General features: G+C 41.8%; 2 protein-coding genes across 9 annotated transcripts in view; both read right to left on the bottom strand.

Moving 5' to 3' along the window:
- LOC111952328 (HMG box-containing protein 1-like) overlaps positions 1-19,527 on the bottom strand; it is a 36,458-nt gene extending 16,931 nt beyond the window's left edge. For 2 of the 8 annotated variants that reach the window (XR_002875711.1, XR_011474227.1), the window contains exons 1-11: positions 19,428-19,474; positions 17,923-18,101; positions 17,558-17,744; positions 17,175-17,298; positions 16,629-16,740; positions 15,136-15,254; positions 14,806-14,962; positions 13,204-13,348; positions 12,746-13,033; positions 12,308-12,449; positions 10,249-10,323 (exon numbers count right to left, since the gene is read on the bottom strand). Coding sequence is in view for 6 of the 8 variants with exons in the window: in XM_024134609.2 (XP_023990377.1) it covers positions 11,086-11,109; positions 12,308-12,449; positions 12,746-13,033; positions 13,204-13,348; positions 14,806-14,962; positions 15,136-15,254; positions 16,629-16,740; positions 17,175-17,298; positions 17,558-17,744; positions 17,923-18,064 (1,440 nt within the window). In the remaining 2 variants the exon portion in view is untranslated. Of the gene's footprint in view, positions 1-3,624; positions 10,324-11,043; positions 11,110-12,307; positions 12,450-12,745; positions 13,034-13,203; positions 13,349-14,805; positions 14,963-15,135; positions 15,255-16,628; positions 16,741-17,174; positions 17,299-17,557; positions 17,745-17,922; positions 18,102-19,044 lie in introns of those variants that run through there. The other 6 variants (XM_070435353.1, XM_070435350.1, XM_024134609.2 and 3 more) reach the window with 5 other exon arrangements.
- A 19,695-nt stretch (positions 19,528-39,222) lies between these two features.
- LOC111952783 (cAMP-dependent protein kinase type II-beta regulatory subunit) lies at positions 39,223-68,084 on the bottom strand. Its single transcript, XM_023971689.2, has 11 exons — positions 67,593-68,084; positions 54,384-54,419; positions 50,097-50,149; positions 49,748-49,831; positions 49,226-49,332; positions 48,822-48,975; positions 40,867-40,968; positions 40,575-40,649; positions 40,384-40,452; positions 39,697-39,832; positions 39,223-39,398 (listed from the first exon to the last, which is right to left on the bottom strand). Exons 1-11 carry the CDS (start codon positions 67,855-67,857, stop codon positions 39,319-39,321), a joined length of 1,161 nt encoding a protein of 386 aa, XP_023827457.1. The 5' UTR covers positions 67,858-68,084; the 3' UTR covers positions 39,223-39,318.
- Positions 68,085-72,089: the final 4,005 nt, after the last annotated feature.

The raw sequence follows: 72,089 nt of genomic DNA, 5'->3' as shown, positions 1-72,089 counted from the left end.
TTTATATAAGGTCCCACAGTTGACAGTGCATGTCAGAGCAAGAACCAAGCCATGAGTTCGAAAGAATTGTCCGTAGAGCTCTGAGACAAGATTGTGTCGAGTCACAGATCTGGGGAAGGGTACCAAAACATTTCTGCAGCATTGAAGGTCCCCAAGAAGACAGTGGCTTCCATCATTCTTAAATGGAAGAAGTTTGGAACCATTAAGACTCTTCCTAGAGCTAGCCGCCCGGCCAAATTGAGCAATCGGGGGAGAAGGGCCTTGGTCAGGGAGGTGACCAAGAACCCGATGGTCACTCTAACAGAGCTCCAGAGTTCCTCTGTGGAGATGGGAGAATCTTCCAGAAGGACAACCATCACTGCAGCACTCCACCAATCAGGCCTTTATGGTAGAGTGGCCAGATGGAAACCACTCCTCAGTAAAAGGCACATGACAGCCTGCTTGGAGTTTGCCAAAAGGCACCTAAATGACTCTCAGACCATGAGAAACAAGATTTTCTGGTCTGATGAAACCAAGAATAAAGTATCTGGCCTGAATGCCAAGCGTCACGTCTGGAGGAAACCTGGCACCATCCCTACAATGAAGCATGGTGGTGGCAGCATCATGCTGCGGGGTTGTTTTTCAGTGGCAGGGACTGGGAGACTAGCCAGGATTGAAGGAAGGAAAGATGAACGGAGCAAAGTACAGAGAGATCCTTGATGAAAACCTGCTCCAGAGCGCTCAGGACCTCAGACTGGGGCGAAGGTTCATCTTCCAACAGGACAAAGACCCTAAGCACACAGCCAAGTCAACACAGGAGTGGCTTTGGGACAAGTCTCTGAATGTCCTTGAGTGGCCCAGCCAGAGCCCTGACTTGAACCCGATCGAATATCTCTGGAGAGACCTAAAAATAGCTGTGCAGCGACACACCCCGTCCAACCTGACTAAAGGGTCTGAATTATTATGTAAATGTGTTATTTCAGTTTTATATTTTTTATACATTTGCAAACATTTCTAAAAACCTGTTTTTGCTTTGTCATTATGGGGTTTTGTGTGTAGATTGAGAAAAAAATACAATTTAATACATTTTAGAATAACATGGAACCCAAACCGGTTGCGTGCATGCGCCATCGTGCATAAATTAATTTATTTTATTATTAGTATTTTTATTTTCCCCCTACACCAAACGCGATCACGACACGCAGGTTAAAATATCAAAACAAACTCTGAACTAATGACATTAATTTGGGGACAGGTCAAAAAGCATTAAACATGTATGGCAATTTAGCCAGTTAGCTTGCACTTGCTAGCTAATTTGTCCTATTTAGCTAGCTTGCTGTAGCTAGCTAATTTGTACTGGGATATAAACATTGAGTTGTTATTTTACCTGAAATGCACAAGGTCCTCTATTCCGACAATTAATCCACACATAAAACGGTCAACCGAATCGTTTATAGCCATCTCTCCTCCTTCCAGGCTTTTTAATCTTTGAACTTATATGGTGATTGGCATCTACACTTTCATAGTATTACCACGACAACCGGCAAAACAGTTTGTCTTTCAATCACCCACGGGGTCTTTCAATCACCCATGAGGAGATGGCACGTGGGTACCTGCTTCTATAAACCAATGAGGAGATGGGAGATGCAGGACTTGCAGCGCGATCTGCGTCAGAAATAGGAATGACTTCTATTTTAGCCCTTGGCAACGCAGACACTCGTTGGCGCGCGCGAGCGAGCAGTGTGGGTGCAATAATTGAATAACATAGATTCCAATATGTATTGTGCAACGCGAGCGGTGTAATCAGCCTCTGAGGCTGTAACGTAACAACATTTTGAAAAAGTCAAGGAGTCTGAATACTTTCCGAAGGCACGGTTTGTACCAAAGATACCTTAAATAAGTATTTTTTTCATGTTTTTCTGCTATATATGCAGTAGGCCATGTATTGTATAACGACACAATCCTTATTTTAATTCAGGTATTTTTTTTCGGTCTTAGGCTCATATAAAGTCCTATCCTTATGCATAAGCTGTCACATCTGCTCCTGCAACCCCCTCTACTACTCATCCTGTGTCTCCTTGATCTGCCGCCACTCCCCCAGTACTCTCTCCGTCCCCCTCTCTCTCTCTATGTGTGTATGATTGTGTGGGCGGAGACAGGTGTGCTGGAGTCAGAGCATATCCCCACCAGCTACTATTCAGATCCTGTTATCCTGTTGTGCCTGTTTTCCTCTCCGCTACAGTTCTGCCCACTCTGACTCTGGTCCCTGTCTCCAGTCCCACATCTCGTCATCTGCTACTCTGTCCTGGATTCCCCACTCTACTACGCCCTTGGATTCCCCTCCGGACCTGCTTACCCTGTCTCAACCCCTCTCGCTCCAGCCTCAGCACCTGGTTTCCAGCTACCCGCCGAGCTTCCCCTGACCTGCACTTCATCTTCCCCGTGTTTCAATAAATACCTTGGTTACTTCATCCCAGTCTCCTCATCTGAGTCTGCTCTTGGGTTCCCCTGTTCCACTCTAATATGCATATGGTTGTTTTGAATAATCATCACCTAAAAAAAGAGCTGCCCATTTGGTGTGTTAGGCTTTGAAACAACATCCACAATGTTTTCCACTCAGTTTCAACCTATTGAACTTTTTTCTTGAAATTGATAAATCACAGTTAGTTTTAAAAGCACATACTGTTTTGATGATAAGTGTTTGATGTGATTTTCGATTGCATTTGCCTTGACATCAGTGGTTAGTTGTACAATAGAGCCGTGAGTACCAGGCCATTAGCGACCTGATGATCGTTAGCAGTTGGGTACTACCAACGCATGTACTGAAAGTATAAGAGGTGGTTGCCGTGACTCAACGGTCACGTCATGTGTTTCCGGTATGTGTGCCTGAAGCGCTGAAAAATATGGACACCTTTAGGGTGGCCCACTCATTTCTAAGGTAACAGGAAGATGGTTTTGCTCGTTGTGAAATTGTGTATTTTAAACACATAGATCACATGGCTATTGAGAGACATGAAAACCTAGGAGATCTTAGTTTTTTTTACCCCTTTTTCTCCCCAATCGCATGGTATCCAATTGGTAGTTACAGTCTTGTCTCATCGCTGCAACTCCCGTACAACTCGGGGGAGGCGAAGGTCGAGAGCCGTGTGTCCTCTGAAACACAACCCAACCAAGTCGCACTGCTTCTTGACACAATGCCCACTTAACCCGGAAGCCAGCCGCACCAATGTGTCGAAGGAAACACTGTACACCTGGCGACAGTGTAAGCATGCACTGCGCCCGGCCCGCCACAGGAGTCGCTAGTGCATGATGGGACAAGGACATCCCTGCCGACCAAATCCTCCCCTAACCCGGACAATGCTGGGCCAATTGTGTGCCGCTCCATGGGTCTCCCGGTCGCGGCCGGCTGCAACAGAGCCTGGACTCAAACCCAGAATCTATAGTGGCACAGTTAGCACTGCGATGCAGTACCTTAGACCACTGCACCACTCGGGAGGAAAACCTGAGAGATCTGAGGGAAATCTTCAGCTTTGCTAAGATCATCTTACAAATTATTCATGAAAACTGAGTTGTCCCTCCTACAATTAGCTGGCTTCCTCTTAAATGATCAAGACACGTGCAAAAACAAAAGATAGGACAGGTGAATAAGATTGCAAGTTTAAACTTTTATTTATAATATAGTACAAGGATATTTTGAGTTTGGTGGGGCGTGGACCTGTACATTATCAACAACAAAGCTGTATAAATTCAACGCCATGGCAACCTGCAAGCAGAACATCACATGACCTGTACTAGCCTGGGTGCCAGTCTTTTTATGCTGTACTGCCAACTCCTTGTCATTCATTGGCATGCCATAGAGCACAAAACAGACTGGCACTCAGGCTAGACCTACTGTATACAGTTTGGCCATGTTTGTGTCAATGTAAAAACTGATAGATCTCTTGAAGATATACCGTATGTAATTTTATACACAGGTAACTGCCAAATAAAGGAAACACCAACATCAAGCTTCTAGATCGCAGTCCAAAAATAAATCATAAGGAATAAGGTATCTATATCTGAGAGGAGAAAACTCCAATAAATAAATACATTTTAAACCCATGTTTCGTCATGTTATTCGGGACCAAACTTTTTACATTATCAATCATAGTCTGCTGCTGGAAAGACTTATGTGTTATGGCTTTACACCCCCTGCTATAATGTGGATAAAGATTTACTTCTTCTTTACTTAACAGAACACCACGTGTGTTCTTTAATGGAAGCCTCTCAAATATAATCCAGTTAGAATCAGGAATTCCCCAGGGTAGCTGTTTAGGACCCTTGCTTTTTTCAATTTTTACTAACGACATGCCACTGACTTTGAGTAAAGCCAGAGTGCCTATGTATGCAGATGACTCAACACTTTACACCGTCAGCTACTACAGCGACTGAAATGACTGCAACACTCAACAAAGGCTGCAGTTAGTTTCAGAGTGGGTGCAAGGAATAAGTTAGCCCTAAAATTTCTACAACTAAAAGCATTGTTTGGAACAAAACTCTCACTAAACCCTAAACCTCAACTAAACTTGTAATAAATAATGTGGAACTTGAGCAAGTTGAGATGACTAAACTGCTTGGAGTAACCCTAGATTGTAAACTGTCATGGTTAAAACATATTGATACAGTAGCTAAGATGGGGAGGAGTCTGTCCATAATAAAGTGCTCCTCTGCCTTCTTAACAACACTATCAACAAGGCAGGTCCTACAGGCCCTAGTTTTGTCACACCTTGACTACTGTTCAGTCGTATGTCAGGTGCCACAAAAAAGGACTTAGGAAATTTGCAATTGGCTCAGAACAGGGCAGCAAGGCTGGCCTTAGACGTACACAGTGAGCTAATATTAATAATATGCATGTCAATCTCTCCTGGCTGAAAGTGGAGGAGAGATTGACTTCATCACTACTTTATTATGAGAGGTATTGGCATGTTGAATGCACCGAGCTGTCTGTCTAAACTACTGTCACACAGCTCGGATACACATGCATACCCCACAAGACATGCCACAAGAGGTCTCTTCACAGTCCCCAAGTCCAGAACAGACTATGGAGGCACACAGTACTACATAAGCCATGACTACATGGAACTCCTTTCCACATCAAGTAACTCATGCCAGCAGTAAAATTTGATTTAAAAAAACGGATTAAAAAAACACCTTATGGAACAGCGGGACTGTGATGCAACACAAACATTGGCGCATACACACACACACACGATAACATAAGCACTATACATACACATGGATTTAGTACTGTAGATATGTGGAAGTGGTGGAGTAGGGGCCTGAGGGCACACAGTGTCGTGAAATCTGTGAATGTATTGTAATGTTTTTAAAAATGGTATAAACTGCCTTAATTTTGCTGGATCCAGGAAGAGAGCTAATGATCAATAATGAATACAAATACACACACACACACACACACACACACACACACACACACACACACACACACACACACACACACACACGCCATTTAAACGCCCTATGCCCCTTTGAGACCCCTCTTTCAAAATAATGGGCAACTGGGCATTTTTATACATGACCCTTAGCATGATGTGATGTTTTAATTGCTTAATTAACTCAGGAACCACATATGTGTGGAAGCACCTGCTTTCAATATACTTTGTATCCCTCATTTACTCAAATGTTTCCTTTATTTTGGCAGTTACCAGTAGCTTCCACTAGCATACATTTAATTGGTTGTACTGTATGCGATTACATATGTACTGTATATAAAGTGCAAAAAGAAATTAAAACACTTAAAGTGAAGGCTTGGGCCTGAAGTGCTGTTTGGATGAGTGTGCAAAACATCCATGTGTACAAACATACATCATCATCGGCACATGACCTGCTGGTTTAGCAACTAGATGCCTGATTCACACTATAGGGCTAAGCCAAGCCTAGCCGAGCTGTACTGAGATGGCCTGGTTATACATCTATCACAGTTCCTGAAACCACGCTAGAAAGCACAATGTGAAAATAAAATATCCAAGCCATAATAGTTTGGTTCAACCCTACAGTGTGAATCAGGAAAAGAGGGTATCTGAGTTATGTTCATTAGAGCATGGAAGGAAACCTTTAAAAATGTTTTGCAATGGAACAATAACATAAGGGTTCTCTTTCAAATACTCATTTCGATTTATCACATATGGGGATTCGCTAGGACCACCAATACTCTTGGAAGGACCAATAGAAATCGTATGTTGGAGACAGAGTGGCAAATGAGGTGAGCCCTTCATCTTCTTATAAGGAGCCACTCTCCAACCCTATGGTCATTCTCGTTCATCTTCCTCGTGAGGACTATTGCTCTCTAGCTCTCAGCATGACTGGAGCCCTGTTTTCCTGCTTAATTGCTCAGAAGCGAACCGTGTAGGATATTTTTGCTGAGCGTAGCTCTTCAGACCCTGTTGAGAGGTTGAGTACTGAACGAAAGGTTTTTGCTTTGTGTCAATTGCTTTTCTACTTCTCAGTCTCCGTTAGTAGCTAGCTTCACGGCTAGCTATTTAGACTTGGTTAGCCCACGCTGCAAGGCTAACTTAGCTAGCTCGCTGAGAGGCAAGTTAACCTCACTAGCATATCCATCTGCAAACACGGTAGCATTGCTAGCTTAACCTATGTTCATCCATTTGTGTTAATTAGACCGACCGTCTCATACTCACGATTCCTTCGGTGGCGGGAGCACACTACCTGACGGCTAACTCTGCCCCCACGCGGTTCCCTTCAGCCAGCACTAAGCTAGCTACGGCACACCTTCACCACAAGGTAGCTGCTAGCTAGCTAAAGCCCCGCTAGCTAGCTAAAGCCCCACTATCCCCGAGGCTATAGCATTCTACTGGGGTCATTATTGCTAGCTATTAGCTGCCTCCCCATCTTACGGGAGCGAGTGACTGAGGATATATCTTCGCTCTTGACAACCCTCCTCCATGGTGCAGGGACAAGATATACCAGTCATATAGCTGTCCTACTGCCCAGAAATATGAATGCATAATTATGAATACAGGATTTTGAATACTTCTTCCTTCAGATACATTGCCTGCTCTGTCTAGAGAGAGCCCACGTCTATCTGGACTGACTTGCTGCACCCTGATAGAAGCGAAGACCCTGTGAAGGCCATGGGAGACCCCATCCCAAAGACGGTGACCACGCCATTTGGGGCGGGAGAGCTGACAAACCAATGAAATAGAGGGATGCCGTATGCTTTTCCAACTATGTTGCCTACCCTCCCTTTTCCGTCTACACAGAGCAAGGGAATAGGGCCTCCCCCTCATCTTCGAGCCACTCGATGGCCAGTGACTTTCGGGGCAGCAGTTATACCCTACTCACAACCAGTCCTGGCAGCTATTGGCACGCAGGGTTTATACCCTAGCAAACAAAGCAATGCTCTACTCTCTCAGGGGGCATAGCTGGTGATATATTTTAAAAAAAAACATTAAAAACATTTTAAGGAAAGGAATGCAGGTCTTTGACTCTTGAAAAAGAGGGCCAACCTCCTTCTGCATGCTCTCTGTTTTACAGAAGTGGTATGACTAAACAGATCGTTTCGTCCTACACTCTGTGTTCCATGGTCTTATGCTCCTTGCAGGACTTTTTTGGACAGAGAGAAGGTTTCTTCATTGTTAAGGTCCTCTAGCCGCTTTCTCGGCCTGCCCAGGCCCTGACAGTAATACAGTTTATCCTAACTGTTGTGTTGTTTATAGGGGGAAGACACGTCCCTTACGCCCAGTCTCTAAGACTTTAGCTCGTCCTGTAATCTCGTTCCCAGACACTTTCGCACAAATGGTCTGGTGGACCAACGCGTCAAACTTGTTGGCCTTCGTTAGCCAATACAGAAAGAACGGGAGAAACTCCCATTGCATAGGCATTGGCTTAATCGGCTTAATCTACCAACCAATCGTCACCCACAACACCTTCCCCTTAACCCTCCCCACTCTTCACAGTCATGTGATTCTCCAAAATGAAATGATGACAAATACATTACTCAGTAGGTCACTCCCATAGAATTCTATGGTCACTCCCACTAAGGCCAACTTTGAATCGTTGATATCCCAGGCGTATATTGCGCCGTGCGCAATAGCCTAGGGATGAGGTTACTCAACCTGGGACATGTCTACTGTGCTTAAGATTCTTTCACAGCAGCTACTAGCCGCTGATAAGCAACATTCCTCAATCTTTTGCTTTACTACTGCCTTTGGCGTCCCTAGAGTGAGTGTGTGGACAGTGCTCTACCAGCCACTGTTCACACCCGCATTCTGCCCTAGGGTTTTTCAGGCTAGCCCTATACCTAACCCCATCCTTGGTCCAGGTCGACAATTTATTTTTGTCGCACCTTGGAGCCTATGGTTTTTCGTCTGTCGCCTTCCCCAGAAGGGCGTTCCTGTTGTTGTCCAGTACACACATTGCACATCTACTTGGATTGAACGAAGGCTCAGGCAAGGGTGTCATGCTTTCAATCATTTGGTTACCACCCTCGAAAGAGGCCTCTGAGGGTTGCTGATGTTGGGACTACCCTGGCTTCGGTGAGCATGTTTGCGATACGAGACTTGGCCATATCACCATAGAGTATGAGATACATTGAAATTAGTATTTGAAAGAGAACTTAAGGTTACTTTCGTAACCCTGGCTCTCTGATATGAGTGAGATGTATCACAGCATTTCACTGCTCACAAGAGTGCGAGGAGAAGCATGCTTGAGAATGACCAGAGGGCGGGAGAGTGGTTCCTTATAAGGAGTTAAGGGGGCTCAGCTCATTCGCCACACTACCTGTCTCCAACAGACGCTTTTGGTTGGTCCTTCTGAGAGTAATAATAATAATAATAATAATACATGGGACTTATATAGCGCTTTCAATGACCCAAAGTCAATCGTAGAAACTAAACAAAAAACTGAGATCAAAACAAGACAATGCCAGTCTAGGCAAGGCACACAATTGGCCCAGCTTCGTCCGGGTTTGGCCGGTGTAAGCCGTCATTGTAAATAAGAATTTGTTCTTAACTGACTTGCGTAGTTAAATAAAGGTTCAATAACAAAAATTGGCCCTGCAGCAATGTTCCAACATCTAGTGGAAAGCATTCCCAGAAGAGTAGAGGCTGTTATATCAGCAAAGGAGGACCAACTCCATATTAATGCCCATGATTTTGGAATGAGATGTTCGACGGGCAGGTGTCCACATACTTTTGGTCATGTACTGTATGATACAATGCATGAAAGGCTTTATCAATCTGTGCAATATATTGAGTTGTACAAATATAAATCAATATGAACTACAGCTGAGAAGAGAAAAAACACAATTTTAAGATTCCGTATGAAACCATTTAATAAGGCATTTATAAATTGTGTGTTCACCATTTATTAATCATTACGCCCACATTTATAAACCATTTACTAATAATTAGTCAAGTATTTTTACAGTCCCTAAAGTGAGCACTATTTATACTTTATGAATATTTTATAAATATTGTGAGTGACCAGTGTAATTTCTCACAAAATGATGGACATGCCATTGGTAGACATTCCTGCATGATTAATAAATGATGAGCAAGCGGTTTGTAAATGCCTTATAAATGCTTTATTTAAAGTGTCACCAAAGCTATTTAAAATCCCCCTTATTTATTTTACAATTAAAAATATAACTTTTGTATCACTGCTCCTCCTTCCTTAACCGAACTTCTCAATTTCCAGTAACTCTACCAAAATTCTCAGCTTTTCCAGAATTCCTGGTTGGAGGATTCTGGATTTCTTGCTTATACCCTCCTGATTCTGGGAATCTTTCAACCTGAATTTCTGGAAAACCTGCTGAATCTTTGGAAAGTTACTGGAATTTTGCAACCCTGATCTCAAGGTTTCATGCTTCGAAATATGAAATTACCTGAAGAAATAAAACTGAGCCTTTCCTTTTTTTATAGAGAAATAACATGGCATCTCTTGTCCTTTTAAAATGTAAGAAAATATCAGCACGGTTAGTTACACTAGATTACCTGCTTTTTAATATATAGTTCATAGTTGTCGTTTTGTCTTGCAGGCCTATCTATAAGGTCTCTTAGTTATAAAAGCAAGTGTATTCAGCATCACAGTTATGTCTCATCAATTTGACAGGTGAGCAGAGAGAGAGAGTAGCCTGGTTCCAGGTCTGTTTGTGCTGTCTTATGGTCCAACGACCATAGTTGGCTATACAGCACAAACAGATCTGGGACCAGGCTAGAGAGGCTAGTGGGGTCGCCTGGTTGGTCTGTTCACCTTTGACCTCTGACCTCGCCATGCCACACACACCAGTGTCTGAAGGTCATAGGCCATCTATTGGTGCTGGGACCCCTGAGGAGAGAGAAAGAGAGAGGTGGAGGGTAAAGGCCCAATGCAGGCGTTTTTATGTCAATATCAAATAATTTCTGGGTAACAATTAAGTACCTTACTCTAATAGATTTACATTAAAATTGGCAAAAATAGCTTAGCAAAAAACAATTTCTCAAGCAGTAATTTTGCTAGGACTGTCTGGGAGAGGTCTGAGTGGGGAAGGGAAAACTGAAAACTAGCTGTTATTGGCAGAGAGTTTTGGAAGTCTTTGTAATTGGTCTATTAACCAATTTACTGCATGGTGATGTCACAATGGAAAGCCGAAACTCCCGCACATGCAAACCTGCTGATTAGAACACCCTATGTAGATTGTATTTTCAAACAGAAACTATCAGGAAATAACACTGATCACATTGTTTAACACTTTCACAGTGTTCGTTTAACCAGCTGTTAATATTATACAAAACACAGGGAAACATAATTTTTTGTGTACTGAGCCTTTAAAGCATGCTCAGAACTTGCACACAGCGTTATAATACCTAGGGCACCTCCTATCTTTACATTGATAGGCTGCTGTGACATTTGTGGCAGTGTGCCCTATAGGTTTTATAAATCTGTGACCTTACATTATCACTACTTGTTTTAGCTAAGCCCTGGATTTGGCGCAGTTGCCTGGTAAACTATATACCTGGATGATTTCAGTTGGAACTTTATGATCCTGCCTATAATAACAGTCCTTACCGTGTTGGTTTAAACCAGAGGGTTTGAATCTCGCTCAGGACCTTATGTCCAGGACAGAAATTGGGCCTTCGAAATAAGAGCAGATCAGTGTCATGCCTATTACACCTTACTGAGTTCTTTATGATAAGCTTACATGCGCACCGTATTCCGGATAGTAGCTCGTAACTCCTACAGAATGATGCATTTCTTGCAGTAAAATGATACAACAAATGTTAATTTTGTCTTGAGAAGAGGAGTGGAGAAATATGATTTATTTCTTTCAGCATCTCAGAAAATGTGAATGTGCGTGTAATGTTATCTTTGACACTGTTATGCAAGCAGACAGTATTTCAACAACATAAAATATGTTCCCAAAACGAACTGAAGCCTTATCAGAAAGGTTTCATCGTTTTCACAGTTTTTAATTTCCTTAAAACCGGTCAAACTGATGGCATTTGTACATTTTGCACAAAATCAATCATTCCACTGTTTTGGAGTTTTTGCGCTTTCTCCCCGGTACCTAAACGAAATAGACAACTTTACCGGTATTAATTAGGTTACTAACACATTCATTCTATCTATGTAAGACATTATTCTGGTGAGCACTACTTTATTTAGTCTTCTTGGGTAACAAGTTATGACAGAAGAGAAGCTGCATGTATCTAACTATACTGTAGTTGACAAACAAATGGTCTACCAAATGTCGGAAATTATTTTTTATTTTATTTTATTTTACCGTTATTTTACCAGGTAAGTTGACTGAGAACACGTTCTCATTTGCAGCAACGACCTGGGGAATAGTTACAGGGGAGAGGAGGGGGATGAATGAGCCAATTGTAAAAAATTATAAGCAGAAAGTTGTCGAAATTAGGGGTGAAAGTAGCCAGTAGGCTATACGGTCCAGTACGGAGTATCAGCAAAATGTATTATTATGGAATTATGGTGTATCGAACTGCGAAGGTAGCCTATTTTTTGAAGAGATTTGTTTGACAATCAGATGAAAACATCATCACCCAACACCCATGATATGCGAAATTGAGCCTACACAGACCGCAAAAAACAACAGTAAATGGGATAAGATGTTTACATGCCACAGTATCCAGTCTAAGATCAGCATATCCCAGGCATCTTATCCGGCTTCCCTACAGCCAGGATAAAAGCTTTTCGGGTTATTGTAAACGGGATATGATGTTTGTGTGTCAACTCGAAAACTGAATACTTGAGTATCCTGAATAATAAGGGAATATTGGTCTGCATGTAAACGTAGTCACTGTGATCAACTTACTGAGTTGGTTCTCTTGCGTTTCCAGCAGTCAGGGTTGAGTCTCTTCTGCTCCTCAGCCAGAGCCTTGGCCTCCACGGTGTACATCCTCCTCTCCTCGTTTTTCATCTTCTTCCACTTGTCACCCAGGATCACGCTGATGGCTCTGTACAGGGACACAAGGACATACTATAATTTATACCGTAATTCATTCAGTCACTCATGTGTGTGGAACTTTATTCATTACTGTGAGAGACAACACTCTTTTCTCTGCTACTGTAATCCTACCTGTGGCTCTGGTCTAAAGCCATAGTCTACTCAGAGACGTTCCTAACATAGAGATCCTTTCATTTTGTAAACAATTTGTCAGAACAGGACGGATGTACTACTGACCCCCCCCCCCCACCCAGAAAATTAGGTTTTACACGCATGCACACACACACATTTGGTCTGCCTACCCACCTGTTATCCTTCCCAGGGTACATCTGTGTGTACTCCAACCTGTACTTCTTAGCGAAGAGCATGAAGGCGTTCATTGGCCGCTTGCATTTGGTGGGCGTGGCCCCGCCAGGGGCCGTCCCTGAGGTATTGCTCCTGTTTGGTTTGCTGGTGGAGGAGGGGTGGGAGGAACTGGAGAGTTTCTCTGGGTCAGGGGAGACAGCGCCACTGCTGGACTGGGAGGTCCTACGCTGCCTGGCCATGCTGCTCAGCACATAGACAGCTGAAGAGTCCAGAGGGGTGAAGTCATAACTGGAGAGAGATATAAAGAGAGAGGGGAGATTAACACAATTTATATCATTTCACCAAAATCTTATCTACTGTGTCATACTGAGGCATTGATATTGTCTGAATAAACTAAGCCCTCGGCAGCATATACCAGTGTGCAGACATTTTTGTTTAACATTGGTATTATTCTGTACCTCCTGAAGGTGTCGAAGACAACAGAGTCGTCACAGTTTATGGAGTCTCTGTGGCCTGGAGGAAGACATAGGTCCCCCACCTGCATCTCATAGCAGGGGATACCGTGCTGCACCACCGTCAGGCTGGGATAGAACGAGGACCAGCCTGCGACAGGAAGAGACATGGAGTTGTAAACATTTTTTTTTTTTTAAATACACAAAAAATATGTGAACCTGTCCAAGATGTAAATCTGGCCTGTACTATAAGGCCCTATCACCATACAGTCTCAAAGATTATCCTACCAATAGGCCTATCCGCTTCCATGGAACATCAAGAGCTGAACATTTGCTTAATCAATCTGATGATAGCTAGAACTTCCGGACTTCAGACTAATAGCGCCTGCATTTATCATTTGCACGCAGTTCCAGTTCGCCCTGTTCCCTTAACTCAGGGGTGTCAAACTCAAATACCCAGTGGGCCAAAATGTAAAACCTGAACAAAGTCGCGGGCCAACATTGAACAAATGAACCTTTTAATATGGACCCAAACAAGTTTTGCTTTAACATTGAATATGGAACAAGCATCGCTTATTACCATACAATATATAATTTAATAGTGGAGACATGCAAAATCGAATTTCAAATGAAAAAACACATCAATGGCATTCATTTATTAAATAAATACAATTTAAATAAAAATCGTATGCCTCTTTTCTATTTGCAGCCTTCTGATTTAAATACCAAAATAAACTTTTTTCAGATGCGTCGCAGCTCTCATCCACAGCGAGGGAGAACGCAACGAAATCTTTTCCCTTTTCCATCAGCTGGTCATACAGATTGGTGGCAAGATCACATGTGCGATCAGCTACTGTGTTCCTGCTCAGGCTCACGTTTGAAAATGCTTGCTTTTTCTCTGGGCATACGAGGTCACAAACTTTCATCATGCACTTTTTCACGAACTCTCCCTCATTAAAGGGCCGGGCTGATTTTGCGATCTCTGCTGCCACTATATAACTAGCCTTTACAGCAGCCTCACTTTGTGATGTGGCTTTTTTGAACATATTCTGTTGTGAAACCAAACTTCTTCTTCATCTCCTCTACTTTCTGGCTCCTTTGAGTCATGTCCATGTCCTTGTATTTGTCATGGTGTTTCGTTTCATAGTTTCGTCTAATGTTGTACTCCTTACTTACAGCCACGTTGACTCCACAAACAGAACAAACAGGTTTGTCTTTTACAATATGTAAACAGATATTCTGCCTCCCACTTGTCCAGAAAGCTCCTGTTTTCTGCCTTTCTTTTCGCCATTTTTGGGAAGGGATAGCGCGCTGACAGTTGTAGCGTCTATGTTGCTATGACTACTGTCACAGAGGAGAGGGCGTTTCTGGGTCCTGTCCTGATTGGCGCGCGAAAACAACAGCAGAGCATTATGGGATTCGTAGTATTAGCGGTGAATGCGCTGTRTAATACCGGCGGGCCAGCTCTAGTAGTAATTTGGTATTGTCTCGCGGGCCAAATATAATTACCCCACGGGCCAAATTTGGCCCGCGGGCCAGAGTTTGACACCCATGCCTTAACTGATTCAGTTATCTTGTTAACAATTCAAAGACATTTCGTTCTTTTACCTTTGTTTTTCACAAAGAAGGGGTGATCAAATCTGCACTCTGCCGTTAAGAGGCCATCTTCTGGCGAGCCGGGGTCAAAGGTGAGTTTGAGGACAGCCTGGCCGTACGACACGTTCTCCTCGTGGGCCACTAGCTTCAGACCTTCCGAACCGTAGCTCTGTAAATCAATCAACATCCAGAGAGAAAAATGTGAGAGGGAGACTAGCCAATCATATCAGATCTGGCGATTAGCAAGGGCATGTTCATAAGGCATCAAATGGTAGAAAACAAACAAACAAGGAGGGACTAGCTGGACTTTTTATTTTTTTCCGCTGTAAAACATTTTGCTACCTTTCGGGCGGTGGACGGCATTATTCTCTCATCATCACCTGACTCATCATCAGAGTCTCCCAGGTCCTCAGCCTCTTGCCACTCCTTGTTAGAACCCCTGTGGAACCGCAGCCGGGTGCCTGAATAGGATGATAACAGCAAAACATTTAGTCAAATAGAGAAAGAGAGAGAGACAGATATTTCTTCTTGCCTTGAGACTTGACTTTTGATGCTTCTTATTGATACATCCTTACTTACAAAGAAGTACAAACAGTATTGGCCTGTCATACTGCTGTCTAAACACCAGAGGCTGATATTTCCCTATGAATTTATGTTCACTCTGGATTAAGTTAGCAACACACAGAGGAAACAGGTACATTTAAACAACAGAGTAAACACAGGCTTAAAAAAAGAATATATTTAATATAACACTTTTCATTACAGAGTTATCTCAAAGCTCTACTGAGGAGAAAAATAAATGATATACAATAAAAACAACATACATTTAGAAACAAGGCAGGTAAAATAGCAATAGTAGGCTAGTTGCTAAATACATTTTAGTTTGGGATTAGGACAATGAAAAAGACTGTGTCTAGAGAAGTCGTTTTTAATAAGGCCCGTTTTAAAAGTTCTGAGTGATGGAGCGGCTCTCAGATGGTCAGGGAGAGCATTCCATAGGCGAGGGGCAAGGGAGCAGAAGGCTCGGTCCCCCATAGTTCGGAGACGTGTCTTGCCGACTTGAAACAGTAGGGAGTGGCTGGAGCGGAGAGTGCGTAGTGGCTCGCTGATTGAGATGAGGTCGCTGATGTAGGTCGGGCTCAATCCATTCAAGGATTTAAATATAAGCATGATGACTTTGAAATCGATCCTGTTGTTGACCGGTAGCTAGTGGAGTTGGGCCAGGATCGTTGTAATGTGGTCTGACTTCTTGCTCTTGGTTAGGACCCTGGCAGCACTGTTCTGGATTAGTTGGAGCCACTGTAGTGATTGCTGGGAGGCCCCCAAACAACACATTGCCGTAGTTGATCAGAGAGAAGATGAAGGCATGGATGAGTTTCTCTGTATCTGGCTGGGAAATGGTATGACCCAGACAGATGGAATAACTATGTTTTACATACTTGTTTTATGTGGGCATCGAAGGACAGAGAAGGATCAAACTTGACTCCTAGGTTGGAGATGACAGGGGACAGGTGGATGGCCTAGCCATTGATTGTAGGGCAGATGTTTCCAGCACTGATGACCTGCTTGGGTGTCCCAATAAGCATAGCCTCAATCTTGCTACTGATCAACTGGAGGAAGTTCTCTTTCATCCATGCCATGCCACAGGATCTGTGATATGTTGCCTGATACAGTCCTGAATCCAGAGTGCACAGCCACTTGTTATCAATGTGTTAGCTAGGCTTTTTCCACAAGTAAAAGGTAAACGCACTCAAGGCCATAATGCTAGGAAAAGCTTATCCATTTCTCTCTGTGTATGTGTGTGTGTGTGCGCGCCTGCGTGCGTGCGTCCATACCTTTCAGGAAACAGTGCCAGGCAGTTGAGGGCCAGGAGTTAGACCAACCCATGTCCTCATCATCAGAGAAGGATGACATAGAGAACACACCAGACTCTGACTCACTGCTGGCCTGAATGGGGGACGTTCAAACAAAGAGAAACATATTACAAAACAGTTGAATAGCACATGTCATAAATTGCTGTTGTTGTCGCAAAGTTATAAAACAGTTGCATTGCCCTGAATGAAGCATGCCAATCAGGGTTGGCCAATGCCACTTCAATTCAGTTCATTAAGGAAATTCCTCAATGAATTTCCAATCCAGAGAAAATTTGAATTTCAGTGAGGGATTTCAGTTTACTTCCTGAATTGACTAAACTAAAATGGAATTGACCACAATGAACACTAATGGTCATATGATCATACATAATCTTGTAGTAGATAGTCTAGGTGACGTGACACATACAAAAACATTTTATTCATTCATTCAGTATAGGAGTGGAGAGGGTGATAGGGTCCACACACAGGAAATGGTTGGACTGAAAGGTAAATGGTGAAAGGTCGTACTCTGACACGTCTGCTGCGCTCCCTAAGGTGACCCCTAGAGGGGCTGGGTGCACTGCTGGCCACGGGAGGTCGGGCGTAAGAATGTAAACTACGACTGGTGGCAAAGATGTGCATAGGAGACGATCTGATGAGAGGAATAAAGAGAAATACATATTAATTATCAATACATTAACAATCTAACACCATCACTTTGCCCGTCCATGAGACGACCTGATAAGGAGAAATACAGATATACATATCAAATTCAACATATCAAACATCAACCTAATGCTTTGTTGATGTGTGGCTCTGTCTGTGTGTGTATGTGTGTGTGTACCACGTGCCTTTGTGTGACATGCATGTGTATTGTGTATGCGTTGTCAACCCCTAAACACAACAGGTACCTCTTGATGGGAGGAGGCTCCTGCAGTAGGGGGCTCTGAGGGCTGGTGGCAATGTTAGCCAGCTCAGTCAGCCAATTGGTGTGAGGGTAACCAGCTATACACTCCTGATGTGACACCCCAGTTCCCACGTGGAACAGCACCGGAGAGGACTGGTTCTCCTCTACCTCCTGCAGCTCTGGCAGGTCATCTGGAGCGGGAGGGGAGTGAGGTTGGTCGGGTTTGTGCTTATAAGTGTTCAGAATATAACTAAATAGAAAATTCCTGTCCTTTATGGTAACACTTTACATTGCAGTCTTATACCTGTATACTGTGTCTGTGTGTGTGTGTGTGTTATGTAGACCAATTACATAATAGCAGATATTTACCATACTCCATGGGAGTAGGGGGGTAGCCAGGTGATGAGGACAGAACCTCATTGCATTTCAGAAGATCAAAGGAGTCTTCTATTCTATTTGCATCCATCTTGTTTTCCTCAACTTGTTCAGTCTTATTAACTTCCCATAACATATTACGCCATGTCAGCTGGCAAGTCTGTAGACAGCCACTGGAGACAACGATAAATTACAATTTCAGAATCTGCCCACAACAGGTATATATAAAACATACAAAATTATGAAATAATATGCTTTGAATTATTTGGTTAAACGCTAGGCCTATGTAATTTTTGTTTGCATTGAATATTAATAGGTGAGTAATAAAATAAAAGGCACTGGTTAAAAAAGCATAGATGACTGCATTATTCTACAATCACGAATCCCCATTTCCTGTGGCAATATCACATTATGGCCATAATAAATTAAATCAAATCTGCAGGTCATTACATAGGGGATAAAAAGCCTCCATATAAAAAGTCCTTTGTCTGTGTGGACTAGATAAAGAACAGTCATGTGACCATATGAGTGCAGCCCTTGTTTATAAACGTTGGGAACTTCGCGCACGCGCACCAGAGCTCATTCATTCATAACTGCGTAACAAGCACTTGTCAATAACGCTGTTATGATCATACAAAAATTCCAAAATATCGAGAGAAAAAGCAATATAATTTCATAGGTAAAGGCGAATTGAGAAATATCAACGTGTCATGCCACCTAGTCTGAGCAATGTAGGCTACATTAGAAAGGATCGGCGGAAGACAATAACAAGCTTTCGGCTTCGTAGCTGTGGCCAAATGAAATGTAGCCATTTTTTTTTAGGTTATCGTAGAAACTTAAATTGTAAAGTTACGATTATATCTAATGTTAGGCGATGAATGGCTTTCTAGATATCCGATAACTAATCTTCCGCAATTTATTTCTTGACATTTTGATTCTTGGAAAACTAGCTAAAACATAGAATGGCACTTATTACTCTTAGAAATGTGAAAAGTTGACATAGCCTATAGCCAACTGTCCAATTACTTTTTTTCTATAATGCAATATGTTATTGTGTTGAGTGCTGTCACAAGGGAATATACTTTCTTGTCACAGCTAGAAAATAACCAAGCTCACTTGTAAACAAAAGAATGTCAACAAGTTCAGACACGACGCCGCTTGCGCCCGTGTTCGAGATTGTCAAATGAATGAACCGAAAATGTACATTCAGTCCGAAGTTTTTTCCCGAAACATTGTTTTACTACTTTGAAAGCAGGCTGTCTTTGTCACTATATTGGTGAATAGCTAGCAAGCTGATAGCCTAGCAAGCTAATGTTACAACCAAAATAACAAACATAACAATGAACAAAATCTGTCTAGAATAAATTGTCAATCGACATCGAACGGTCGAATGACAACTGTTCCACTCCACCAAACTATACGCGCTGAATAAAGAAAATTACACTGCGTATTTCTCAAGATTAGTTAGACTTTTGTTTCTTAGAAATCTGTTATTTTACCAAACCTGTCGCCATCAAGTAACTCTCTTACATTCATTGAAGGGGTGGGAAGGAATACTTCCAAAACCGGTCATCTATTGGTGGATATAAACGTCAGTAAAGTTAACCTCTAATCGTTATTGGTGGGTTCATGACGGTACTAAAAGAGCCTGGTTTGGTTTGTTAATCAAACGTCCATTGGCTGAATGTGCACGTCCGTTATTTCCCAGAAACAGATGATTGGTCATAACAAGGAGAATACAATTAATCCTTTGTTATTGAAACTCACAGGAATGTTCTTATATTATCTCTGTTGAATAACAGTGTACAGCTTCAATTCTTGGACCGACTCTCCCACCTCTACGCATACGACACCATTCTGTATACTTCTGGCCCTTCTTTGAACACTGTGTTGACAACCCTCCAGACGGGCTTCAATGCCATACAACTCTCCTTCCGTGGCCTCCAATTGCTCTTATATACAAGTAAAACTAAATGCATGCTCTTCAATCGATCGCTGCCTGCACCTGCCCGCCCGTCCAACATCACTACTCTGGACGGTTCTGACTTAGAATATGTGGACAACTACAAATACCTAGGTGTCTGGTTAGACTGTAAACTCTCCTTCCAGACTCACATCAAACATCTCCAATCCAAAGTTAAATCTAGAATTGGCTTCCTATTTCGCAACAAAGCATCCTTCACTCATGCTGCCAAACATACCCTYGTAAAACTGACCATCCTACCGATCCTCGACTTCGGCGATGTCATTTACAAAATAGCCTCCAATACCCTACTCAATAAATTGGATGCAGTCTATCACAGTGCCATCYGTTTTGTCACCAAAGCCCCATATACTACCCACCACTGCGACCTGTACGCTCTCGTTGGCTGGCCGTCGCTTCATACTCGTCGCCAAACCCACTGGCTCCAGGTCATCTACAAGACCCTGCTAGGTAAAGKCCCCCCTTATCTCAGCTCGCTGGTCACCATACCAGGACCCACCTGTAGCACGCGCTCCAGCAGGTATATCTCTCTGGTCACCCTCAAAACCAATTCTTTCTTTGGCCGCCTCTCCTTCCAGTTCTCTGCTGCCAATGACTGGAATGAACTACAAAAATCTCTGAAACTGGAAACACTTATCTCCCTCACTAGCTTTAAGCACCAGCTGTCAGAGCAGCTCACAGATTACTGCACATGTACATAGCCAATCTATAATTTAGCCCAAACAACTACCTCTCCCCCTACTGTATTTATTTATTTATTTTGCTCCTTTGCACCCCATTATTTCTATCTTTACATTCTTCCACTGCAGATCTACCATTCCAGTGTTTTACTTGCTATATTGTATTTACTTCGCCACCATGGCCTTTTTTTGCCTTTACCTCCCTTATCTCACCTCATTTGCTCACATTGTATATACTTACTTTCTCTACTGTATTATTGACTGTATGTTTGTTTTACTCCATGTGTAACTCTGTGTTGTGGTATGTGTCGAACTGCTTTGCTTTATCTTGGCCAGGTCGCAATTGTAAATGAGAACTTGTTCTCAACTTGCCTACCTGGTTAAATAAAGGTGAAATAAAATAAAAATAAATACAAATATCAACATTGTCTGAATTCATTTTAACAAAGGCTTGCATGTTATGAAGAGATCCAAATACAGTATTGTCTTTTATTTATTTATTTTTATTTTTATTATTAACAACAAATCAATACAGGAAGTACATGAGGGAACACAAGTATATATAGATTATATACAATGGACAATTAAGCTAGGGGGTACAATATCACATTACACAAGGACCTTAAGGGACATACATACACTTATAATTCTAACAGCTTTTTTGTTAGTAGAGTATTTAACTGTCTTAAAATACAGTTCAATTTCTTTTTGTAGGGTAAGAAAATGTGTTTTTTTGTTGGTAAATTTACATTTGTGAATATGAAATTTGGCCAAACGAATAATGAAATTAATTACATAAAAATGTTTCAGCTTATTCCTATCGTAGGTAAAGAATCCAAGCAGTACATCTCTCCACAATAGTGTAAGACCTTCAGAAATGTGTTCAATTATAAATCTACTGATGTCTTGCCACAGTCTTCTTACATGAATACAATGCCAAAAAAGATGCAACACTGTTTCTGGGTGGTCATTACAAAAGGAGCAATTTGAGTTGATGTTTTCCTTAAACTTCTTCATATAGTGGTTGCCAGGGTAATATTTATGAATAATTTTAAAGGAAACTTCCTTAATTTTGTTAACAAGTAGGTATGTGTGTGGCAACAGCCACACTTTTTTCCAACAGATATAATCAATAAATCCATTCCAATAAGGCATGACATAAGGTCCTGCTGAAACAAGGTTCGTATCGCTCTGTTGTTGAATGGACCAAAAGAGAAACGAATCTTTCCTACTGATGAGTCAACAGGGTCAATAGAAGGTAGGCTCTGAGAGTCAGGTCTTGACACGTTCCTGAATAATAAAGCAACACCTGAGGGAATGGCATCTAAAACAATTGCAAAATCTTTAGGTGTTACAGGGACCTTGTAAAGTGATAAGAATTCCTTAGAACTGAGTAAAATACCCTCTGCATTTACCAGTTCGCTCACCAATAGGATATTATTTCAGAACCAATATTCTAAAAACAAATAAGTGTTTTTATACAATATATCCCGATTATTCCATATATAATATATGTGTGGAGAAAAATTATGTTTATAAATTAAGGACCATGACAAGAAAACCTGCCGATGAAAAGCAGAAAGTTTCACTGGAACTTTGTCAATATTATAATTGCAAACCAACATGAAGTTAAGGCCACCAAAAGTAGAGAAGACATGATGAGGAATAAAATTCCAGATAGAAGTGGGTCTTCTTAAGAATTGTTTTATCCAATTGATCTTAAAAGTATTATTTAAGGTTGTAAAGTCCAGAAAATTCAGCCCACCATTCTCATAAGTGTTCATTACAACAGTTTTCCTCATGTAATAGGTACAGTTTCTCCACGGAAAGTTGAAAAGCATTTGGTCTATCTCCTTGCTTATTTTACTGTCAATATATAAAGATAGAGCGCCATATGTTAATCTAGAGATACCTTCAACCGTGGTTATTAGTACTCTTCCTTTTAAAGATAAGTCCCTCTGTAGCCATTGTTTTAGCTTCTTCTGGGTTTTTTTAATAAGAGGGTTCAAATTTATTAAGCCTCTAGACTTCTGATCCTTTGTAATGGTTATGCCTTAAACATGTAAGTTCTTGTTTTACTGGAATACCATAATATGAAGGTGTCACACAATCTTTGACAGCCATGAGTTCACATTTATTAATGTTAAGATATAGACCAGATGCTTTGGAAAACGATTGTATCACATTGATCGATATGGGAATTTGGTTAGCGTCTTTCAGAAAAAGTGTAGTATCGTCAGCCAGCTGGGTTATAATAATTTCTTTACCAGCTATGGAAATACCTTGTACAGGACTATTATTTAAAGAATTTGCAAGAAGTTGGGTGATTAATAAAAACAGGTATGGAGAGATAGGACAACCTTGCCTAATTCCTCTCTTTAACTCAATTCTAGGTGAGGTGCCATATTTCAATTTGATAGAGATGTTACCATTTGTATAGAGAGTCTTAATAGCCTTACAGAAAAAATCCCAAAGCCAAGTCTCTCAAGGGAGTGGAAGAGGAACTGATGCTCTACTGTGTCAAATGCTTTATAAAAATCAAAAAAAGAATATGAAGCTATCCTTGGTTATTCGGTCTGAGTAGTCAAGTATGTCTAATACTAGTCGGACATTGCTAGAAATATGTATGTTTCTCATGAAGCCAGACTGTGTTTCATCAATGATCGCATCCAGGACTTCTTAAATTATTTTTGCAAGTAGTAAGGCTAATATCTTATAGTCATTATTAAGAAGACAAATTGGACGGCAGTTATCGATGAGCAGCACTTCTTTTTAGGCTTAGGTATCAGTGTTATTAACCCCTGACTCATTGTAGGAGGGAGAACATTGCTTTTAATACTCTCGAAAAAGACTTCAAATAGGAAGGGAGCTACTTGTTCAGAAAATAATTTGTAAAATTCTGATGTAACTCCATCAACACCTGGTGATTTATTGTTCTTTAGACGTTTGATAGACTCTACAATCTCGTCAACTTTGATGAGTTCATCACACTGTTTAGATTCTATATCTGATAGAGTGAACATTATTCAGTGAGTCAAAAAACATATTTGTGGATTCCTGACAGTATGTAGAGCTATACAATTTCCTATAAAAATTGCTACAGTATTTAGCGATACATTTTTGGTCATCTGTAATAACACCATCAATGTTGAACTTATGGATAGTTATATTTTTAGAGTGACATTTCTCAAGTCTAAAGAAATAGGATGAATTCTGTTCTCCCTCCTCAATCCATTTTTTCCTAGATCTAATAAAGGCTCCTTCTGCTTTTACTCTATATATATTATCCAGTTTATTTTGTAACTCAATTAGTTCCATCTTCCATCTTCTTCTTCCCCGAGAGGCCAGCTGGGGACCTCTGATAAAGGGAAGTTATCTTAATGATCACCTTTTCCTCTTCAGCTCTTCTGGTCTTAGCAAGATTACTACCATATTTTCTAAGGTATTTGGACACCTCAAATTTAAAGAGCTCCCAGTTCTTGCAGTAAGATTTTTCTTCACATGCCCTTTCCCAAAAGTGTGAAAGCAGATCTTTAACCTCAAACTTAATTATATCATTATTTAATAATGAGCTATTTAGCTTCCAGTAGAATTCTCTACCAAGGGGTAAATATTCAGGGGTAAATATTTTAATATCAATGTAAATGGCCCTATGGTCTGTGAGGGGAGTAGTACAAATATTTGTAGTAACACACTCACTGTCAATACCTTTGGATATAAGCCAAAAATCTATTCTGGATTGTCTGAAACCTGTTTTGTTACTCCAAGTGAATGATCTGTCGGCCGGAAACTTCTCTCATCATATATCAGTAAGATCAAACTTTTCCATAAAAAGTATTAAACCCAAATTCTGATTGGTTGGCCTACCTGAGGGCCATCTATCAGTTGAATTATCAATAGTAATGTTAAAGTCCCCTCCTATCAATAATAACAAATTGGGAAATTTAGATAACCAATGAAGTATGTGTTTCTCTATAGATTCAAGCAACTCATCATTCTCATGTTTGGTGTTGTACCCGTAGAAGTTTACAGTAATGAGCGTAATGTCATTGTAACTGATCACAAGACAAATAAAGTGACCAAAGGGGTCACATTCCGAGTGTAGAATATTACCACCAAATGTATTTTTCATTGTAGTGACACCAGCGGAGCGTTCAGATCCATGGGAAGCCATATATTGTTGCCCCACTGTGACCTCCAGAAGTTGGCATCAGCCGAAATTGAATGAGACTCTTGAAAAAAGCTCAAATCTGTTCGAAATTGTTTAGCAAATAAAAAATAAGGCCTTGCGCTTCACATTGTTTCGTAACCCCCTAGCATTAAGAGAAACTATAGACAAAGACAAATACAGTATTGTCATTACATGGTCAGGTACAGTGAATTACAGTGTTATATAATGTGACATACAGCTGTGACTGAGGTTGGGGTACAATTGTGTAATTACAATCTATAATAGTTTTACATTTATCACAATCAACAATCAACCACATATATGGCATTTGTACATAAGGGGGCGGTACCGCGCGTTGATACAACGCTTCCTATTAATTTTCAATGGAGGCAAAAATTATGGCTATACTGACAATTTATATGTCTCTTCGCCCTAATGCCCCGTGTAAACGAGCATGCAATGCCGCGCGGTGAAACACCACTTCCCATTAATAATCAATGGAAGGAAAGTGGTGAGAAGCAGACAGGGCGGGGAACGTTGGACAGTGTGAACGTTGGCGGGGGAACAATGAAAAAATTAAGCATTTCTCAACTTTATGGAAATCACCACCGGTGACCGCTGAGCCATGACCAATCATATCGAGTGGCTCCCATGACGAATTTGACGCTATTCGACCCATCGCTGGTAACTTTCTTCAGCAAAGATGGCTGACAAAAATACTAGTATGGAAGCAAATTAAAGTAATTATAACGTCATAATGAGTGATGCAAAAAAATGAAGTTGAGAGGAATATGTTAGTTAATGTAGAGACAAACGATTATGCATATTATTTTTGTCCTAAAGTTAATTTATGAAATTCGCTATTTAGCAAGCTAGCTGACTAGCTAACATTTGCCAGCTAGCTAGCTTTATGGGTGTTGTGACATTTTTTAAATTATTTTATTTTATTTTTAATTTCACCTTTATTTAACCAGGTAGGTGTCACGCCCTGACCTTAGAGAGCCTTTTTATTTCTCTATTTGGTTAGGTCAGGGTGTGATTTGGGTGGGCATTCTAGGTTGTCTATTTCTTTGTTGGCCGGGTATGGTTCCCAATCAGAGGCAGCTGTCTATCGTTGTCTCTGATTGGGGATCATACTTAGGCAGCCTTTTTTTCCACCTTCAGTTGTGGGATCTTGTTTGTGTGTAGTTGCTTTCTGCACTGCATATAGCTTTACATTCGTTTTTTGTATTTTGTTGTTTTTCGGTGTCATTTTTAAATAAAGAAAAATGTACGCCTACCACGCTGCACCTTGGTCTCCTTCTATCAACGAGCGTAACAGAAGATCCCACCACCAAAGGACCAAGCAGCGTGGCCAGGAGGAGCAGGGATCCTGGGCCCGGGAGAAAAGTGAGTGGAGGACATCATGGGCAGGGGAGGAGGTTATGGCAGGGGACAAGACCCTGTCATGAAAGCAGGCGGAGGCAGCGAAAGAGGAACGGCGACGAAACCAGGAATCAAGGAAACGACAGAAGCCCGAGAGGCAGCCTCCCAAAAAATGTTTTGGGGTGGCGAACGGAGCAAAGGTGGGAACAAGAACCAACTCTCTGTAATTACATTGAGGAGTTGGTCACGGTTCAGATACCGTGTTTTCCGGTTCGGCGCATCATGCCTCCAGTGCGCACCCTTAGCCCGGTGCGTTCTGTGCCTGCTTTCCGCACGTGTCGGGCTAAAGTGAGCATCCATACGTTCGTTTTTTGTATTTTGTTGTACGCCTACCACGCTGCACCTTGGTCTCCTCCTATCAACGAGCGTAACAGTAGGCCAGTTTAGAACAAGTTCTAATTTACAACTGTGACCTGGCCAAGATAAAGCAAAGCAGTGCCACACAAACAACAACACAGAGTAACACTTGGAATAAACAAACGTACAGTCAATAACACAATAGAAAAAAATCTATATACAGTGTGTGCAAATGAGGTAAGATTAGGGAGGTAAGGCAATAAATAGGCCGTAGTGGCGAAGTAGTTGCAATTTAGCAATTAAACACTGGAGTGATAGATGTGCAGAAGATGAATGTGCAAGTAGAGATACTGGGTGCAAAGGAGAAGAAAAAAACATAACAATATGGGAATGAGGTAGTTGGATGGGCTATTTACAGATGAGCTATGTACAGGTCCAGTGATCTGTGAGCTGCTCTGACAGCTGATGCTTAAAGTTAGTGAGGGAGATATGAGTCTCCAGCTTCAGTGATTTTTGCAATTCATTCCAGTTATTGGCAGCAGAGACCTGGAAGGAAAGGCGGCCAAAGGAGGAATAGGCTTTGGCGGTGACCAGTGAAATATTCCATGCTTGAGCGCATGCTACGGGTCGGTGCTGCTATGGTGACCAGTGCGGGGCTTTACCTAGCAAAGTGTAGGGGTAGGTGGAAAGCATGGCCAGCCGTAGAAGAATGCTTATTGAAATTCTCAATTGTCGTGGATTTATCGGTGGTGACAGTGTTTCCTAGCCTCAGTGAAGTGGGCAGCTGGGAGGTGATCTTATTTTCCATGGACTTTACAGTGTCCCAGAACTTTTTGGAGTTTATGCTACATGATGCAAATTTCTATTTGAAAAAGCTAGCCTTTGCTTTCCTAACTGCCTGTGTGTATTGGTTCCTAACTTCCCTGAAAACTTACATATCGCGGGGGATATTCGATGCTAATGCAATACGTCACAGGATGTTTTTGTGCTGGTCAAGGGCAGTCAGGTCTGGAGTGAACCAAGGGCTATATCTATTCCTGGTTCTACATTTTTTGAAATGGCATGCTTATTTAAGATGGTGAGGAAAGCACTTTAAAAAATAACCAGGCATCCTCTACTGACGAAATGAGGTCAATATCCTTCCAGGATACCCGGGCCAGGTTGATTAGAAAGACCTGCTCGCTGAAGTCTTTTAGGGAGCGTTTGACAGCGATGAGGGGTGGTTGATGGCAGGTTGGTCAGGATGATATCTATGAGGGTGCCCGTGTTTACAGATTTGGGGTTGTACCTGGTGGGTTCATTGATAATTTGTGTGAGATTGAGGGCATCTAGCTTAGATGTAGGACGGCCGGGGTGTTAAGCATGTCCCAGTTTAGGTCACCTAACAGTACGAGCTCTAAAGATAGATGGGGGGCAATCGATTCACATATAGTGTCCAGAGCACAGCTGGGGGCAGAAGGTGGTCTATAACAAGCGGCAACGGGGAGATACTTGTATCTGGAAAGGTGGATTTTTAGAAGTAGAAACTCTTGAATTGATTGGACACAGACCTGGATAGTATGACAGAACTCTGCAGGCTGTCTCTGCAGTAGATTGCAACTCCGCCCTCTTTGGCAGTTCTATCTTGTCGGAAAATGTTATAATTAGGGATGGAAAGTTCAGGATTTTTGATGGCCTTCCTAAGCCAGGATTCAGACACGGCAGAGTGTGCTAAAGCAGTGAGTAAAACAAACTTAGGAAGGAGGCTTCTGATGTTAACATGCATGAAACCAAGGCTTTTACGGTTACAGAAGTCAACAAATGAGAGCACCTGTGGAATGGGAGTGGAGCTAGGCGCTGCAGGGCCTGGATTAACCTCTACATCACCAGAGGAACAGAGGAGGAGTAGGATAAGGATATGGCTAAAGGGCTATAAGAACTGGTCGTCTAGTGCGTTCGGAACAGAGAGTAAAAGGAGCAGGTTTCTGGGCGTGGAAGAATAGATTCAAGGCATAATGTACAGACAAGGGTATGGTCGGATGTGAATACAGTGGAGGTAAACATTGAGTGACAATGAGAGAGGTTTTTTCTCTAGAGACATCATTTAGACCAGGTGAGGTCACCGCATGTGTGGGAGGTGAAACAAAAGGGCTAGCTAAGGCATATTGAGCAGGGCTGGAGTCTCTGCAGTGAAATAAGACAATAATCCCTAACCAGAACAGCAACGGACAAGACATATTTACATTAGGAAGAGGCATGCGTAGCCGAGTGATCATAGGGACCAGTGGGAGGCGAGCTGGAGACACGGCGATTCAGACAGCTAGCGGGCCGGGGCTAGCAGGCTAGCAGAAGGGCCTTAGGGGGACGTCGTGATGGAAGAAGTCTGTTGTAGCCTCCTCGGACAGGTACGTCGGCAGACCAGTCGTGTTGGATCGGCAGGGCTCTGTGTAGGCAGTAAAAGGGTCCATGTCAATTGTCAAAATAGGTATTGTAGCCCAAGAAATTGGCTGACGGTCCTCTTCAGCTAACAGTCCGATATGCTCTAGACAGCTAGCCGGCCGCGGCTAGCAGGGTAGCAGATGGGCCTTCGGGGGACGTCGCGACGGAGGAGCCTGTTGAAACCCCTCGGGCGGATTATGTCGTTAGACCCATCATGGTGGAATCGGCAGGGCTCCCTGTTGGCAGTAAAAGGGGTCCAGGCCAATTGGAAAAATATGTATTGTAGCCAAAGGAGTGGATGATGGACCTCTTCAGCTAGCCGGGAGATGGGCCTAGCACGAGGCTAGCTTGCTTGCTTCGGGACAGAAACATTAGCCAGGGGGTAGCCACTCGGATAGCAGCTAGCTAGCTGCGATGATCCAGGTGAAAAGGTTCAGAGCTTGCGGTAGGAAACCAGAGATGTGGAGAAAAAGCAGTCCGATATACTCTGGGTTGAATTGCGCTGTGCAGACTGGCAGGAGTTGACCAGCCTAAGGTTAGCTGATGACCACTAGCAGTGGCTAACTGACTACTAGCTAGTAGCTAGTTAGCTGGCTAGCTCCTGTTGGGGGTTCCGGTTCTAAAGTATAGAAAGTAGCAGATCCATACCACATTGGGTGAGGCGGGTTGCAGGAGAGTATGTTGAAACTGAGGTTAAAAATATAAAAAATATATACGAAGGAAAAAAATATTTATCCACGGGACACGACAAGACGAAGACAAAGACGTCTGAACTGCTACGCCATCTTGGAATGAGTATGAAATTGTAATTTATGTGGTTTAATGTTTTCGGGACTCCTGAGAAATCCAGCAAACCAGGCTGTCGTCTTGTGAAACAGTGGATGTAAAAAATCGAGCTAGGTAAAGCATTTACTGCTAATTGAATGTTCAATTTTGACAGCTTGCCTTGATATTTCTCATGCAATGCAGCTGAAGTAACGTATCTAGCTAACTATTTTCTTGCTTATTGTGTAGTGGAGTATAAAAATACCTGTATGCCTATGATTGTGTAGCTAGCTATGTAGCCGATCTGTGTATGGACCCTAAAACGTTTGGTATAAATATTAGTTCAGAATCTAGCTATGAACCTCAGCTATCATAGCCTGTTGTATTGACTTCAAAAGAGTCTGAATGGCATTAATGAAGCCTATGGAGTAGAAAATAATATAACTTTATTGTGCCAAGGATGCAAGTTCTATATTACCAATCATTACCAAGCATGAGATCCCCCACATTGTAGCCTGTACATTTAATATATTCACTGATCATGTACTCTACCTTGGCAAATATAGGTGTGGTTCAGGTATGAAATTCTGAGACATTTTTTTCCAGTCATATCCAATACCAGGATTATCAAACTCCATTATTTGAATGATGCTGTGTCTGCATGTATGTATTACATTTATACACTTCAACAGTGTTTACTAATACTGGTCCTGGGACATCAATGGTTACACATTGTAACTATGCAATAGACTAGAAACCTGATTTAAGTAGTTAAAGGCTGATTTGTAATTAATATATACAGAAACATAATTTTAAAAACAGTACACAACAATTCCTATGCATCATGTACATACTCTAAAACTGGTTAATCTCTATATCAAACTCTCTTCATCTGCAATGATCTGAGGACACAGGATAGGTGTAGTATTTCATCAAATTAGATATTTAATTTCAACCAGTAGAGAATTTGAAACACTTTATTGCAAGAAGTTCATTATCCAAGTGTTATAAATACATAATACATGCATTATAATAGTATAATTTGAATATTATATTCTAAATACAAGTTAAATCTGTTATTTAACATACATCTGGTGTGCATTATAAAGACAGGAAGAAAGAGGAGGTGGGTAGAGAGGTGTAAGAAAGAGTGTAAAAGACAGAAAGGGAAAGAGATAAGAACAGAAGAGCAGGGAAGACAGCATATAATAAATTAATTACAGTGCTACCCTAATATTCTCTCAGTTCATAACAATTACATAATAGTATCTCTAGCTGTGTCTCCTAACAGCCTTGGGCCCCCAGTTGGCCCAAAGGTTATCAACTTCTTATGGCTGGGGATCGATATGACAACAGTCAGTGAAAGTGCAGGGCGCCAAATTCAAACAACAGAAATCTCATAATTAAAATTCCTCAAACATACAAGTATCTTATACCATTTTAAAGGTAATCTTGTTGTTAATCCCACCACAGTGTCCGATTTCAAAAAGGCTTTACAGCGAAAGCACCACAAACGATTATGTTAGGTCACCGCCAAATCACAGAAAAACACAGCCATTTTTCCAGCCAAAGACAAGAGTCACAAAAAGCAGAAATAGAGATAAAATGAATCGCTAACCTTTGATGATCTTCATCAGATGACACTCATAGGACTTCATGTTACACAATACATGTATGTTTTGTTCGATAAAGTTCATATTTATATAAAAAAATCTCAGTATACATTGCCGCGTTATGTTCAGTAGTTCCAAAAACATCCGGTGATTTTGCAGAGAGCCACATCAATTTCCAGAAATACTCATAATAAACGTTGATCAAAGATACAAGTGTTATACATGGAATTTTAGATCCACTTCTCCTTAATGCAACCGCTGTGTCAGATTTCAAAAAAGCTTTACGGAAAAAGCAAACCAAGCAATAATCTGAGGTCGGCGCTCAGAACCCAATCAAGACAAAAAGATATCCGCCATATTGTGCAGTCAACAGAAGTCAGAAATAACATTATAGATATTCACTTACCTTTGATGATCTTCATCAGAATGCACTCCCAGGAATCCCAGTTCCACAATAAATGTTTGATTTGTTCGATAATGTCCATCATTTAGGTCCAAATAGCGCATTTGCGCATTTGGTAAACAAATCAAAACTCACGAAGCGCGTTCACTAGTTGCAGACGAAATGTCAAAAAGTTCCGTTACAGTCCGTAGAAACATGTCAAACAATGTATAGAATCAATCTTTAGGATGTTTTTAACATACATCTTCAATAATGTTCCAACCGGAGAATTCCTTTGTCTTCAGAAAAAGCAAATGGAACGGGAGCTACCTCTCACGTGAATGCGCATGACCAGGTCCTGGCACTCTGCCAGACCTCTGACTTAATCCCCTCTCATTCAGCCCCCCTTTACAGTAGAAGCCTCAAACAAGTTTCTAAAGACGGTTGACATCTAGTGGAAGCCTTAGGAAGTGCAACATGACCAATATCCCACTGTATCTTCAATAGGGGCTAAGTTGAAAATCGACCAACCTCAGATTTCCCACTTCCTGGTTGGATTTTTTCTCAGGTTTTTGTCTGCCATATGAGTTCTGTTATACTCACACATCATTCAAACAGTTTTAGAAACTTCAGAGTGTTTTCTATCCAAATATACTAATAATATGCATATATTAGCAACTGGGACTGAGGAGCAGGCAGTTTACTCTGGGCACCTTATTCATCCAAGCTACTCAATACTGCCCCCAGCCATAAGAAGTTAAGAGCGGGTGAGATGGTGATGACGGGACTGGGGGTTGGCACCCTCTCTCGCATCAACACATACCTGCAGACAGGAGACAGATGGAGAGAGAGAGAGCATGATTAAGTCTTGTGTTTTTTAAATTCTCACACTGTCAGTCATCATAATCATCAGGAGGTGAAATGCAAAACTTACTTTGTATCATTAACTCTGGGACTACTGCATCTCTATCTGTATTTCAATGTAAAGCATCTCTTTAATAATACTTCAAGTGGACCTGACCAAGTGACCTCTCACCTCTGATCATGCTGTGCCCTCTATGTGTCAGCCAGTTCAGATGCAAGAGGGGTTTACCTACACAGCTGATATAACCTATATGATTTAGGGAGAAGGGGCGAGAGGGATGAAGTGAAGGAGAGAGACTGTTATTGATTTAATAAGGTACTTAAAGGGACAATGTTCAACAGGAATCTGTGTGTGTGGTCTCACCTGGTGTCTACACTAAGTGGCTGCAGAGTACTTTATACTGAAAAACATGCACAGACACATGAGGACAAACAATATAGCGTAGTTATATAAATAGAAATAATGGAAGTGTATTACTGTTCTCCATGCCTATTCTTTGAAGGTGGAAGGAGCCACAGTTATACACCTGAGCCTGCTTACTGCACAACACAATCAATCAATCAGATTGATACACAAGTGTGTAGGTGTGCGTTATAGGATGTCTAATTGTTTTTTTTATTTTTTTTAAATATGGGTGACTCTTAAAAGAGCCTGTTTTGTTTTTGTGCAGACATTACCCGTACCTGAACAGCACCCTCACCTGAGAAGGAATTCAATCAAAGGGAGAGAAACTGAGATTTGTTTAACTGCAATTGACATAGCTTAGTAAATGGAAGAATACTATTTTATTGCAAAATTGTTCAACTTTGTATTCATCATCTTCATCTCCAACTACAGCACGTTTCTATGTTCTGTGGAAAAAAAGATAGAGGAAGATAAGTGTTTCCAATGACATCATCGGTGAGCATCATGTTATTTTATGGTCCCCTCCTGGTCCTCATGAAGTTATGCAGGACACAAGTAGACTTCACACATGCCTCTGCGTTAGCAGGGTGGACCCCGATGACTCGCCAGTACATCCACTACTGGGACACAAGAATGCTGAAGGTGCACTCGACGGTCAGCCTGGCTCGGGTGAGGCGGTAATTGAAAACCCTGTTCCTCCTAGGGATGTTTGCTCCAGGGAAGGGCCGCATGAGGTTTCTCCGGAGAGGAAAGGCCTTGTCTCCTATGGGTCTGGGGTCCCCGGTGCTTTGCTCCAGGAACACAGCTGTCTTCAGGGAGGTCGAGGGTGCCATGTCTTAAGCCATGACCAAAGGCAGAGTTGGCCAGAGTGCCTCCCTCACTCGTCCTCCCGTAGCTGCCGACATCCAAGAGGTAATTGGCATCCATATCCGCCAAGAGGACAATGGAGAATTTCCCCTTGTAGTTGTGGAACAGGGAACCGGAATTTGGGTGTGCTTGCAGGACCACATACTTGACATTCACTGTTCCCAGATAATGAGTAAAGTTACGCCCTTCTTCAAAGTGAGCAGCGATGGCTCTCCAGTCGTCCTTGGTTGGGACAGGCATGAATTCCCACTCACGACGATGCACCCAACCGCGCAATGCCCTACATGGTAACTGTAGGCAATCGCATTGAAGGAATCTCCAGTTGCAAGGTATCTGTAGGAATATGGAAGATAATGTCATTATTAGACATTTAAACATCACCAGGTCATTGTGGATTTATCACGTTTCAGTGAAGACCCAGATGCAGACAGTGTCGAAGTTTCAAAAGTGTATTACTAGAACAGGGTGCAGGGAAAATGACAGGTCCAGGGCAGACAGAGATCAGTAATCCAGGTCAGTCCAAAATGTACAGAACGGCAGCCAGTCTCAGGGTCAGGGCAGGCAGCGATCAATAGTCCAGGGTAGTGGGACAAGGTACAGGGCGGCAGGCAGAAAAGACAGAAGCAAGGGGGAAAACGCTGGTAGGCTTGACGAACAAAACGAACTGGCAACAGACAAACAGAACACAAGTATAAATACACCGGGGATAATGGGGAAGATGGGCGACACCTGGAGTGGGGGTGGAGAAAATCACAAAGACCGGTGAAACAGATCAGGGTGTGACAGGATTACTAAAGTATAATATCTGTTATACCAAATAATAATAGCATTGGATAGATAGATGCATGTGCACACACATGAGCATGTGTAGCATGTGACAACAGCAGGATCATATCAAGGATAGCATCACAAATGAATGCATAAATACCACAGTAGCATCAGTAACCTCAAAGATGTAATCAATACACATTTCATGTAAATTAATCCCATAAAGAATATTTCCAATGTAAATTCTGAAACACTTTGTGTTACAATGTTATTTGTTATTGTTCTGATCTATTCATATAGGCTATTGTCTCACTCATTATATGTTTATTGATCAATAGTAACATGTCAGGATTCTAGAATTGATTGACAATATTTACCTTTAACAAATGGTGAGAAGTTCAGCTGGACAAATATCTTGTCAATATGCCCATCCTGGACAGCAGCTCATCGAACTGGGCTTTATCAAGCCTGAAATAGCCCTGGAACATCACATCGTCGAACAGCTCCTGCACCAGATGTTGGTACGCTCCATACTGGCTGCGGGACATCAGATGGGGTGAACCCACATGGAGCGCCATGGCCACAGGTTCCACCGTTGATTGATCGCCGCAATAGCCAGGAGTTTCCTCAGTTTTAAATTGATGATGGAAAGTTAAAATACTTTAAATGACTACTTAAGTAGTTTTTTGGGGTATCTGTACTTTACTTTACTATTTATAAATTTGATAACTTTTACTTCACTATGTTCCTAAAGAAAATAATGTACTTTTTACTCCATACATTTTCCACCCAAAGTACATTTTGAATGATTAGCAGGAAAGGAAAATAGTCCGGTTTATGCACTTATCAATTGAACATCCCTGGTCATTTCTCCTTCCTCTGATCTGGAGGACTCACTAAACACAAATTATTTGTATGTAAATAATATCTGAGTGTTGGACTGTGCCCCTGGTTATCCCCCCCCCAAAAAAATGTGCTGTCAGGTTTGCTTAATATAAGGAATTTGAAATGATTCATACTTTTACTTTTGATACTTAAGTATATTTTTGCAATTACATTTAGTTTTAATACTTAAGTACATACATTTAAAACCCAATAATTTGAGACTGTTACTCAAGTAGTATTTTACTGGGTGACTTTTACTTGAGTACGACAATCGGGTACTTTTTCCACCACTGGTGGATAAAATCACTATTTAGAAGCAAATAGCCTACTCTCCCTCCAAAAATATTAATATTAGCGGGTAAAATTCATTTGGTGTCAAGGTGTCAATAATGTTATATTTTTTCATACAGTTTTGCACCCTTCGATGCTCACCATAAGTTTTATACACTGCAATGTTAACATATTTAACTTTTTTTTAACCTTTATTTACTTTTTTAACCTTAATTTTATGAGGGAGTCCCATTGAGAGTTTTATTTAGCAAGGGAGCCCTGCATGACAAGTCCAGCAGCAATTAGACATTCATGTTTGAGACTCAAATACTTAAATTAGTTAATATTGGCCATTAACCAATATTGTCATCTTGAGTGTAGTACCTAAAAGAAATGAGCGTAGCAGCTTCATAATACAAAATTGTTCTTTATTGTAATGAAGAGTTAGATATAACCAACAATAGCCAATAATAATGGATTTCCTCCGATATATCCAGTTCCCAGTCTGTAGTGGACCTTCTTCACAAAATCAACAGCACTGCCAGCACAAAGCTAGAGGGGAATTATACCATTAAAAAAAAATTAGTAAAATACCTCCTGTATAAGCCAAGTTAGACCTAACCAAATCATGAGAAAACAAAAAGATCATTACTTGACACATTGGAAAGAATTAATAAAAAAACTGAGCAAACTGGAATGCTATTTGGCCCTAAACAGAGAGTACACAGTGGCAGAATACCTGGCCACTGTGACTGGCCCAAAATTAAGAAAAGCTTTGACTATGTACAGACTCAGTGGGAACAGCCTTGCTATTGAGAGAGGCTGCCATATTAGAAACACATATTTCCTTCAGATTACACAAAGAATTGGAAAACAAATCACATTTTTATTAGGTGAAATACCACAGTGATCCATCACAGCAGCAATATTTGTGACTTGTTGCCACAAGAAAAGGGCAACCAGTGAATCACAAACATCATTGTAAATACAACCCATATTTATCAGTTTATTTATTTTAAGTTTTGTACTTCAACTATTTGCACATTGTTACAACACTGTACATAGCCATAATATAACATGTTCAATGTCTCTATTCTTTTGAAACTTTTGTAAATGTAATGTTACTGCTCATTTCTGATTGTTTATTTCATTTTTGTTTATCTGTTTCACTTGCTTTGGCAATGTAAACATATGTTTCTCATGCCAATAAAGCCCTTTGAATTGAGTTGAATTGAGAGAGACAGAGAGAGAGAGAGAGAGAGAGAGAGAGAGAGAGAGAGAGAGAGAGAGAGAGAGAGAGAGAGAGAGAGAGAGAGAGAGAGAGAGAGAGAGAGAGAGAGAGAGAGAGAGAGAGAGAGAGAGAGAGAGAGAGAGAGAGAGGCTGCTATTGAGAAAGCAGGGGACCATTGTGCACGTTTTCCAAAAGGTACATGTTGTTTGCAATTTATGTAGAGGTAGACAGCAATAAATGCAATATAACTATGATTGTGTACCAAATGGCACCCTATTCCCTATATAGTGAACTACTTTGGACCAGGACCCATAGGGCTCTGGTCAAAAGCAGTGCATTATGTAGGGAATAGGGTGTCATTTGGACACACATTATCAATGTCCTTGAAGTCATGGCTAAAAACTGCATATTATTATGTGTCACTGGCACACGAGAACAGTTGCATTTAATAATTAATGTTGTACATTTAAAATGAGAAACACAAGGAAATAAACTAGTTCATTAAAGACAATAACGGTTCAAATACCATATTACCGGTATGGTAACCAGTGTCTAGTGCTGCAGCTTAGAGGATTCAAGCGCTCAAAGATGGTCAGCCAACTGTATTTATATTCTTACAAAACTATGATTATTTTGTTGTGCAAAAGTATGGCATTATTAACTGTTTCTTAAAGCACACAGTGAATAATGTATTACAGTTTGTTCACAGACATGTTCAGGGAGTTGAATCACATGTTTGAGGAGACACATTTGCAATGATAAAAGGACTACTGCTTCCATAAGTAAATTTACATACTCCGATGTAGAAAGATCTCTTTTTCCCTTATTTTCTGATGACAAGATTGTTTGTTCTTACCACCATGTTGAAACAAAAGGACCTAGTTCCCTTCTGTATCCTATTAAATGCACGGTCCCCCTTGCTAAAAGATACGTCAACATGAGAATATCAAATTATTAACAAAAAAACTCTTAACTGTGAAATGCGATAATTACTGTGAAGTTATGATGACACCATCATAATCTAACAAGGATTTGAATGGCCTTTGGCACATGAGGAAATACGATATCAGAATATTTGAAAGGACAATTTATATATCATCTATAATGTTATAGTGATCATTATACAAACAGTGACTTAAAATGTCAAAATGTGATAAATTCAATAAAATGCACACTTGTAGAAAATCTAAGAGGAAAAAGTTGTGAGGACAGAACAAATTAACATTCACATTTTGGATTAACACGGATCCTCCTTTCAAGACAAATATTACTCCCAGACAAAATCCTTTAAAACATACCATTGTGTCATCTGGAATCAAACGTACACATTTTGTCTTACCCTATCTAAATCACTAATGGTAACATACTGTGTTTCACATTTTCAGAACGGAAAACAATACTTTCTACCCACTGGTTTCGGCAACACTTTATTTGACACCCAGCGTCATTATGTCATAACAGCTGTAACACTGTCATGACACATATATTTAGACCGGTTGTGACATGTATTGTGTTATTTTATGGCTGGTTATGACACCTACATAAGAGTGTTAAAACCCACAAAACCTACCTACCACACAAGGCAAAACATTCCATTACACCATTGCCTACTTGTCAAAAGTATGTTGATGTTATATAACATTTTATGAAATTGACCATATTAAATTATGATTGTAATTGTCCACACATTGATGTCAGACATGCACCTACCCCAATGCTCTGTTGCTAATGACTGGGATGAATACAGGAGCAGATTCCAGGAGCAGGACGAGACACCCTATTTATGACTGACATAAGGGCATGTACGTGATATGCCTATCTGGCTTATATGATTATGATAGTCATAATGCTTCTTCACAGGGCCATAAAGAGTATTTTCTTAGTCCCGATTAAAGTGACACAGGATGGGCATAATGCTTCATGACAGTGTCATAAAGTGCATTTTCTGCAATTTATTTAAAATATGACAGAGACAAAAAAAAAAAAAGGAAACTTCTTGGCAGGGAAAAACACAAATACATTCTTATGTAGGTGTCATAAACAGCCATAAAATAACGCAATATATGTCACAACAGGTGTAACTATATGGGTCACGACAGTGTTATGACCATGTTATTACATGTTATGTCAGCTTTTATGACATATTATGACATGTTTATGACCATGTTATTACATGTTATGTCAGCTTTTATGACATGTTTATGACCATGTCATAACGTGTTATGATGCTGGGTGTCAAGTTAAAGTGTTATCCTGGTTTCTCACATCTTCATCATAGTGCATCTCACTTTTTACCCTTTCTGGATTTCATAGGTTCTTCCCCTCAATGTCAGTGGTGCTATTTCCAAACAACGTGACCAGCTGCTATTCGTAATTTGCAATGTTTCTCTTCATGATGTCCATGCAGGGGCCAAGCAACCTCTCAAATGCCTGGACGTCCATAACTGGTAAACACAAGAGGAGAGGTGTCAGACACAGGAAGGGATGGCTCTAAACAGATGACTTATATCACATGTAGGTCCTGATCTGACAAAGATCCACATTGACAAAGAATAAGAACAGTCATGATTGTGTTTGGAAACGTTATTAGCCCTTAAATCCTTATGTCTTCCGTCCTTGTTTCTCCAATTCCTCTCAAACCGAATTGGAGGAGACTCTAATGAGATATGAGAAAAATGTAGGACAAGGACGGAGGAGTATATAAAAATTTGAGACACAGCCCACAGAGTAAAGGCAGTATACCTAAACATTTAACACTTCCCACAGCATAAGCTGAAGCAGCTCTGGGTTTGTTCGTGACCAAAGCCAGTTCTCCAAAGTACTGCCCTCTTGAGCACGTGGCTATATCGACCTCCTCATCCTCTTGGTCTTTTTTCGTCTAGAGAGAAGACATAAGAGAGCAACATAAACAACATAATATCCCACAAATGGCCTCCTGAGTGGCGCAGCGGTCTAGAAGCGTCACTACAGACCCGGGTTCGATCCTGGGCTGTATCACAACCGGCCGTGATCGGGAGTCCCATAGGGCGGCGCATCGTCCGGGTTAGGGGAGGGTTTGGCTGGGGGGGGCTTTACTTGGCTCATCTCACTCTAGCGACTCCTTGTGGCGGGCCGGGCGCCTGCAGGCTGACCTCGGTCGTCAGTTGAACGGTGTTTCCTCCGACACATTGGTGCGGCTGGCTTCCAGGTTAAGCAGGCAGGTGTTAAGAAGCGCGGTTTGGTGGGTCATGTTTCGGAGGACGCATGACTCGACCTTCACCTCACGAGCCCGTTGGGGAGCTGCAGCGATGAGACAAGATCGAAATTGGGGAAAAAAGGGGGTAAAATCCCACAAAAAAATGTAATTAAAAAAATATCACACAAATCCATCTTAACTAAATTTCTATGTATGATACATTCAAATCTGTAATGTCTTAGAGACAAACTTACCCTGCTTCTTTTCATGGTGATTCTAACTTGACCAGATTCAACTATATAAAAACAATCTGCTAGATCACCCTGCAACAGAACACACATGACAGTATTTCAAATAGCAAATAAACAATACATTAGAATGAAAGAAATACTTGCAAGAAGTGCAATTACCTGGCATGATCATATAGAATAGAAGAAAACAATACCTGAGAGATGATCTGTTCTTCATCGCTGAATGGTTTAGAAGACAGCACGTCCACTACTTTCATTCTCTCTGAAAGCTGGGGATAACAGGGAAGGCAAACTTTGTTAAGACTGGTTTGCAGGGATGAGTTCGTTCTATACTTTAAATTACACATCATCTGAAAGCTGGGGATAACAGGGCACACACTGATTGGATTGCAGGGACGTGTTTGTACTAATGTGAGAGAGAAAATGCACTTTGTGTGCACAAAAACAAATTCTACTGATAAAGATAGAAACACAATAGACCGATACCTCTAGTGACGTAAGGAATGGAAGAGATTCAATGAACTCCTCATAAAGTCTCCTCTTCAACGCGTTGTTCTTTACAATGATCCTCCTGAACGTCAGACGATCCTGAGAACAAACAGACACAGTTGTCAGTATTAGAGGTCGACCGATTAATCGGAATGGCCGATTAATTAGGGCCGATTTCAAGTTTTCATAACAATCGGAAATCGGTATTTATGAGCGCCGATTTGCCGATTTTATTATATATATTTTTTTACACCTTTATTTAATCTTTATTTAACTAGGCAAGTCAGTTAAGAACACATTCTTATTTTCAATGACGGCCTAGGAACGTTCTGCCTCGTTCAGGGGCAGAACGACAGATTTTTAACCTTGTCAGCTCGGGGGATCCAATCTTGCATCCTTACAGTTAACTAGTCCAATGCTCTAACACCTGATTACATTGCACTCCACGAGGAGCCTGCCTGTTACGCGAATGCAGTAAGCTAAGGTAARTTGCTAGCTAGCATTAAACTTATCTTATAAAAAACAATCAATCAATGACTGTCATTGCTCCAATGTGTACTTAACTATAAACATCAATGCCTTTCTTAAAATCAATACACAAGTATATATTTTTAAACCTGCATTATTAGCTAAAATAAATCCTGGTTAGCAGGCAATATGAACCAGGTGAAATTGTCATTTCTCTTGCGTTCATTGCACGCAGAGTCAGGGTATATGCAACAGTTTGGGCCGCCTGGCTCTTTGCAAACTAATTTGCCAGAATTTTACGTAATTATGACATAACATTGAAGGTTGTGCAATGTAACAGGAATATTTAGACTCATGGATGCCACCCGTTAGATAAAATACGTAACGGAATAAACGTTTTGTTTTCGAGGTGATAGTTTCCGGATTAGTCAAAGGTATATGGTTTAGAGAGAAAGAGTCGACGCGTTATAATTCCTGTAATAACTTGCGGCTGCACTTGAAAGGGGTTCCTTTCGTTATTTTATAATCGGTCGACCTCTAGTCAGTATATCTCTAATCATTTATAATGGTAGGATGAAAACAACAAGTCATGTCGATGTCTGGCAATGGTGAATGTGATATAGTCAAGACAAACAGTCCACAATTTGGGATTGTTTTGTTCAGTGCAGTATTATTTCCACTCCTATGATTCGTTTTTCCTTTTAGTCCCTGTGTCCAACATAACGTTTTCCAGCAGAGGGAGCTGCATCTCTAACCAATGTCAAGATTTTCCCCAAAAAGCTGCAGAAGTGTCCTATTATTATATCAAGCATTTATCATTGGTTGGTTTATCCGGATTCCCATTAGCTTTTACCGAAGCAGCAGCTATTCTTCCTGGGGTCCACACAAAAACATAAAACACGACAAATAACAAAACACTGATACACTCATAGACAAGAACAGTCACATAAATCTACAATACAACAATATACAAACAATACAGCAAAATAATAATGTACGGGTAGATTGCGTGTTAGAGTGTGATAGAGTGTGTCTATGTGTGGGTGGCAGTTAGCCTAGCAGTTAAGAGTGTTGGGCCAGTAACTGAAAGATTTCTGACTTGAATACCTGAGCCAATTAGGTGAAAAATCTGTCGATGTGCCCTTGAGCAAGGCCCAAGTCGCTCTGGATAAGAGAGTTAGCTAAATGACTAGAAAGTGAATGTTTGTGTGTGTGTCATTTCACAGTCCCTATTGTGCCATGAGATGTTGTTATATACATTTTTTGTGGTAATTTTGCTGTTTGGTTGAGTAATTGGAGATAGCTCTGTATAATACTGTGGTGGGTGATTCTTAAACCGCTTTTAATCACAGCGGTAACAAAGTGAGTTAGAAAACCATGACGCATCTGAAACAATCAGCTATCATTCTGAAGACTAAGATGCTTAGTTTATGGCACGGTGTCTTAATTTAAATATATTTAACATTTTTGTCTGAATTTTGTACATTTTCACCCCAAATTCTCATTACCGAAAAGCGTCCGGTTTAAATTCTCTGGTCATTTTATAAAATTTTACTTTAGAAAAACCTAACTTATTTGAATAAAACACAAAATATGTTGCTGTAGTTTGTCCATAAATCATAAATGTTTTATACTGGTTGAAGTTTACATTAAACTATAATATTTATTACGTAAAAACACAATGTCTTTCTCATTACGGTAACATGTTTTTTGATTTGCTGTAAAAACACGAATACATTTTTTAATAAAGTTGTTTTCACCCATGATGGATCATCTAGAAGAGTAGTCCTTAGATGAGCACAACATAACAAGTAATTATGACAAAAAAGGTTAGGAAAAGGTTATGTGTATAATTAAATTTGTAATATATTTGTTTGCAGTGTTATGCTTAAAACTCAGGCCTTTTCAATAAGTGAGAAATGTAAAAAAATATATGTTTATATATTTTTTGGACTTTGAAAACTATTGCGGTAATGAGAATTTTTGCATTGGTAGTTTTGGAAATTGTGGTAAAATGCATAATATCTGATCAATAAACATAACAATAATTATTCATTAAATAGCTAAAGATCCAAATCTTAGTAATCCAAGAGGAATTATGGTTGAAAATGTGTTTCTTTTTTTAACATTTATTATTTTGTCAAGTGTCAGTTTCTTGAGAATCACCCGTGTGTTCCCGTGAATTCCTTTTGGACTTGGGGACTGTGAAGAGACCCCTGGTGGCATGTCTTGTGGGGTGTGTACGGGTGTCTGAGCTAAATGTTATTTAATTATGCAGACAATCTGGAATTTTCGTCGCAGTAATATTTCTCATAAAAACTAAAAGAGAAGATGATCATCTCTTGTCAAGCCTCAACCAGGAAAGACTGACATGTTGTTGATGTTAGTGCTGTATGCAGCAAGGCATGCTGCTCTGTTTGAGCCAGCTGCAGCTTTGCTTGGTATTTTCTTTGCTGCACTTCACCATTTTACTAGACAGTAATCAATATTGGACAAGACCAGAGCCTGAACAACTAGTACAGTTGATTTCTGTGTAAAAAAACGCAGAACTTTTTCATAGACATACCCCTCCACATCTTCACAACTCATTTGTCAATATGACTTGACCATGATAATTGACCATCCGATGTTATACCTAGGAGTTTAGCTTCCTCGACTTGCTCAATGGTCACACCCTTTATGCACAACTCCAGCTGAGGTTTACATCTTAGAGAATGTTTTGAACCAAATACAATGCTATTATGAATTACCCATTCTAATTTTCCCAGGTACTCAACGCCATGGTCTGGTAGCATTTGGGGTTATCACCTGTACAAGGACTCATGTGCTGCTAATGTACAGAGTGTAATCCTTACAGCTCAGAGAGGAAGGATTCTTGGAAGCTCTTTGTACAAAACATGGCTTTCACCTCACTGAGCTTTCTCAGATGTTTATCGATAGCTTAATACATACAGTGCATTCAGAAAGTATTCAGACCCTTTGACTTTTTCCACATTTTGTTACATTACAACCTTATTCTAAAATTGATACAATTATTTCCCCCCTAATCAATCTACACAGAATACCCCATAATGACAAAGTGAAAACAGGTTTTTAGACATTTTTGCAACTGTATGAAAAAATATGTATCTTATGTATCTTATTTACATAAGTATTCAGACCCTTTGCTATGAGACTCGAAATTGAGCTCAGGTGCATCCTGTATCCATTGATCATCGTTGAGATGTTTCTATCACTTGATTGGAGTCCACATGTGGTAAACTAAATTGATTGGACATGATTTGGAAAGGCACACACCTACAGTGTCTATATAAGGTCTTACTGTTGACAGTTCATGTCAAAGCAAAAACCAAGCTGTGAGTTCGAAGGAATTGTCTGTAGAGTTCCGAAACAGGATTGTGTCGAGGCACAGATCTGGGGAAGGATACCAAAACATTTCTGCAGCATTGAAGGTCCCCAAGAACACAGTGGCCTCCATCACGCGTAAATGGAAGAAGTTAGGTACCACCAAGACTCTTCCTAGAGCTGGCCACCTGGCCAAACTGAGCAATCGGGGGAGAAGGGCATTGGTCAGGGAGGTGACCACTCTGGCAGAGCTCCAGAGTTCCTCTGTGGAGATGGGAGAACCTTCCAGTAGGACAACCATCTCTGCAGCACTCCACCAATCAGGTATTTCACTGAGGAAAGGGGAAAGGGGGATACCTAGTCAGTTGTAGAACTCAATGCCTTCAGCTGAAATGTGTATTCCGCATTTAACCCAAACCACTCTGAATCAGAGAGGTGCGGGGGGCTGCCTTAATCGACATTCACGTCTTCGGCACCCGGGGAACAGTGGGTTAACTGCCTTGCTCAGGAGTGGCCAGACTCCTCAGTGAAAGGTACATGACAGCCCACTTGGAGTTTGCCAAAAGGTACCTAAAAGACTCAGACCATGAGAAACAAGATTTTCTGGTCTGATGAAACCAAGAATAAAGTATTTGGCCTGAATGCCAAGCTTCACATCTGGAGGAAACCTGGCACCATCCCTACAATGAAGCATGGTGGTGGGAGCATCATGCTGCGGGGATGTTTTTCAGTGGCAGGGACTGAGAGACTAGTCAGGATTGAAGGAAGGAAAGATGAACGGAGCAAAGTACAGAGAGATCCTTGATGAAAACCTGCTCCAGAGCGCTCAGGACCTCAGACTGGGGTGAAGGTTCACCTTCCAACAGGACAATGACCCTAAGCACGCCGCAAAGACAACGCAGGAGTGGCTTCGGGACAAGTCTCTGAGTGGCCCAGCCAGAGCCCGGACATGAACCCGATCAAACATCTCTGGAGAGACCTGAAAATAGCTGTGCAGCGACACTCCCCATCCAACCTGACAGAGCTTGAGAGGATCTGCAGAGAAGAATGGAAGTTCGAACAAATACAGGAGTGCCAAGCTTGTAATGTAATACCCAAGAAGATTTGATGTTGTAATCATTTATCGCCCTCCAGGTTCCCTTGGAGAGTTCATCAATGAGCTTGACGCCCTGATAAGTTCCTTTCCTGAGGATGGCTCACCTCTCACAGTTCTGGGTGACTTTAACCTCCCCACGTCTACCTTTGACTCATTCCTCTCTGCCTCCTTCTTCACTCCCTCCTCTTTTTTTGACCTCACCCCCTCACCTTCCCCCCCTACTCACAAGGCAGGCAATACGCTTGACCTCATCTTTACTAGATGCTGTTCTTCCACTAATCTCATTGCAACTCTCCCTCCAAGTCTCCGACCACTACCTTGTATCCTTTTCCCTCTCGCTCTCATCCAACACTTCCCACACTGCCCCTACTCGGATGGTATCGCGCCGTCCAACCTTCGCTCTCTCCCCCCGCTACTCTCTCCTCTTCCATCCTATCATCTTTCCCTCTGCTCAAACATTCTCCAACCTATCTCCTGATTCTCCTCCTCAACCCCTCTCCTCCCTTTCTGCATCCTTTGACTCTCTATGTCCCCTATCCTCCAGGCCGGCTCGGTCCTCCCTCCTGCTCCGTGGCTCGACGACTCATGCGAGCTCACAGAACAGGGCTCCGGCAGCCGAGCGGAAATGAGGAAAACTCGCCTCCCTGCGGACCTGGCATCCTTTCACTCCTTCCTCTCTACATTCTCCTCTTCTGTCTCTGCTGCTAAAGCCAATTTCTACCACTCTAAATTCCAACATCTGCCTCTAACCCTAGGAAGCTCTTTGCCACCTTCTCCTCCCTCCTGAATCTCCTCCCCCTCCTCCCCCCCCCTCCCTCCTGCTGATGACTTCGTCAACCATTTTGAAAAGAAGGTCGACGACAACCCGATCCTCGTTTGCTAAGTCAAACGACACCGCTGGTTCTGCTCACACTGCCCCCCCTGTGCTTTGACCTCTTTCTCCCTCTCTCTCCAGAGAAATCTCGCGTCTTGTGACGGCCGGCCGCCCAACAACCTGCCCGCTTGACCTATCCCCTCCTCTCTTCTCCAGACCATTTCCGGAGACCTTCTCCCTTACCTCACCTCGCTCATCAACTCATCCTTGACCGCTGGCTACGTCCTTCCGCCATCAAGAGCGAGAGTTGCACCCCTTCTGAAAAAACCTACACTCGAGTCCTCCGATGTCAACAACTACAGACCAGTACTCCTTCTTCTTTCTCTCCAAACTCTTGAACGTGCCGTCCTTGGCCAGCTCTCCGCCTATCTCTCTCAGAATGACCTTCTGATCCATCAGTCAGTTTCAAGACTAGTCATTCAACTGAGACTGCTCTTCTCTGTGTCACGGAGGCGCTCCGCACTGCTAAAGCTAACTCTCTCTCTCTGCTCTCATCCTTCTAGACCTATCGGCTGCCTTTGATACTGTGAACCATCAGATCCTCCTCTCCACCCTCTCCGAGCTGGGCATCCCGGCGCGGCCCACGCTTGGATTGCGTCCTACCTGACAGGTCGCTCCTACCAGGTGGCGTGGCGAGAATCTGTCTCCGCACCACGTGCTCTCACCACTGGTGTCCCCCAGGGCTCTGTTCTAGGCCTCTCCTATCTCGCTATACACCAAGTCACTTGGCTCTGTCATATCCTCACATGGTCTCTCCTATCATTGCTATGCAGACGACACACAATTAATCTTCTCCTTTCCCCCCTCTGATAACCAGGTGGTGAATCGCATCTCTGCATGTCTGGCAGACATATCAGTGTGGATGACGGATCACCACCTCAAGCTGAACCTCGGCAAGACGGAGCTGCTCTTCCTCCCGGGAAGGACTGCCCGTTCCATGATCTCGCCACCACGGTTGACAACTCCATTGTGTCTCCTCCCAGAGTGCTAAACTTGGCTGATCCTGGACACACCCTGTCGTTCTCAACTAACATCAAGGCGGTGACCCGTTCCTGTAGGTTCATGCTCTACAACATTCGCAGAGTACGACCCTGCCTCACGCAGGAAGCGGCGCAGGTCCTAATCCAGGCACTTGCCATCTCCCGTCTGGACTGCAACTCGCTGTTGGCTGGGCTCGCCTGTGCCATTAAACCCCTACAACTCATCCAGAACGCGCAGCCCGTCTGGTGTTCAACTTCCCAAGTTCTCTCACGTCACCCCGCTCCTCCGCTCTCTCCACTGGCTTCCAGTTGAAGCTCGCATCCGCTAACAGACCATGGTGCTTGCTTACGAGAGCTGTGGGGAACGGCACCTCCGTACTTCAGGCTCTGATCAGGCCCTACACAAAACAAGGGCACTGCGTTCATCCACCTCTGGCCCTGCTCGCCTCCCTACCTCTGAGGAAGTACAGTTCCCGCTCAGCCAGTCAAACTGTTCGCTGCTCTGGCACCCCAATGGTGGAACAAACTCCTCACGACGCCAGGTCAGCGGAGTCAATCACCACCTTCCGGAGACACCTGAAACCCCACCTCTTTAAGGAATACCTAGGATAGGATAAAGTAATCCTTCTAACCCCCCCCCCTTAAAAGAGTTAGATGCACTATTGTAAAGTGGTTGTTCCACTGGATATCATAAGGTGAATGCACCAATTTGTAAGTCGCTCTGGATAAGAGCGTCTGCTAAATGACTTAAATGTAAATGTAATGTAAATGTAATGTAAATGTAATCGCTGCCAAAGGTGCTTCAACAAAGTACTGAGTAAAGGGTGTGAATACTTATGTAAATGAATTATTTCAGTTATTTATTTTTATTTCTAAAAACCTGTTTTTGCTTTGTCATTATGGTGTGTAGATTGATGAGGGGAAAACAATATTTAATCCATTTTAGAATAAGGCGTAACGTAACAAAATGTGGAAAAAGTCAAGGGGTCTGAATACTTTGCACCACCTTACAGGCATTTTGTCCATGTGATTGATGCAAAATTGACAACTGAGCCATGCTGACATTGACCGTTTTCCAGAAAACTGCCAGACAACTGCTACACCATCATACAATATGCACTGTACAGTACTGTCGGTTACTGCATGTACTATGAGGTACAGTTTAGGGAACAGAAAATAATTCACTCACCAGGCACCAGAGAGCTCCAGGCGAGGTGGCTATGATGGTAGCCGCCCTGGGGGTGTTGTACATCAGGGCCAGCTCTCCAAAGCTCCCCCGGTTATCATAGGCTCCCACAGTCTTCTCAATGCCATCAACCCTCATGCAGATATCAAATATCCCTCTGAGAGAGGGGGGGAGAGAGGACGAGATTTAGAGAGAACAATTTGGATCATATAACAGTCCTTTCAAGACAAATACAGTGTGGAACTGAAATGAAACTATTGCCAAATATACTATGATGTATTGAGGAACATTTGGGGAGTAACCCCCGAAAGGTTGTCAGTCCGACAGTTGAACCATTACGCCAAGAAGTCCAAACCTCTTGATGAGGTTGTTAGGTGTTAAGGTTACTATAGTATGTCAGGGTTTACCTTTCTATAACGTAGAAGTTATCCCCATCGTCATCTTGATCTATGATGTGCTCTCCTACCGCAAAGAACTTCTCAAACATGGCGTCAAGTACTTGCGAAAATTGTTCCTGTGGTATGAGAAAACAAACAAGAAATAAAAACACAGACTGAAACAAAGACCTGAGGATTATATCAAACACGCAGTCTATTCAAATAGAAAACATTATATTGAGTATTTGTAATAGTAAGGCCCTAGGCTACACATTACTCATTACACAGCATCATACATGAATACTTCAACTTGATTCCTCGCTACATGCTGTTACAGTACTTACAAATAATTGGCAAAACAATCCCACAGTGCATCGGGCCATGGCACAAAGCTACTGGCTCCAGGCTGTTCTGTTCTCTTTTCTGCGTATAGAGTGTGTGTGTGTGCGTGCGTGTGCGTGTGTAATGAAGCATAGGAGATAGTGAATGGAGGGAAAGGGAGACCCACTGCAGTACGATGAGGGAATAAAAATATAACATTCTTCATCTTACCGGGTCCAGGTTTTTAAACAGGAGGATATCTCGGCAGGCCTCCTGTAGTCTTTGCCTCTGCTCGTCTGTTTTAGGGTGGGCAACCTGGGAAAGCACCCACATGCTATGTCATTGACAAAGATAGTTTGCAAGAACACTTCTTGTCCTTCACATCCAACTATCTGTATACTCCATGCACTAATACCAATACTCATCTAGTACAACATCATTTAGAAAACATAGCTGACATTTGGCTTGTCATCATTTTTTTTTTTTATCTCCAGAGAGTTCATTTCTTCAACAGTTTCTCTGTAGTCTCTGTAATAGTTTCTTGTACGGTGCCACTTTTTGAAATGCAGGGCCATCTTACCCTCTGCTCTTTGTCCTCCTCGTCTTCATCAGGGTTGAATGCCTCGGCACACACTGTATGATAGAAGAGATTATTAAAAGTTACTGCAAGACATTCACATTCCCTGAAAATGAAATATGCTGACCAGAAACATACACATTCTGTTCAAGACATATGTTGCTTGTCAGAAAAGGTTAACAAAAAAAATCTAAGAAATGTAGAAAAGTAGAAGATACAAGATTTTCCACAGAAAAGTGACACGGTATTTCATCCATTACTGGTCCTCGTCTTCTAAGCAACTGTCTTATTCACGGTGGATTTAGAGCCTTTGTGTACAATTATTTTATTAAACACAACCTTGTTTTAAAAGTATTGGGCCTATAACGAACTTCGTCAAGATATACGTTGTCTGTGTAAGAGATTCATTAAAGATAATACGAGGTCCATCTTCCAACAAAGGAATATATTGTAAAAAATATGTAGATATCCATGACATCTCTGAGAGATTTAGTAATCATAATAAAGTATCACTTTTTAAACAGATCAGAGAGATAAAGAGTGAGTTAACGCAACCAGAATTGAGCCAGAGCTTATTATGGGGTGATAATACCTTCATTTTACACTTGAAGTTGACACAATAAAGACTTTATGATTGAAGATGCCATAGACCTTTTTCACAAAGTGACGACAGTTCAGCTTCTCTAATACCACACAAAAACAAAGGCACTGACCCCAAACCTCCCCTGACGACTTTAAAGATGGCTGGCCAGGGGGCCTCTCTTTTCACCTTTCTTCCGGCATGAGTGCCCAACAGCTAGCCTGGTCAACCAGACTGAGTGCTACGTTCATTGGTGAGCGCAGTGGTCAGTATCGTTGACCGGCCTAGCCAATCGGCTCCTAGATGCCTCCAGCCAACCATCCTCTTACTAACCATCCAGATAACAGTACAGTCACTCCTCTGTCTGTCCGTCTTCATCAATAACCTCGACTTCCCACGCAACAGACTAGGATGGATCCGCATATCAACACGGTCCTGCTGCCGCTAGTTTCATCTCATGTCAACCTGCATCATTTTGTGATTGACTTCCTTCCTGGGGTTTGTTAAAGGAAGATCGAAATGACGGTGATAATTCATCTCTATTGTAAGCAGAGGCCGGGTAAAATGAAACACAGTGGAGGAAGAGATCGGATTAATGGCCTCTGTGAGTGTTAATGCCTACCAGTTACATTATCCAGGGGATTTTCATATCCACAACGACCGGAGACGTTACCTGTCCTACATACTCATTCTTACTCTAATTTTAAACTAAATCAAAATAATATGATAGAATAGAACTAAAAACATTCTGTGATCTTTACTACAGAGTGGACCTAAAAAAGTATGCAGCCTGACTACCTGTGTAACTTCAGAAAGTCTCCTTGAGTAAGAGATCTCGGTTTTGTAAGGAGACTGCTGACTGAACGAACAGGCCAGACAGAGAAGTACCGTACTGTAGAAAATGGAAGATTCCAGGGTTCAATTCCCCAACTGTCCTTGTAAATAAGAATTTGTTCTTGACTGACTTGCCTAGTTAAATAAAGGTTACACTAAGAGCATAACATTTCTACACCCTAATTGTAGTCTACCCAATACCCAAACGGAGATTCAGTGAAAAAAGAAATCACATTGATTTATCAAGACCAGTCCCCATGCTTGTCTCAGAGCAGCGCAAAATGGTGTATTGTTGTAGGCTATTGCTTAAAATCCTATTACTTCTATCTTCAATATGCTTTTTAAATAAATAAGGCATACACCACTTTTAACAGCACATTACTCAACACTAGTGAGACTCATGTTGCCTACGGTAGGTCTACAGTATATTGAAAAATATGACGTGACTCTCCGCCAATAATTACATATGGAGGATTGGAGGATTCTACATTAAAACCAAAAGCCACCTCATGGGTCTCCCGGTGGCGGCCGGCACTGGTATCGAACCTACATCTGTAGCATTGCATTTTGCACTCCGGGAGTCCCCATCCACTCCGGAGGCCCCATCCACAAAGTATCAAAATACAGAGAGGTGTTGATAAAAGTATATCGTCCTGCTAATAGTCCATAATGGGCTATTATAATACTGTACATGGTGTCCAAGTCAGGATAACCAAAACATTTATTTATTAAAGACTATCAGAAAAATGTTGGTACTTATTTATTTTTATCCAAAGCCATGAATGAGTGAGTCACTCAGCTTTTTGTAGTTGCCGGGCTGTATGACTGTGCCACACAACTTGATAATTGTTCACGATATTTTGGAGGTTATTTCGTTTTCAAAAAAACGAAAGTGAGCAATTGTAATCTGAATAAAGGCCAAAACATTTAATTATGTTTTTAGATGTAATACATAATACTTTTTGCTGTATCATTTGTTTTGTCTTTTCTGGTGGATTAAACTGAAAGTACAACCAATCACGGCCGGTTGTGATACAGCCAACCTAACTAAGAAATACATTTGATGATAGAATTCTCTCCCTACCCTCCTTCTAGACAAGTCTATTGTCCAGCTACCTGCTAATAGCCATAATGGCGCTGTACAACGTGACCGTGTGTGTTTGAAAGAGTCTTTTCCAGTAAGCAACAATTTGTTTATGTCACACCCTGAACTGTTTCATCTGTCTTTGTGATTGTCTCCACCCCATCCAGGTGTCGCCCATCTTCCCCGTTATCCCCTGTGTATTTATACCTGTGTTCTCTGTTTGTCTGTTGCCAGTTCGTCTTCTTTTTTCAAGGCAACCAGAATTTTGTGTCTCAGCTCCTGCTTTTCCAGTCTCTCTTTTCTCGCCCTCCTGCTTTTGACACTTGCCAGTCCTGACTCCGAGCACGCCTGCCTGACCACTCTGCCTGCCCGACCCTAAGCCTGCCTGCCGACCGGTACCGTTGCCCCACCTCTGGTTTACCGACCCCTGCCTGCCTTGACCTGTCTATTGCCTGCCTCTGTTGGAATATGAAACTATTGTTTATTCGACGTGGTCTGCATCTGGGTCTTACCTTCACACCTGACAGTTTACCTTCATTAGACAACTTTGTTACAATATTTCTGTAAATCAGTGATATTTATTCCCATAGTATTTCTTTATGGAGCCATTACTAAATAAACTTCGCATTTTGAAAGAGTATTTTTATAATTATTTTATTAACGATTATTTTATTAATAATGCCATTATTAGTTACATTGTTTTAGTTTGAACGTGCAGACTGGCACTAAGAACAGCGGGAACGTCTCCCTAGTCAGCTCCATTATTAGTGCAACGCCCCTTAAAGTGTTGCTCTGTGCTACCCAGTGTGGCGGGGTGGCGGTCCACCCCCCCCTTCCTCTTCCTCCCTTCCCCATGGGCTAGGTCTGTCTTCTGTGCGCAGCTCTACAGCCCATCCTGTGCCCCCTGCCCTCGTGCCTTGAACCTCGTGTGCTTTCAGTGGATACAGCTGGAGAACTGCAAGGCAATCCCATTGTGTGCCACTCGGGTGCATGACCAATATGACCCATATATATTGTCCTGCTAATAATTGTGTTAATAATATATCTGTGAGAATATCCAAGGGGCTTTTATATAATTCTAAATTAATAATAATCATAATCGCTTTGTTTAAAAAAAGAACAATATTTTGGAGATGATTTTGTTTTCAAATAACGTAAAATGAGAGAGAAAAACGCCAATCCTGAACATGGGGTGAGACATTGTTACTAATTTGTAAATAAAGCCAGTTTGTTATTTAGAATTATTTATTTATCTTTTTAGAGGGAGAGAAACCAAATACCTACAGTCATCTCATGGGTCTCCCAGTCGAGGCCAGCACAGGTATTGAACCAGCATCTGTTGCAACACAGTTTGCACTGCTACGCAGTGTCTTAGACCTTTGCACCACTCAAGCACTGTACAACATAACCAGTCGGGAGAGGGCTACAACACTACAGTAAGAGCAAAATAATCCTAACAAAATAAAATAAAATAAAACCTTAGTGTAAAAACAGTTTTAGTAAGTAATACTGAAGTCGTGCACAATTATCAGTTTCTATTTAGGTTTATGTTACACATTCATTGTCAGTTAGAGACACAGTAGGACCCAAAAGCATAATCAGTGCTCTAACTCCCCCTTGTGGTGGTATGGAATAATGAAGTGGTGACGCAGGGTACCGTACTAAACCACAATATTACCTCTAAGTCCCGCAGCATAATAACAAACTTTTAGTGGAGCAACCACTGTACTAATAATGTTCAGGCTTTTGTTCCACCCTAACACACCAGAAACAACAACAATAACACACTCACCTGATGCTCTTCTAATAAATCGACTCATCACAGGAGCTGAAAAAAAGTGGAAAAGCGAGGTGTGAGGTGATCATATAGGATTACATTGGAATCTGTTGTGGTGAAACTGCCATGTCAGTTTGCGATATCACGACAACGAATATCACTTCAAACAACGAACACTGTTTTATTCCCTCAGACATCATTGCATATCATTGCACACGCGATAGAACAGCAGTGTGTCCTACGATTCTTTTAAAAATTACTTTTCTGGAAGCTCATCTCCTCCTTTTCCAAAACAAAACAAAAACAGTAACAAATGCGCCTGGGGCGACCAGTGGCACTGTTTCACCTTTTGCAGATCTCAGCTTTAAGGCAAAATCAAGAAATATTGCAGTGATACCATACATGTTCTACATTTTCTTAATCAAAGCTGGCAACTAAATGACAGGTGAAAAGGACTCTTAACCTACTGTGGATTGTTATAACAATGTTGAACATGATGTTACCTAAAGCTGAATGCATATCCTCTCTTTTTGATAACATCATCAATACCGCCCATGTGCAGCTAACATGGCTGCCATGGAATTGGTTGTGTCATGTAAATGCATCATAATATTTTTGGTAGAAACCTCAATGTCCAAACTCTCTATTATATCTTTGCTTTGCAAAACACCAGGGAAGCAAGCACCCTTTGCTAACCTAAAACTCCCAATAAGGAAGTGATGCTGAGTCCTTTGACGTGTGTTTTGCTTCTCTGATCAAGTAACTGTCCAATGAAAATCTAACTTTTAAAAGTTCATATTCAATCAAATGTACCTATAAAGCCCTTTTTACATACCCGATGTACAGAAACCTAGCCTAAAACAACCAATATTCTGTTAACTCATACCCAAATAACTCATCCTATACTTTTATTTGTGGCCAAAGCATGAATTGGAGAAAAAAACACTTCAAAAAGCCCACCTCAAACTTGTTTCTCAAACAGACTGTTTGAAAAATGCTTGCTATTGCCTCATAGAGGATGATGAGCTGGCCAATCAGCGGTCTACTCGCATGAATATTTTTAATGACCGGTATACGCCCACATCATTCTATTGTTGGGGTACGCCTACATCATTCTAACACAGAAAAGCTGCATTTTAACACACTTAATTCACATTTTATGGAAGAAAAACCATTTCCCTCATATTGTAATTCATTATAGGTCATATTTCATAGAAATCTGGAAACACTGGACAGTTACTTTAAATTAGAAAACAAAATGTAATCTTAGTGAACCACACCTACACATGAAAAATACCAGCCTTGTCTCATAGACTAGACGTAACATAGTAAACGTAAATCCGGGACACTCAAATTAGTATGAAATCGTACGTTTGGTATGGTTTCCTAAGACAGAAGGTTACTTTTGGCAAAAACAAAAGGAGGGTGGTCGGTCGCAGTGGATGGGAGATGTATAACGCGAATGTCTAGCAACCCAAAGGTTGCATGTTTGAACCTCATCATGGACAATTTTAGCTAATTAGCAACTTTGCAACGACTGACTACTTTTTAGCTACTTAGTATGTTAGCTAACTCTTCCCCTAACCCTAACCCTTTAACCTTTTCACAAGTGAGTTCCACCCAGAGAGAGTTTTTTATGCGAGTCATGTCAGAATGCACTCACTGTTCCAAAATGTGATTGTTACGCAGCCGGACAATTAACCCGTGCGGCCTGCTAATTATCTATAGGCTATTATCTACTTGTCAAATTCAAATTAATTTCAAACAAGTTTTATTTACCTGCCATTTCCTGGTTGCAAAAATTCTAATAGTTTGCCTAATTTCAGTTTTTGTGATAAAACAAGCAAGTATAGTGTAGAGAATAATTGAACCATCTAAACCGCTGGGAAATAGTTACCATAACCCAAAGAATGTGAAATGTCAGAATAATATTAGAGAGAATGATTTATTTCAGCTTTTATTTCTTTCATCACATTCCCAGTGGGTCAGAAGTTTACATACATTCAATTATTATTTTGTAGCATTGCCTTTAAATTGTTTAACGTGGGTCAAAATTATTCGGTAGCCTTCCACAAGCTTCCCACAATAAGTTGGGTGAATTTTGGCAAATTCCTCCTGACAGAGCTGGTGTAACTGAGTCACATTTGTAGGCCTCCTTGCTCGCACATACTTTTTCAGTTCGCCCACAACCTTTCTATAGGATAGGGCTTTGTGATGGCCACTCCAATACCTTGACTTTGTTGTCCTTAAGCCATTTTGCAACAACTTTGGAAATATGCTTGGGGTCGTTGTCCATTTGGAAGACCCATTTGCGACCAAGCTTTAACTTCCTGACTGATGTCTTGAGATGTTGCTTCAATATATCCAAATAATTTTCCTGCCTCATAATGCCATCTATTTTGTGAAGAGCACCAGTCCCTCCTGCAGCAAAGCACCCCCACAACATGATGCTGCCACTCCCGTGCTTCACGGTTGGGATGGTGTTCTTCGGCTTGCAAGCCTCCCCCTTTTTCCTCCAATGATGGTCATTATGGCCAAACAGTTATACTTTTGTTTCATCAGACCAAAGGACATTTCTCCAAAAAGTACGATCTTTGTCCCCATGTGCAGTTGCAAACCGTAGTTTGGCTTTTTTATTGCGGTTTTGGAGCAGTGGCTTCTTCCTTGCTGAGAGGCCTTTCAGGTTATGTCGATATAGGACTTGTTTTACTGTGGATATAGATACTTTTGTACCTGTTTCCTCCAGCATCTTCACAAGGTCCTTTGCTGTTGTTCTAGGATTTATTTGCACTTTTCGCACCAAAGTACGTTCATCTCTAGGAGACAGAACGCATCTCCTTCCTGAGCGGAATGACGGCTGCTTCGTCCAATGGTGTTTATGCTTGCATACTATTGTTTGTACAGATGAACGTGGTACCTTCAGGCATTTGGAAATTGCTCTCAAGGATGAACCAGACTTGGAGAGGTCTACATTTTTTGACTGATTTCTTTTGATTTTCCCATGATGTCAAGCAAAGAGGCACTGAGTTTGAAGGTAGGCCTTGAAATACATCCACAGGTACACCCCCAATTGATTCAAATGATGTCAGTTAGCCTATCAGAAGCTTCAAAAGCCATGGCATAATTTTCTGGAATTTTACAAGCTGTTTAAAGGCACAGTCAACTTAGTGTATGTAATCTTCTGACCCACTGGAATTGTGATACAGTGAATTATAAGTGAAATAATCTGTCTGTAAACAATAGTTGTAAAAATTACTTGTGTCATGCACAAAGTAGATGTCCTAACCGACTTGCCAAAACTATAGTTTGTTAACAAGAAATCTGTGGAGTGGTTGAAAAAAAACGTTTTAATGACTCCAACCTAGGTGTATGTAAACTTCGGACTTCAACTGTATAGGCTAAGGCCAGACAATAAGAAGACCAGTGGCAGAAAAAATTCAACACACATTTGTTTCATTACAAACCGGAGAGCGACATCTGTCCGGTGAAGTCCACAAAACATATGGCATGTAACAAAGAGTTACATTACCTACAGCATGGTCAAGCAAAGTAATGTTTCCACATTTACGGACTAAAAACTAGATTTAGAACCACAGAGAGTTGGTTCTGAAGAAAACAGGAGCTGCCTCCACTATTCAAGCACCATTTCAACATTACATTTACATTACATTTAAGTCATTTAGCAGACGCTCTTATTCCAGAGCGACTTACAAATTGGTGCATTCACCTTATGATATCCAGTGGACAACCACTTTACAATAGTGCATCTAACTCTTAAGGGGGGGGGTTAGAAGGTTTACTTATCCTATCCTAGGTATTCCTTAAAGAGGTGGGGTTTCAGGTGTCTCCGGAAGGTGGTGATTGACTCGCTGACCTGGCGTCGTGAGGGAGTTTTTGTTCACCATTGGGTGCCAGAGCAGCGAACAGTTTTGACTGGGCTGAGCGGGAACTGTACTTCCTCAGAGGTAGGGAGGCGAGCAGGCCAGAGGTGGATGAACGCAGTGCCTTGTTTGGGTGTAGGGCCTGATCGAGCCTGAAGGTACGGAGGTGCGTTCCCCTCACAGCTCCGTAGGCAGCACCATGGTCTTGTAGCGGATGCGAGCTTTCAACTGGAAGCCAATGGGAGAGCAGAGGAGCGGGGTGACGTGAGAGAACTTGGGAAAGTTGAACACCAGACGGGCTGCGGCGTTCTGGATGAGTTTGTAGGGGTTTTAATGGCACAGGCAGGGAGCCCAGCAACAGCGAGTTGCAGTAATCCAGACGGGAGATACAAGTGCCTGATTAGGACCATGCGCCGCTTCCTGCGTGAGGCAGGGTCGTACTCTGCGAATGTTGTAGAGCATGAACCTACAGGAACGGGTCACCGCCTTGATGTTAGTTGAGAACGACAGGGTGTTGTCCAGGATCACGCCAAGGTTTTAGCACTCTGGGAGGAGGACACAATGGAGTTGTCAACCGTGATGGCGAGATCATGGAACGGGCAGTCCTTCCCGGGAGGAAGAGCAGCTCCGTCTTGCGAGGTTCAGCTTGAGGTGGTGATCCGTCATCCACACTGATATGTCTGCCAGACATGGAGATGCGATTCACCACCTGGTTATCAGAGGGGGAAAGGAGAAGAACATCATCTTAGTCAGTCTAAACACTGACTAACTAAAAAAATACCAAAAACTAGTTCGTCCAATCAACGTAATCTAATTACAGTATGATGTGGCTCTCCATGGTATTGCTTTCTGTGTGTTTGTGTGTGTTGTGTGCGTGCATGCAAGTAGAAAAACATGTTGACTCACCCACTTGTAGAGAAATGCCAATACCATCTCCTCTTTCACGTTGCCTAAAGTGGTCTGTGACTCATACAGTACACGCTTTTAGTTTTTGTTGTCCTAGGCTACCTGCATTTGAAGAACAATCGGAAAGTAATTCTGCTTTGAAAGTTGATTTCAACTTGTAACTCACTTTTGTGAAACTCTCGTACAACATTATTGAAATGATTTTGGGTATCTAGTGAAGAGCTCTTCTTTGTCTACACCCATTCAGCATCGTTCACACCCTCTTAAGCTTTAGCAACACCCACTCTTTGCTCTCTCGGAGCGCACACTTGACGCTCTGGCCAATGATTTGTTTACCTCTGGATAACATGAAAACAGCCTAACCAGCTCTGCTGGCAACAATTTAATTACACTTTTTTGTAGACGTTTACTGACACCGGCCATATTCAACGGGTGTTGTACACACGTCACGTAATGTTAGCTAATGAGCCAACCAGCTAACATTAGCTAGTTAAACAACAATGAACAAAGTTCCAACACTGCCTAACATTAGGCTCTAACTAGAAAAGCAAACAGCTCTGGGAAACGAATAATAATGTCCGCTAGGGAGCCAGCCAGCTAACGTTAGCTAGCTAGCTAACAATACACTTTAGCTTAAGACATACAGCTAGATAGCTAGGTAAACAATGACCCTAGCTAGGTAAACAACTAAGGTTATATATGTAACCACGTTATGTGAGCTATATGGATCACTCCAATATATTGATATCACTCCGCGGCGGAGGGATACATCCGAAGTGAGAATTTACAGATTTACTGTAAATGACCACATCCTGAATGACCACATCCCTCTGGATCAGGGAAAGCTGTCAAGACACCTCTATCGCTTCCCGGAGGATCTCCTCTGTGCCCTCCTGCAGCCGGGGCAACAGAGTCTGCAGGTAGGCCTGCAGCAGCATGGCCATGTTGGTAAGGTGGCCAAGAGAGCAGAGGGACCCATATGTGGCTTTCAAGTCCGCATCAAAGACTCTGGAGGGCTTCAGTCGCGGGTTCCGCCCTATAATCTCCTGGTCTGGGAGGACCATGGCAGCTATCATGGTGTCCATGGTCGGGTACTCCCGGAGGCCGAGTGACTCTGCGCCCGCAACATAACTCCATGGTCCAGTCTTGGTTGTGAGTCGGAAGCGCCCCCTGGCAGAGGCCCAACTTTCCTGCAAGGCCTCACAGAACTCAGCAGAGATGGGGACAGATGGAGAGTCCTTACTGTCCACCAGTTTTGATGTCCAGTGCAGTGGCTACCCGAGTGAGTAGGCTCCTAATAGCCTCTCGAGCAGCTGGGGGCCATGAAGCCCCGCTGCCGGCTTCTGATGGTCTGTCAGCCTGGTAGCCCCGCTCACGGTGGTGAACAGTGCCAGCATCGTCCCCCAGGAACAGCCTATCACTGGCCAACAGGGAACAGCTGTTGTCGCCAATGAAGCTATCAACCTCCTGCCACAGGGCATGCGCCCTCCGTTCAACGTGGTCCCAGCGGCTGACTCCTGCCCCCGTCCAGGACTGGCAGCAGATGAGCTCTGCCTGCGTTGGCTCTGGCTACGCTTCCTGGGAGGGGTACTGGGCCCAGGAGAGGGACTAACAACTCGCTGGCGCACCACTCCTGAGGGAGGGAGCTCGTCCCCAGCCTGAGCCCGAGTCTTGCCGATCCACTCGCACATGGCCTCCAATCGCGCCAGGCGATGGCGTTTTGAGAACACCACACAAAACAGGCATCCAGTAGGGTGCTCCACTGCCCTCTCCGCGTGGCTCAAACCCAGGCAGTGCATACACAAGGTATGCGGATTCTCAGGGGGGATGCCACCATCACACCTGTCACAAAGGGAAGCCATAAGCTCAGCCAAGCTAACAAGGCCACGGAGCAGGCGTCCGACGCCCTGGAAGAGCTTATGTCGTGACCTGCTTGGAGGAATAGGAACCTGGTGAAGGAAAAATTACCCAGTACCTCTGAAAAAAATGGGGAAGACCCGTGTGGGAAAAGGCCACTCAATGTTGTCTTGGTAAGCAACTCCAGTGTATATTTGGCTTTGTGTTTTAGGTTATTGTCCTGCTGAAAGGTGAATTTGTCTCCCAGTGTCTGGTGGAAAGCAGACTAAACCAGGTTTACCTCTAGGATTTTGCCTGTGCTTTGCTCAATTCCGTTTATTTTTATCAACCAAAAAAACTCCCTAGTACTTGCCGATGACAAGCATAACCATAACATGATGCAGCCATCATCATGCTTGAAAATATGAAGAGTGGTACTCGGTGATGTGATGTGTTGGATTTGTCCCTTTGTATTCAGGAAATAATTTTCTTTACCACATTTTTAGCAGTTTTACTTTAGTGCCTTATTGCAAAGAGAACGCAAGTTTGGAATATTTTTATTCTGTACAGGCTTCCTTCTTTTCACTCTGTCATTTAGGTTAGTATTGTGGAGTAACTACAATGTTGTTGAACCATCCTCAGATTTCTCCTATTACAGCCATTAAACTCTGTAACTGTTTTAAAGTCACCATTGGCCTCATGGTGAAATCCCTGAGTGGTTTCCTTCCTCTCCGGCAACTGAGTTAGGAAGGACGCCTGTATCTGTAGTGACTGGGTGTATTGATACATCATGCAAAGTGTAATTAATAACTTCACCACGCTCAAAGGGATATTCAATGTCTGCTTTTTTTTTACCCATCTACCAATACGTGCCCTTCTTTGCGAGGCATTGGAAAAACTCCCTGGTCTTTGTGGTTGAATCTGTGTTTGAAATCCACTGCGGACCTTACATATAGTTTTATGTATGCGGTACAGAGATAAGGTAGTCATTCAAAATCATGTTAAACACTATTATTGCACACAGTTTACTCCTGTTTACTCCTCCAGTTTACTCCTGAACTTATTTAGGCTGGCCATAACAAAGGGGTTGAATACTTATTGACTCAAGACATTTCAGCTTTTTATTTGTAATTAATTTGTACACAATTCTAAAAACATAATTCCACTTTGACATTATGGGGTATTGTGTTTAGGCCAGTGACACCTTTCTCTGTCCAGTTTCAACTGAAATTGTCCAACATGAACTGCACTAGCTAGCTAACTAGCTTAGCTCGTCGCTAGCTTGGTTAGCTAGCTAGGTTGGTAATACATGGTTGGCAAATTTTTATTTCACCTTTATTTAACCAGGTAGGCCAGTTGAGAACAAGTTCTCATTACAATTGTGACCTGGCCAAGATAAAGCAAAGCAGTGCAACAAAAACAACAACACAGAGTTACACAAACAAATGTACAGTCAATAACACAAAATAAAATAAAAATAGAAAGATCTATGTACAGTGTGTGCAAATGTAGAAGAGTGGGGAGGTAAGCAATACATAGGCCATAGAGGAGAAAATAATTACAATTTAGCATTAATATTGGAGTGATAGATGTGCAGATGATAATGTGCAAGTAGAGATACTGGGGTTCAAGTGAGCAAGAGGGTAAGTAATAATATGGGGATGAGGTAGTTGGGTGTGCTATTTACAGATTGGCTGTGTACAGGTACAGGTTTTGGTAAGCTGCTCTGACAGCTGATGCTTAAAGTTAGAGAGGGAGATATAAGACTCCAGCTTCAGAGATTTTTGCAATTCGTTCCAGTCATTGGCAGCAGAGAACTGGAAGGAAAGGCGGCCAAAGGAAGTGTTAGCTTTGGGGATGACCAGTGAAATATACCTGCTGGAGCGTGTCCTACGTGTGGGTGTTGCTATGGTGACCAATGAGCTGAGATAAGGCGGGGCTTAACCTAGCAAAGACTTATAGATGACCTGGAGCCAGTGGGTTTGGCGACAGATATGTAGTGAGGGCCAGCCAACGAGAGCATACAAGTTGCAGTGGTGGGTAGTATATGCGGCTTTGGTGATTAAACGGATGGCACTGTGATAGACTACATACAGTTTGCTGAGTAGAGTGTTAGGGGCTATTTTGTAAATGACATCGCCAAAGTCAAGGATCGGTAGGATAGTCAGTTTTACGAGGGTATGTTTGGCGGCATGAGTGAAGGAGGCTTTGTTGCGAAATAGGAAAAGGGGTTGAATATTCTAGCCGATTCTAGATTTAATTTAGGATTGGAGATGGTTAATGTGAGTCTGGAAGGAGAGTTTACAGTCTAACCAGACACCTAGGTATTTGAAGATATTTGTAGTTGTCCAAATAGGCAACAGTTTAGCTAGCTAAATTGTACAGCCAGCATTTTGTCTATAGTGATGCTGTTACAATTACCAAACATTTGGATAAACAAATCATTTATCAAAATATGATGTATGACAGGATCCGATGTTGTATGCAATTTCAATTGCATTTGAATTGCTTCGTGTATCAGCAAGGTTGCTTGAGATGTCACTTGGAACTTGCATCTGCACCAGAAATGTCTTCGTGTGACACAGGCTTAAGAGGTGCAGGAGCTCAAGCAGTAGAAGAATTAGCTGCCGGTACTCCGCTCTGGTGGGGTCCTGCCCAAGACAAGCACTGTATACTATTATATAATGATATGCCATTTAGCAGACACTTTTATTCCAAAGCCAGATTCAAACCCACTACCATGGCATTGCAAGAGCCATGCTCTATCAACTGAGCTACAGAGGACCACCATATATCTACTGAATTAAGTAATGATCCACGGGGCTTGATCTATTCCATTCTATTCTTGTCTGTGTTTTATCTGCAACTGTTTTATCATAGGCCTCTGAGCAGCCCTCTGCCTATCCTCCTAGTAGCAGCCATTAAGACTTCTTCTTTCTCAAGCACCATAACCACTGAGGCATGCAATGCTAACCTGTCACATACACTTGTGCTTTTTCCCCCAACTGCTTTGCTTTCAGACCTACAGAGGTGTAGCAAATCCCATACTGCTGCGTACAGATGTAGGATTTTAATTGTATCACTTTTTTGTTGATGAAAATGTTCCTGCACAGCAGAAAATGCAAACTTGTAGTGTATTCAAGGTATAAAAAGGTTTCTGAAGTTTGTAATTTCCACTTATAAAATGTCAGACTTGATTTGCCCTAAAGAAAAATGTATCAACCCCTCCAAAAAATGCCTACTAATTAAAATCCACATGATAATTCCCATTTCCTGTTGCTGCAGGATTATTTTCCTACTGTAGCAAAGTGGCTCAATCTAAGATCCTACATCTATATTGACTGTCAAAAAAGGCTGGTCATTTACACTACCGGTCAAAAGATTTAGATCACCTACTTATTCAAGGGTTCTTCTTTATTTTTACGCCTCCACAATGAGTCGGACTGCAGAGTGAAGGAAAAGCAGCCAACAAGTGCTGAGCATATGTGTGAACTCCTTCAAAACTGTTGGAAAAGCATTTCTGGGGAATCTGGTTGAGAGAAAGCCAAGAGTGTGCAAAGCTGTCATCAAGGAAAAGGGTGGCTATTTGAAGAATCCCAAATATAAAATATATTTTGATTTGTTTAACACTTTTTTGGTTACTACGTAATTCCATATGTGTTATTTCATAGTTTTTATATCTTCACTATTATTCTGCAATGTAGAAAAGAGTAAAAATAAAGAAAAACCTTTGAATGAGTAGGTGTTCTAAAACTTTTGACCGGTAGTGTATAAATTGAGTTTCTCACTCTATTTTTTATGTAGATTAAATCGTCATTACAGAGCCCCACCCTGTTTTGAGCCCCACCTGTTTAGCAAAAACTAAATACATTTTTGCCTGTTTTGCATGTTATTTTGGCATTAATACCTGTCACATATCATATTACAAACACAGCAACAATTTTTTTTTATATATACATACAGTGGGGAGAATAAGTATTTGATACACTGCCAATTTTGCAGGTTTTCCTACTTACAAAGCATGTAGAGGTCTATAATTTTTTTATCATAGGTACACTTCAACTGTGAGAGACAGAATCTAAAACAAAAATCCAGAAAATCACATTGTATGATTTTTAAGTAATTAATTTGCATTTTATTGCATGACATAAGTATTTGATACATCAGAAAAGCAGAACTKAATATTTGGTACAGAAACCGTAATAAACCCGTATACAAACATGTTCTCTTTTTTGATTTCTTGAGTAAGGCAGCTCCAAAATGCAGGTGTTTCAGCCTAGTTCAGTGCTTTCTGTGGTGGAAGGGCAGCCAGCGGAAAATATAGAGCGTAGGGGTTGGTAATCTTCTCTAGTTGCGCAGTGATTGGCTCAGTGTTCTGTCACTCATGGGGACACTACGTCACCACAAAATCTACAGGGAGAGCTGGAAAGTTCAAGCCCCCTTGGTTGCTGCCATAGATTTACATTAGAAGTGCCCATCCAAGAAGGCTGAAGTTCATTGGTCACAGATAAAATGACGTCAAATCACGTTATATCTACCGTAGCTTTGATTGGACTGATCATGTAAACGTCATACTTTCAAAATCTTAGCTAACAAGATAGACAAGCAGTTAAAATCATGAATCACATCGATAATCTACTGGAAAATCCCCTTTCAATCCTTGTCATATGAAGAGAAATTATAGATAAAACGTATAGGTGCTCATCGGCCATTGGACATGAAGATTACACAAGTTGGAAATCGCAAATTCAACATTGAGTGGTTTGGAAGGAATCAGAGGCTAACTGCAAGCATTGCAAAGCAATCACTATTTTGCTTCCCCTGCCTGCTATTCGGTGGAGAGTGTGTGGTCCAAGTCTGGGTTTAAAGGTCTCTTTTCCAAGCTTAAAAAGGATAAACATTCACACACAACACCATGGGGCAGAAAAGGTTGAATACATTGGCCATTCTGTCAATCCAGCATGACTTCTGCCGCATTAAAAACAACTGGAAACTCGGAACAGGGACATTCAGGGACAGTTCAAGACACCTGGGAACTCAACAATTTGCTCCGACTGGGAAAATACATTTTGAACGGTCATCCAACTCGGAATTCCAAGTCGGGAACTCTGGCCTATTTCTAGAGCTCTGACCTGAAGATCACTGACGTCATGATTCAACCTGTTTTTTCAGAGTTCCCAGTTGTCTTGAAAGCAACATAAATCCCGAGAATGGCAGACTTTGATGACAAAGTTTCATGACAAAATCTGCCCACAAGAAGGACCGCAGCGCCACCTTCCTGTTCAAGTGAGCACAGCACAACGATGAGTCCAAAAATGTCTTGTATGCTGCTGCATAAATGATGTAATATGCCAGGGAGATATGTATACTGTAGCTAAGAAAGTAATACTACGTGTATGTTGTATAGTAAGCTGTTAGTAGCCCATGTGCCTCACCCTAATAATTTGGTCAATTACTCCCTCATAACTTAGCCTACTGTTCTGACTTGGTGGTGCACATGTACCCTGTTTCAGAGAAATGTCATCATCGAATATTGTCTGCTTATATGCCCCCTTTATTTATCCTACAGTTCTGACTTGGTGTACAGGGAGAATACTGCAAGAACGACCCATGTTCTGAATTCTGTCACTGTACATTTTGAAAGTGCTGAACAAATAGTTATTTTGACTAAGTCCTTCTTAGCTCGCTCATTAATGTCTTAATCGAAATTACGGATTGCTTCTTATTCACTCATCGTTCCATTATGCCATAGTTTGTTTTCTCAATTGTCAGTAGAAACCACATTTGTTTAAGCAAGTCAGCAATATCAGCTATGTTTATTAAAAAGGCAGTGAATTAGGCTGAATTAATGGTTTCGCTACCAGACGAGGCTCCGCTGATAGCCAGGTATAGCAGTGGTAAGGACTTACTTCTATGGTGCTGAAAAGAAAGCTCTGCTGTTTTTATATATATATATATCTTTTATATAGGCCCTAGCAGTTTGTGGGCACCGTTTGTCACCGTTATAGTGCAATTAATGGATTGTTTAGCGTTGTGTTGTGTAGTGGCTTTGCTGGCATGTATCTACAAATATATTTTTTTTTTGCCCCACCAAGATTTACATGCTAAAATCGCCACTACTAAGGTTTATGTGATTTTCATGAGAACTGTGTACTCTATTGTTGCTCTAACTCCCTCTGTAGTAACTTGGCCTATATGCATTGTGTAAGCCTAATGATGTCAAATTAAATTCTCAGGAATCAGGATAAACTGTTGGCTAGAGATCGAATGCTACACAGTTGCACAGTATGTTCATTACGTGTCAATCAGCCGCCATCACCATGTCCATATTTGGCGAATGACAGCCCAGACAGAATCATCATGGCATAGTGTTGTTACAATGTGGGAAACAATTTGAAAGCTCATCACACATCACTGGCTACAGTGGCTACATTTTCTAAGATGCAAACATGTTGCAATTGTAGAATTCCATTACATCTCATATACAATTTATTCTGTTCTATTCCATTCCGATATTCCACTGGCTGAATGATATAATAGAAATTGAATACAATATAATAGAATGGAGCTCAACATTGTTATTATTCATTTATTAGCCTACCTGTGAATTCCTCGTCGTCACTCTCCTCCTCTCCATTTTCAGAATCAATCTGCATGGCTTCCTCAATGAAATTGACCGCTTTCCCACTGGGTCTCGTGGCCGAATTTTGGTCATTGCCAAACGCGGCTCCTCTAATTTCACTGTCCTTCAGTTGGGTGAAATACTGCAAAGCGAACTCGAGCAAATCTCCCGGCTGATTCCTCAGGACCTCCACGGTAAAGCTCTGCAACAGCTCCGTCAATCCTTCAGGAATTTCTATACTCATTCCTGATGTCAAATCTATGAGAAATACGAATAAAATGTATATCTTTGTGCTTCCAACAAATGAAAGAATTCTATTCAATTTTACTCAAAACAAAATACAGATTTTAATTGCCCGGGGAATGTTTTATTCAATCCCCATGCAATGCAGATATTCCTTTCAATGTGCTGAATGAAAATGGCTCAGAATTTTTGGACTCAGCATCTTCTGATGCTTCTGGCTACACATGTGACCAAAGAAACCATGGCAACCACCATCCCAGTGATTGCGTATGAGAGCGAGCTGCAGCAATGCAATGGATGGCAAAAACTGCAGTGGCATAATGTTGTAGGCCTAATCAACTCTGCAATTGAGGGCAAAAACTGCAGTGGCATACTATTATAGGCCTAATCAGATGACAGCCATTGCATCAATGCTGTTTAATAAATTATACAGTCAAACTTTTTTCATTATGTAAATAAAACATTTTTACTTAATATGTGTGCAACAAAAGTTCAACATTCACCAATGCCTTGTGCACGCACACCAGTTGCATCAAAGTCCATTAATTTCAATGGGATACAATCCGCACTGCTGCGACTCATCTGCTAGACATCTGCCAGACTAGGCTGCAGTGCGTGCAGTGTATCTTTCCAATTTGTAGGTTGTATTGCCGTGCGGCAGAGATCTGTATATAATGACTAGATGCTCATGTCTCCGCCCTAACAATGTGAGTCGTCCCAAAGGCGGGAAGGCAGGTGACAAGTTTAGGTCCAAAATTAGCCCATAGGAACGCTTAGGGTTTATTATGGACAGATTTTGGCGAGAGTGAAACCTCTCGCTTCGCCTCTTCCTCTCTGCGTGGGGTCTTACATGCTGACCAATTATTGCAAAATAAATTTAAACATACATGTTATTCAATTATTGCACCCACACTGCTCGCGCGCGCCAATGAGCGTATGCATTGCCAAGTGCTAAAAGAGAAGTCAGTTCTATTTGTGACGCTGCATAATCCCAAACGGCGTTCCATAGAATGCCGTGCAAGTCCTGCCTCTCCCATCTCCTCATTGGTTTATAGAAGCAGATACACACGTGCCATCTCCTCATTGGTTATACCCACATGGGTGATTGAAAGATGAACTTCGGTCGGTTGGTCGTGGTAATACACCTATGAAAGTTAGATGCCAATCGCCATATGAAGTCCAAAGAAGAAAAAGCCTGGAAGGAGAGATGACTAGAAACGATTTGGTTGACTGGTTTATGTGTGGATTAATTGTGCATTTCAGGTAAACTAACAACTCAACGTTTATATCCCAGGACAAATTAGCTAGCAACTGCAAGTTAGCTAGCTAAATTGCCATAACTGTTTAATGCTTTTCGACCTTTCCCCAAATTAATATAATTGGTTCAGAGTTTGTTTTGATATTTCAACCTGCATGTCGTGATCACGTTTGGTGTGGGGGGACAAAATCAATTTGTGGCCGGTTTGGGTAGGTGACCACACCGCTTGTGTTGCAAAAGAAATTTAAACATACATGTTTTTCAATTATTGCACCCACACTGCTCGCGTGCGCCAACAAGATTATGGGTTGCCAAGTGCTAAAATAGAAGTCAGTTCTATTTGTGACGCTGAATGCAGTACAAGTCCTGCCTCTCCTATCTCTTCATTGGTTTATAGAAGCAGATACACACGTGCCATCTCCTCATTAGTTATACACACATGGATGATTGAAAGATGAACTGAGTTCGGTCGGTCGTTGTGGTAACTATGAAAGTTAGATGCCAGTCTATAAAAAAAATTAAGTCCAAAGAAAAAAAGCCTGGAAGTAGGAGAGATGACTAGAAACGATTCGGTTGACCGTTTTATGTGTGGATTAATTGTCGGAGTAGAGGACCTTGTGCATTTCAGGTAAAATAACAACTCCACGTTTATATCGCAGGACAAATTAGCTAGCAACAGCAGCTAGTTAAACAGGACAAATTATCTAGCAACTGCAAGCTAGCTAGCTAAATTGCCATAAATGTTTCATGCTTTAAGACCTGTCCCCAAATTAATATAATTGGTTCAGAGTTTGTTTTGATATTTTAACCTGCGTGTCGTGATCGCATTTGGTGTAGGGGGACAAAATCAATTTACGCACGATTTGGGTACGGTGTAAGAAACTGGAGTAGATTAACCACCCAAGGTGCTTACGTGTAACTTTCAGCTATGTGTTTCTGGGATGGCAACAATATTTTTTAAATGGGATTTATTGAATATATGCAAGGGAATGGTTTTGGAAGCATAAGGACCGTATCTTTCATATCAGCGAGAAATAATTTTCACAAACAAAAGGTTAAATTGATACACACCTTGATAGGGTTATTGTTCCCACATGGCCATATCTCCATGTTACAGCGCTTGTTTATGGAAGACAGGCGGAAGACAAGAGGCGACCGACCACCTGTGCTTTTTAGTGATCTAGCATGCTCCGAACACCGGTGTGTAAGTGTAACTCGGGAAGTGCAGTTTCGTTGAATGGTTTTCCAGAGCTAGGGGAGTATCAGCTGCTGTTCTGCTGTTCTGACGGTACTTTTGACATGACCGAGGCAAGTTTGACCTCTTACTTGCCAAGATAGGAGCAAGCATCGCTAGGATGGAGACCAACTACCACAAGTCCAGCTGAAAGGCTCACAATTTGTGTATTTACTTAATAGTTGGCTGCTGATCACAAAATTGCCCATGGTACATGAAACGATCAATGTTGGAAGCTGAAATTGAATAGCATAATGACTTTGGTATACCGGTAGCCTGCAATAGAATAGGCTACAGCATGGATGAAACAATAGTTTGCCCATGGTACATGAAATTATCAACTTTGGAAGCTGAAATGAAGTTGTGTATAGACTACAATACATCATGGATGAAACAATAGTTTGCCAGATTATAATTTGAGGCAATGGTGAATAGATTAGGCCTACTGTTTAGATTGAATGAATTTATAACATATATTTTTTTTTTTTTGCAGATTCCTGTCAACTGGGGATTAGTGTATGGTATAGTGCCCTTAAACTCAACTCTGGAACTCGAAGCCAGTTCCACTGCGTTTTTTTTCATTGTTCGCCTCTAATCTTGGACACCAGGTAGGTGCAATTAATGATCAGTTAGAACAGAAAACCAGCAGGCTACATGATGACAAAGTTGGATTCATAGTTGGGAATATTTCAAGAGATGTAAATTATACTGAACAAAAAAATAAAGGCAACAATTTCAAAGATTTTACTGAGTTACAGTTCATATAAAGAAATCAATCTATTGAAAAACATTAGGCCCTTTTCTTTGGATTTCACATGACTGGGAAAACAGATATGCATCTCTTGGTCACAGATAACTGTAAAAAAAGCTAGGGGCGTGGATCAGAAAACCAGTCAGTATCTGGTGTTGCTACCATTTGCCTCATGCAGCGCGACACATCTCCTTCACATAGAGTTGATCAGGCTGTTGATTGTGGCCTGTGGAATGTTGTTCCACTCCTCTTCAATGGCTGTGTGAAGTTGCTGGATATTGGCGGGAACTGGAACACGCTGTCGTACACGTCGATCCAGATCATCCCAAACATGCTCGATGGGTGACATGTCTGGTGAATATGCAGGCCATGGAAGAACTGGGAAATTTTCAGCTTCCAGGAATTGTGTGCAGATCCTTGGGACACGTGGTCTTGCCATTATCATGCTGAAACATGAGGTGATGGCGGCGGATGAATGGCACGACAATGGGCCTCAGGATCTCGTCACGGTATCTCTGTGCATTCAAATTGCCATCAATGAAATGCAATTATGTTTGTTGTCCGTAGGTTATGCCTGTCCATACCATAACCCCACCACCATGGGGCACTCTGTTCACAACGTTGACATCAGTAAACCGCTCGCCCACACGACACCATACACACTGCCAGGTACAGTTGAAACTGGGATTCATCTGTGAAAACAGACTTCTCCAGCGTGCCAGTGGCCACAGAAGTCGGTTCTGGCGCTGAACTGTAGTCAGACAAAGACCCTGGTGAGGACGACTTGCACGCAGATTAGCTTCCCTGATATGGTTACTGACAGTTTGTGCAGAAATAATTTTGTGGTGCAAAATCCAGTTTCATCAGCTGTCCCGGTGGCTGGTCTCGGACGATCCTGCAGGTGAAGAAGCCAAATGTGGAGGTCCTGGGCTGGCGTGGTTACCCGTGGTCTGCGGTTGAGGCCGGTTGGACATACTGCCAAATTCTCTA

The sequence above is a fragment of the Salvelinus sp. IW2-2015 genome, linkage group LG26 (genome assembly GCF_002910315.2).
Source record: "Salvelinus sp. IW2-2015 linkage group LG26, ASM291031v2, whole genome shotgun sequence".
NCBI classification, from domain to species: Eukaryota; Metazoa; Chordata; class Actinopteri; order Salmoniformes; family Salmonidae; genus Salvelinus; species Salvelinus sp. IW2-2015.
The sequence above is the reverse complement of the archived record's forward strand: the minus strand, read 5'-3'. Positions and strand labels throughout refer to the sequence as shown.

Bases quoted from the DNA above. Each gene is read 5' to 3' on its own strand.
- LOC111952783 (XM_023971689.2), bottom strand. From the start codon at position 67,857: ATGAGTATAGAAATTCCTGAAGGATTGACGGAGCTGTTGCAGAGCTTT. The intron at 54,420-67,592 runs GTAGGCTAATAA...ACTTTTTTTCAG, and splicing joins TGACGACGAGGAATTCACAG to CTCCTGTGATGAGTCGATTT. The intron at 39,833-40,383 runs GTAAGTTTGTCT...TCTTCTCTCTAG, and splicing joins TCACCATGAAAAGAAGCAGG to ACGAAAAAAGACCAAGAGGA.